Source organism: Chanodichthys erythropterus, chromosome 8 (assembly GCF_024489055.1).
Source record: "Chanodichthys erythropterus isolate Z2021 chromosome 8, ASM2448905v1, whole genome shotgun sequence".
NCBI lineage: Eukaryota > Metazoa > Chordata > Actinopteri > Cypriniformes > Xenocyprididae > Chanodichthys > Chanodichthys erythropterus.
Genome location: NC_090228.1, coordinates 29,349,773 through 29,421,861, shown reverse-complemented (window position 1 = coordinate 29,421,861; position 72,089 = coordinate 29,349,773). Strand labels below are relative to the sequence as shown.

Here is a 72,089-nt window from a genome sequence, read left to right as displayed (position 1 = left end):
GCAAGACCCATATATGTGTTCCCAGTTCAAACCCATGCCAACTTGGCCCATAAATATATCATGCAAGACCCATATATGTGTTCCCAGTTCAAACCCATGCCAACTTGGCCCATAAATATATCATGCAAGACCCATATATGTGTTCCCAGTTCAAACCCATGCCAACTTGGCCCATAAATATATCATGCAAGACCCATATATGTGTTCCAAGTTCAAACCCATGCCAACTTGGCCCATAAATATATCATGCAAGACCCATATATGTGTTCCCAGTTCAAACCCATGCCCACTTGGCCCATAAATATATCATGCAAGACCCATATATGTGTTCCCAGTTCAAACCCATGCCAACTTGGCCCATAAATATATCATGCAAGACCCATATATGTGTTCCCAGTTCAAACCCATGCCCACTTGGCCCATAAATATATCATGCAAGACCCATATATGTGTTCCCAGTTCAAACCCATGCCAACTTGGCCCATAAATATATCATGCAAGACCCATATATGTGTTCCCAGTTCAAACCCATGCCCACTTGGCCCATAAATATATCATGCAAGACCCATATATGTGTTCCCAGTTCAAACCCATGCCAACTTGGCCCATAAATATATCATGCAAGACCCATATATGTGTTCCCAGTTCAAACCCATGCCCACTTGACCCATAAAAATTCTATGCAGGACCCATATGTGCATTCCCAGTTCAAACCCATGCCCACTTGGCCCATGCCTGTCCCTTATGGGGCCCATGTAATCAGCTCATATGGGCTTCCTATGTGGGACTCGTACTACAAAACCTACATGGGACCCGCTGATTTCACCCAGCCAAAGCCCATGCCCACACAGTACCCATGGAACCCGTAGTTAACCCATCTGGGCCCCACGTTTCATTGCTGGCTGGGCAGGTGTGTTGGAGCAGGACTGGCACTGATCTCTGCAGGCAGGTAGATCTCAGGAACAGGTGTGAATTTTTCACTATCTCTACAAGCTGTAGCAATGTTACAGGTGCCGGCGGGAGTGCAAACACACACAAGTAATTTCCTGGTATTCACTGCATTTTTGTGATGATTTACATCTCCCTATCTTGATTACACAAAAACCTATTTTAAAATTTGTTAGATTTTCTACATTTTGTGATGCACCAAATACCAGGAATGGCACAGAATCTGAAATCTTGGGTACACATACAGATCTCATCAGGCCAAACAACTTCTGTGATGCATGTAATTAGCTTTGCCCAAAAGGAAGTCAGCTATTAAGGGGTTGTTTGAAAAAAGGATGCTCTAGAATTTGATATACTCCTCCTAGACTATTCCTCCGATAACCCCCAAACTTGGTCAGCATTATGTCAAGACAATGAAAATGCTAAATTGCAAACAGATTTTTGATATCTTAGACGGTTTGGCCATATTTTTCAGCTGCACTATTGTCAGGGTTGCCAACTTTGGGACTTTGGCTGGAGTGAGACTTCGTAAAGATTTCAGTTTGCGTGTGCGCGGAGAAAATGTTTGGTAACCCTAATTTTAAAAATCAACGTCAGTCCATATTTTACTATCATTGAGGTGAAATAATTTATTTTATTTTTTGTCAGTTTTGTTACCTGACAGGGGCGGAGCCAGACATTGTAAACATTCGGGGCTTAGCCCAAATTTATATTTGTCCAAAGACACTTTTTAATGTTCTACTAATAGCTTTACTGACATGAAATTAGCTTTGTTGTCGTATTCTTGTTCAGAAATGTACATTATTTGACACTGTAATTTGTAAAAGTTTGTTGGATGTACCTCCGCTAGGGGGGTCCGGGGGCATGCCCCCCCGTAAGAAAATTTTGTACATTTTAAGGTTAAATGCATCAATCTGGTGCACTTTGGAAACTCAAAATTAAGAGCTTCAACCCATGTACAGTGTGCAAATTGAACAAAGAAACAGCATTGACTTGTACCTGGGCATTAAAAAGGGTTCAAGCATTTTTTTTACAATACTTTTGTACTCATTTCTTTTTAAAAGATATTTCCTTGAGCTTTTATTTTGATCACCAGATCACCAGCTGATCGCGTGCACAAATGCGCTCACTTCTCTTTAAAACACGCAGCACAGAGAGACTGTATACTTAATCACTGTCTTTTGCTGTTTTATAAAGGCACAACGCCATATCAGTTTCGATTTTAGTTCGTTGGCAAACGTAGTATGTTTTCAATTTTCAGTTCATTATGAAACGGTGGCGGCAGCAGAGGGTCATTAATGGAAAACACTGAATGAATGTGCTAAAGTTATACTATATAACAAAACGTATATAACGTACTCGGTTACTTACGTAACCTCGGTTCCCTGAGAAATAAGGGAACGAGTATTGCATTGCAAACGCTATGAGAAAACTCCTTTTCTCGAGAAAATAACGGCCATGGTGTGTAAAGCAGAAGCAGTCTGGCCAGCGGCGGAGTGTGCACGATCCGGGAGTGCTGAAGACGTTCTGCGCGGCTTTGATGGGTGCGCGGCCACAAATGGGCGGCGACCGCTTCTTCCAGTGGCAGGAGCTTCACATATCCTTTTTCCTCATAACGCACGTCAGACAACATTTGCAACTATAGTTGAAGTCTGTAACTTAGTCTCGGCACACAGACTGATTAGGCAAGGCTCACCTTGATTGTCTTCCAAACTTTCACACGTGCCGACTCCGAACCTATGCTCCGAACTCTCTCTGAACTTCTCACACACAACTGACGTATCACGTGCAAGGTTTTCAGCCAATCAACGATCAGAGAATACTGTATGTATGTAACAGCTGTGGGCCTTAAACTCCTCTCCTGTCATTAATACGCTGTGGTCTAGTCATCAACAGAAAATTAACGGATTGAGAAGGGAGAAAAATGGATTTTGGCGTGACATTTCATGCGTGTGCGTGAGAGCGTGAGAGTTTGCAACCCTGACTATTGTTGTAGATATGACTATTGTGAGTCAAAGTCATAGTACCACCAACTGGCAGCAGGAAGTGTCGCTTTCAAAAATGGTTTGAAATCACATTATTTTTATTCAGTTTGCTACAAAAAAAGTCTTCCGAATAATAGCAAGACACAACAGATGTAGACCTGGAAAAAGAAATCTTGATATTTTAAATAAAATACAAAAAACTTCAATAATCTTTCTGGGTATTTTTGAGGCTCGTAGCATGCTTCAAATGATACGAAACTAAACACACACATCAGAGTTGTTGGCTGTTAGACGCTGGCAAAGCCTTAGAAACGGCCATGGAGAGGGAACTCTGTAGCGCCACCTTTTGACAAAAGTAGGGGGTTAGTTTTACCTACTGTCACTTAACTCAGTACATTTATTATCATCGATGGACAGATTTCTAATTTACAGGCCAACATGAACAGTTTTTAGAAAAATAAGGCTTTTTTAACTACTTACATTTTTAACTACTTCTCCTAAGAGGTTTATATGATTCACACCAAACTTTATCAGCATGATGACAATACACTGGAGAGGCTAAATTGTAAACAGATATTGGATATCATGAATGGTGTTGCCATGGCAAGGGATTCAATTAAAAAAATAGGAAGGGTCTCATATCTTCTAAACAATACATTATACAACATTTATTTTTATATAAAATAGTGCATACGCTACCAGTCAAAAGTTTGGAAACATTACTATTTTTAATGTTTTTGAATGAAGTCTCTTATGCTCATTAAGGCTGCAATGGTAGTGTGTAATGTTACACAAGATTTCTATTTTAAATAAATACTGATATTTTTCATATCACAGCTTATAAAATAATATGAAGCAGCTCAACTGTTTTCAACATTGATAATAAATCATCATATCAGAATGATTTCTGAAGGATCATGTGACACTGAAGACTGGAGTAATGATGCTGAAAATTCAGCTTTGATCACAGGAATAAATTATATTTTAAAGTATATTAAAATAGAAAGTCATCATTTTAATTTAAAAAATGTCACAATATTACTGTTTTCATTATATTCATTATGAAATAAACGCAGCCTTAATGAGCAGAAGAGACTTTGTTCCAAAACATTAAAAATAATAATGTTTCCACACTTTTGACTGGTAATGTATATTACGTAAATTAAACTAGGCAGATGGTGTTATGTAGTTAAAAGAAAGAAAACAAAAGTAATACATATCATAACCACTAGATGGCAGCACAGGTCTATTTTTATAAAGGGTAGATCAAATTCTTGTTGCTGCAACCAGTTCCAGAAATAATGACTTTATTTTATTAGGTATTGCATATGGATATATACGCATATCGAGACAAGATCAAAAACTCTGTTACTCAAATTTTTTTATTTATTTATTTTTTCAAACATTGATAACATTTAAACATTTGTGGCAAGGTTTAAAATGAGAGAAATTAATATTTTTATTCATCACACATTAAAGTGATGAAAAGTGAGTGAGGAGTGAAAATGTTACAAATGATTTCTATTTAATAAATGCTTTAATGAATGTAACACATTTAAATATATTTGGTAACTGCAAATAAATGCTGTTCAATGAACTTTCTGTTCATAAAAGAATCCAGAAAAATAAAAGGTATATTATACATGTTATATAATAGAATAATAAAAGGTATAATATACTTGTTAAAGTGTATTATAACAAAATGACCGTGACTGTAAAGGATCACACTGATGAATGGTTTAAAACAATTGATTTTGACTGTATGAGTGGAAAACTTTATATACACTTTAAAAACTTTATAACTTTATAAATTAAAATGGTTAAAATCATTTCTTCTAAATGAAATCTGGTTTACACTTCCCTGCATTATCTTTAATAAATCTGTGCAATGTGTGATACTTATTTATTGGAAATTGGAAATGATTTACAAACATAATTGTACTCCTCATAATAGATCTTATTGATTTCAGTGGTAATGCTTTTATATGGAAGAAGATTAGGGCCAAGCAATAATAAACAAATAATAAAACCATCTCAAGTTTAAAATCATTAGATTTTGAGAACAAAGTTGTGTTTTGAGATAAAACTTGTTACATTTAGAGAAAAAAAAAGTCTAAATAAAATGTCAGGAAAAAGTCGAAATGCATGAGTGTCATATTCATTGCATACTGATCCAAGAGGACATGACAGTCAAGCTAGGCCTGTATTTCAGGCTTGTCAGTGTCTATTGTATTTATATAGCACTATTAAAACAACACATTGTTTCAAGTGAGGCTCCCGCACTGCCTCCTGTGCACCACCTGAGGGAGCCATCACCCGAATATTGACTGTTCCTCATTTGAACTTCATTTCCCATAGGCCCTCATTCCTGGGACTGATTGCACTCTCACCTACATTACAGGTTTTTTTTTTACAGGACACATTTCTCAATACTTAGGTCACTTTTGCAAAACTCTTCACACAGTGAGCACAACAGAAGTCTATGTGGGCTAAACTGAGGATCAATTATCATTGCTTTGGCACAACATGCTTTCAATGACTACATCTCTCAAATTTCATCAATTCTTTTCTCACTCAGACACAACAACTGCCAAAACTCTTTGTACGTACAGGCCAATTTCCACATGCTTACATACTGTTTTCAAAACTGTTAAACTTATGTTCAAAACAATAACATCATACAAAACTGAATATGTTTTAATATTTTAATAAAATATATTTTAAATCTTAAAATTAAATGCTATAAAAACAATTGAATTGTATCTGTATCAGTGGATGGTGTGTATACAAATTCTTGTATTTTGGAATTATAAAAAATTATAAAAATAAATAAACGACATAAAATATTGACGAATTCTGCATCATGTCTGATTCATTCCAGTAACATATATTGCAGTGAATTATAAACAGAGATGTGTCCTTGTTTTACACAAGAAAACATTGTATGATGCTACATGTTGTTAGTGTTTTTTAGGTCATTGTTTTGTGGGTGACAGAGTGTGTTTGCTGGTGAAAACCTTTGCTAGTGTTCTGGAAGAATGAGTTGATTTGAGATCTGAATACAGTGTTTTGGTAGTTGTAGTGCATTTTGAATGTGAAATCAACTGCTTTGCCAAGATGAAAGTTGGTTAGGAGAACTGTGTGAAGAGTTTTGCAAAAGTGACCTAAGTATTGAGAAATGTGTCCTAGCGTCTGTAAAAAACTGTAATGAATGTCACACAAACCGATGTTTTAATTTCTCTGCCGACTAAACTTCCAATGCAGATCAGAGCCGTTGTGTGACTGACTCGTAGCGCACAGAGCAGTGTTTCATTCCTGAATGAATGAGAGTCTTTGAACAAATCAGTTGACTGGCCCGAACGATTATAGAGATCCAATTGATTTATTCTTGAATGAATCAGCGTTTTGAATGAATCGCTTAAATACATGACTCAATCATTAACACAATGACTTGCTGACACCTACTGGCGACATTAATTTCATAATCAAATTATCGTTTCATTTTGTCATTTAAAATTTTCTGTATTCAAAATTATGTGTAAAACATTAATCGCATTACAGTATGCAGTTGTAATTCCTACACATATACTGCCCTCTCTGAGCAATCTTGACAACTCTAAAGGCAACTTCAGGTGCTGCTTCTTTGCCACCTCTGCAAGCCTTTGGTTGATACTGATTTAACTGGTAAAACCTATAGCATCATATTATTGTAATTTAAATGACAACATTTAAGAACGTAACATTAAAGAAAGCATACATATCTAATAAGATTAGGAAAAAGTCCCCAAATCCCCTGGAAATCAATTAAATCAATTACAGTTAATTTCTGACACATACAGATGACAATAAATAGGCTATAAAAATACTCTTTATCTCATTATTGTTAGTGTTATTTCAGGGTTTTGAGATATAGCCTAATATTGATAAAGTATAATTGATATCTTCTTAAGAGAGCACTATAATGGTTATATTTTAACACTGTTTTAACATTTTTCCCTTTATTTATTTTACTTTTCGCATTTTAAGTCCATCTCTCTATAGCACCGCTTTGATGAACTAATAACATGTAATATATTTTCATATCTGCCATATTTCAAATTCATCCCAGATCCCAAAACTCAGGGTGTTGTCTAAAACAAAAGTTATGACTGCTGCATATTTACATCGATAGGCTACTGATTTGCACTCTTTAATTAACTGCCCAGTGCGTTGAGCAGCTTCGCTAGATTTTTATAGTTGGTCACTGCAATAAACAGGCACTGTGCCAACGTTGTAGAATGGGGGTAGTTGTGTGCACCTGCAAAGTAAATTAATATTTCGTGAGAAAGAGATAAAAATGTAGAATAAACGCGTTAAGAATCGGTACAGCTGTAGAGCGAGGGACTTTTATTCTGTTGAGCTAAACCGACGAACAACTGGGGCACGTTCAAGCTCAAACCGGTGCGCAACGTTTTGCTACGGTTTCCGGGTTGAACGACATGTTTCCTGGAAACGGTGTGCAACGGTGTGCAGCAGGTTTGAGATACGTTTTCTCTTGTTTTGTGGGTGTGTCAAAAATCTCAGCCCAATCGGCATCAACATGCATATAAACCATGCGGTATTAAAGAAACATCCTGCACGATGGGTATGAAAGTAACATAAAAGTACTATACATATGTATATATTTTGCTATTGTATTTTGGAGTTACACTTTCATAAACTTTTTTTATTTTCCTCTGATTATATAATGGTAAATATTACAATATCATAGCACAACAACAGTGATCAGAAATAATGATAAGCCTAATACTCACAATAAAAATAATGTCATATAACGTTAGATAATTTAGTATTGGGCGTAAGAAGTGGATTATCCTTCACCTGAAATGTTTGTCTTTTCATCCAGAAATGCGAGGCAAATGTTGGTTCACAATAATTAGAAGTTTCCACAAATCCCCTAACTCGATTGGGATGTTCTCTTTTATTCTGGACGGTAAGGGCAGTGACTGTAACATCGAGTGTATGTTGCAGTATTAAACACGTATTTATACCGACTTCATCAGGCTCCGAAAATTCTTCAAAAAGAACACAAAGAATGGCCTTCTCAGCTGCCATAGTTGCAACTCCTGCGTCATCAGAACGGGGTGTTCAACGCACCACCATTTCCGTTTAAAAAACGTTTTGCAACATTTTGTCGGGGCTGAACGCAGCCCAGATGATGACATAGTTTGACATCTGGATGACCAATCAGCGGAAAGAGGCGTTTCATTCCCGCCCACATGTAGAGATCGAATATTCAAACTGCTTATTCGTTTCCAACCCCAGAACGAAAAATAAAAATCAAACCAGTTTTTTGTTTTTTCATTTTCATTTTAAAAATGAAAAACGAAAAGTGCGGTTCCCTTTCGTGGGAACTATCGACGCTACGTCGAATGACGTGAAGGGAACCCTCTGCATTTTGTGTTCGTGAAGCACCTCTGTATCCAACCAATGAGGAAACGTGACGTCAGAGGCGGGTGACGTCACGGACCAGGAAACTATAAAGCATACCCAGAACAAAGAACGCTAGCTTCTGTTGTCTTCAGCAAGCACTCTTTGTATCTTGTGTGTCTTATTTGGTGTTGTTTGTCTTATCACATATGAATCACGATCTCTTCGTCTGAGGACAAGAGTATCTCACACCAATCCATATATTTATATATAAAAAAAGACACGTATTATGGCGAGAAACAGCAGTGAATTGGGAGTGAGTATGCCCAGGCAGTTCTCGAGGGAGCCGTCTGTGTGCACTGTAAAAACTCGCTCTCAGGACACTGTGCTCCAGTGTTCCCCGCGGATCGGGTCCCGCTTCTGCTGAGGCAGGGCGGAGGCTCCGTTCGTGGGGTTCACAAATGGATCTTACAGAGGGGTTCGAGACGGGCGCCGCCCTTTCTCTGCCTTCACCTGCCAGATTCAGTGCCGTCTCCCAGGTGGAAGCACGCTCTGCGGTTTCTTCCCCCGGGTTGAGGCACCGATACTCACATGTCCAGCTCTGAGGAGGTGGATATTGTGATATCGATCTGAGGATCGCCACCTCACAGTCACACATATATCGTGTTTCAAAATCACACGTTTATAACAAATCAATCGTGAACAGCAGTTTGATTTTCCCCCTGTGCTACACTACAAAGCGAGTGGGGATACACACGATTTATGTGTCGTTTGCTGGGAGTGGAGCATGCATGTCAGCTCAAAAAAAAAAAAAAAAAAACTGACAGTGACAGTGTTCATTCATAAAAATGTCCCGAAAAAATGTATGCACTAGCGGGAGTTTTGTAGCTCCACTCCTGTTGGCTTTATTCTCGAGGGAATAAAAGTCTAAGCTCGGATCTCGCGCTTGCCGAGGCAGCGCGTGGATTGGGTTTTCATTAAAGAATATATGGCTCGGATCTCGCATTGCCGAGGCAGCGCGTAGATCAAGTCTGCAAGAATGAATATACGGCTCGGGTCTTGCGTTTGCCGAGGCTGCGCATGTATCACGTGTCCGTAATTATGCATGTGTGTGTATGTATATGTGTATATATATTTATATATTAAGGGATCTGAGCAGACGGGAGTTTCCCTTTCTCTCTTTCCCTAAAATACCTTGCGAATTATTACGAGCTATAATTCTTTTTTGTATTCTAAATATATTCAGTCTGTTCAAAAATATATATATTTATAAGAACTGGCTGCATTTAATTTGAGGATTAAATGAAATATTGAATACATTAAATTCTGAGGAATTTAAAAGAAAGTGTCGCCACCCTTGGTCCCCCGCAGAAAGCTTGGGGACAGGGACAGGCGACACAGCCGAAGTCTTTGTGGGGTAACACAGATCTGCGGACTGTAATTACTTCCAAGAAGGCTTCAAAGAAGTCCTGATGCCAGTGGCGCGGGACATTGGAGGGCAGTCCCCTCCAGAGAGGGTTGGGTATTAAAATAATTGGTACCCATCCCTCTTTGGCGCCCTCATGGGGCCGTTCTGCTAACCCTGCCACCCAGTGTGCTTCAGGGCGCAGCGGTCTCCACCGATCCTCCGAGGAGGGCCGGTCATCATTTGATTCGGCTGTTCCTTGCCGGTTCGCCGCTTCAGGGTGCCGAGTCAAGTGTTCAAAAAACACCAGAGGCCAGTCTCGAGAGACTGGTTCCCTTTGTAAATAAGGCAGAATGGAAACTTCTCCCAAATATTTCAAAATGGGTGCTGCTCACAATAGAAAAGGGTTACAAATTCGGGTCTCGCCCGCCCCAGTTTAATGGGGTCCTTCCCACAGTGGTGGCCCCGAGCAGTCTCTGGTAATGGAACTGGAGGTTATGACGCTCTTGCAAAAAGGAGCTATAGAAGGGGTTCTCCTCCCAGCAAGCTGTCAGGGGTTCACAACCTATACTTCATTGTTCCAAAGAAGGGACAGATCAGGTCCGAGGACTGGTTTGTTGTGATAGACCTGAAAGATGCTTACTTTCATGTATCCATCCATCCTTCTCATAGGAAGTTCCTCAGGTTTGCTTTCGAGGACAAAGCTTACCAATACAGGGTTCTTCCTTTCAGCCTAGCATTATCACCCCGCACGTTCATGAAGTGCGTGGATGCAGCGCTGGCTCCATTGAGACTCCAGGGCATCGGCTGCTGAACTATATCGACGATTGGTTGATATTAGCTCAAACTGAACAGTTGGCAGTTCAACATCGAGATGTTGTTCTGTCGCACATGAAAAAGCTTGGGCTGAGGCTCAATGCCAAAAAGAGTGTGCTGGTTCCGAGTCAGATTGCAAACTATCTAGGAGTAATCTGGGATTCTACCACGATGCAGAATTCCATTCTCGGAGCCGTGAATGGGGTGAAGTTAGGCCAGTCACTCACTGTAAAACAGTTTCAGAGACTGTTGGGTCTGATGGCAGCTGCGTCCAACGTTATTACTATTGGCCTTCGGCACATGAGACCCTTACAGTGGTGGCTCAGGACCAAGGGGTTTTCCCTGAGGGGAAATCCTTTTCACATGATCAAAGTCACGCGGCGATGCCTTCGTGCTCTGGTCATGTGGAAAAAGCCTTGGTTCCTGTCCCAGAACCCATGTTTGGGACTTCTGCAGCCGGCGCATTTGCTCGAACAATTCTTGGGTTCACGCTTCGAGCACAGTAGGCTATAGCCTAACGGCTGATTGGAGTTTTACTGATATAGCCTGACAACATCTCATCTGACCGCAGTTCACTGTTGTTCAGCTGAAGCTACCTTTTCCACGCTCATTTGACTTGCACCTGGCACTGAGGCGAAGTCGGAATGCGCGTCTGAAAAGTGTCCCGTTTGTTGTGGTCGTAAAGAGACAGTTCTATATAAACGCAGCGTTTTACTTGGCGATGTTTTAAAAAATATTTTTATTTTTGGTATTTTTTATGCTCTGTTGGTGGTTTGTGGAGTAGCATCACCTGGGGGGGATTAGACAAATGCTGAATTAGAGACGGTAAAAGTGAGTGGGTCCAATATCATTGGTCTTAAAAAATGGAACAGCAACCCAGAATATTTATCACAAGCATTAATTAAAACAATGATGACAATAATCACATATATATATATATATATATATATATATATATATATATATATATATATATATAAAAACATCCATCCATCCATAATCAAAGTAATCCATACGACTCCAGGGTGTTAATAAAAATTTCCTGAAAATTTACTCACCCCCATGTCATCCAAGATGTGTCCTTATAGTGGACTTCAATTGGCCCCAAACGGTTGAAGGTCAAAATTACAGTTTCAGTGCAGCTTCAAGGGGCTTTATCTAGAGAAACGATCGGTCATATTCTTCAAAAAAGCTTACGCTGTATGTCCTACACCCGATTCTACTTAAGGAACGAATGCAGCGCTGGTTCTGTTTTTTTCCGTAAGTTGAATAGGGAAGGTGTAGGACATACAGCATAATCTTTTTGAAGAATACAAAAGTGTGGTTTTTGGCGGAACCACTTGGAAGGTGTTCATTTGTGTATATAAAGCATATACAGTTGTATTATTGAACTAATCCTTTAAAATCAACTCTAAATTTAATGGGAAGTCAGTGAAGGGATACTAAAATAGGTGAGATATGGTCCCTCTTTTTAGACCCAGTCGAAAGTCTTGCAGAAAATTGGAAAATTCTTGTTGGGACTGACAAACATATCATGTTGGGGAAGTATTCATGAAAATATGAGGAAAAGAAATGCCACAATGTCTCTTTATTCTCTTATTTATTTATTTATGTAGGATGAAGAGATACAGATCAAGGATCAGTAACAAATTACACTTAAAAAAGGTTTTATTTAACATTAACAAAACACTTTTGAGTCACATGGGTCCTCCTGTCCAGACGTCGTGTTATACTTCTGCACTGTCCGTCATTTTGGTGAACATGGTTGAAAAATTCCATCATAATCTATTATTACCTGTCATTTTAATTTTCATATTTTAATGATAAGCCATTTAATAGGCTCTAATGATTTTTTTGAACCGAGACTGTGGGTCACATTTCAGGTTTCAGCATGAATGTTTGTCCAATAAATTGCAATAAGCTTTGTGCTTTGTTACTTTTGAAATGAAACAAAGTCTCAACTTCCAAACTCTTTATACAAACAGGCATATATAGACAGCTATCAATCCATAGCCTTGGCAAATGGTCCTGAGTGCGTTCACAACAGTCTGCAGCCCAACAGTTTCCTGTCGCATGCACGGGAGCGACCTCACACATGAGCTAACGCTGTTTGTTTACAGAGTCTACAGAGAGGGAGGGTGTGTTTTCAGCATGAGCATCTAAAAGTGGAATCTTTTGCACAACCATACTTGTTTGAACCAGTATACTCTGATCAAGAACTGCGAGAGATGGAGGACGTCATCAAGCCTCGGGGAGACAGAGGTCTCTTGATAATTTTTCTCCATTGCTGAGTCCCAGCGTTCTGCACATAGTCTTTATCTTGTAGTCTTTAGCTCGTATAAACTGGAGGCGACACATTTAGGGTGCACTCACACTAGGCTCTCTGAACCGTGCCCAAACACGTTTGACCCTTTAGACATTTCCCTACCTCACGCATGCGCAAGTCGACTTGTTCAGACTTGTCTGTTGCATGCGCATGGGCAGCTTCCAGTAGTTTCCTGGCTTTGTTTATTCCTTAAAAGTCTGTTTTCCTTGTGTGGTATTGTGCATTAATAACTACGCAAGTAACAATATTTAACATTATTGTAGATGTGTTTCAGAGTATGTCATAGTGTAATTCAGATGATTTTACCTCAGAAGTATCATTGTGTCATACATGCAAACGCCACAATGTTCACATATCCGCCACTTCACGAGGTCACACTTACAAATAAGTCAGGTAACATATTTGGCATGCTGTCCGGGGAGAGGGCTCCGAGCTCGGTATTCACAGTGCTTCACTTTTTCCACATTTTGTTATGTTACATCCTAATTCCAAAAAGGAATATATTTTTGTTATATTCCTTAGAATTCTACAAACAATACCCCATAATGACAACGTGAAAGAAGTTTGTTTGAAATCTTTACAGATTTATTAAAAATAAAAATCACATGTACATAAGTATTCACAGCCTTTGCTAAATACTTTGTTGAAGCACCTTTGGTACCAATTGACCCTTCGCCGGGAGTTTGATTGACAAGCGATCTAACCAATCAGAACGCTGCATCCGCCATTTGTCCGACAAAGCAGCCAGTGGTTAGAAGATTAACCTCGGTGGAGTTAAACTTGGAAAAATTGTGTATATTGACGTCTCTACGCGTTTGAAACAACATTTACTCTCATGTCCATTCACGGTTTTACACGGTGCTACAGCAATCTGTCACGACCATGGTCACGACATATTAAAGAGCAAAAAAACGGTTTTTATTGTTTGAATTTCTTAAAAAAAAAAATTACACAGTTTGACAGCTGGGACTTTGTTTAATATCTTAAGTAACCTGCTCTGTCTTGTCTGTCGACATGTTGTCAGTATCTTAGCTCCATGATGTATTTTTTACTGCGTGTGGCGTGACAACGTCACGGCTTGTCGGACAAAGCAACAGTAACTAAGGGGGTCGGGTCTTTGCGAAGGGTCAATTACAGCCTCAAGTCTTTTTGAGTATGATGCTACAAGCTTGGCACACCCATTTGGGCAGTTTCTCCCATTCTTCTTTGGACTTGATGGCTTGGTTTGTGGTCAGACATACACTGTTAACTGTGGGACCTTTAAATAGAAAGGTGTGTGCCTTTCCAAATCATGTCCAATCAACTGAATTTACCACAGGTGGACTCCAATCAAGTTGTAGAAACATCTCAAGGATGATCACAGGAGATGGAAACAGGAGATGCACCTGAGCTCAATTATGAGTGTCATGGCAAAGGCTGTGAATCGTTTTTTTTATTTTTAAAAAATTGCAAAGATTTCAAACAAACTTCTTTCACATTGTCATTATGGGGTATTGTTTGTAGAATTTTGAGGAAAATAATGAATTTAATCCCTTTTGGAATAAGGCTCTAACATAACAAAATGTGGAAAAAGTGAAGTGCTGTGAATACTTTCCAGATGCACAGAATCAGCTCTGGTTTAATGTTACACCATATAATTTTGATTTATCAGTGTATTTCAACATAACAAGCGCTGGCCATACAGCATCTTGTGGCAACCTTTAAAGTTGGAACTTCCCTGCCACTCAGAGCGTTTCAGAAGGTGCTAGGCCTATTGGGCTCTGCATCGCCGGTACTACAGCTGGGTGTGCTTCGTATGCACCCCCTACAGTTCTGGCTGAATTCCGAGTTCCATCCCACGCCACGATACTAATTTTCTGCAACAGTTCACTAAACAAGACGTCAATATAAGTGACTTCCTTCTTAGACAAACTATTGTCTGTTTGCTCTGTTTCACCAACCATAGTAAAACCATAGATCCCAAACCATAGTTTGAGAATCGATTCATGACCCATTCATGAAGACTGCCTTTTCTTCATTCCTAAATGAATAAGTGTTTTGAATGAATCGTTTGATAGAGTGACTCCAATGATTCACTTATTAAGACTGTTATTTGCTGTTATTTGCTGCCTGGTGGTAATAGTTTCATTTTTAAAGCATCTTACCTTTCCTCTTTCTATTCTAAATTGTATTTATTTTAAAACATTAAACTTGTTGCTTTATTTATACAATTGTGATATACTGTTTGTTGATATTTTATTAAAACACTAGATTATTACTAGTGATTTTTGGTATCATTTTATTAAATAGTTGGTTAATATAATACAAATATATAACATAACTTAAAATAAATATAGAATGTGTGCTTTCCAAAAAAGAAAAGACAATGAAGTACAATGACCAGATACAAAATTAGAACAGGATAGGATGCAAAAAGAGATGGTAATAAAAATAGTGACAAAAATTTTGTTCAGCTTTTGCGTAATGACTGCGTGTAATTTCAGTGCTTATCGCCATTAGTGAAAGTGTAATAGTAATGTAAATGTGTATATCAAAATGCAAACGTGTTTCCACGCGAGTTTAAATCTTTTCATTATTATTATTATTATTATAACTGTTATTGTGATCATGCATTGTATTTAAGATTATGCCTCATAATGAGGATTTAAAGTGGTTTTCCTTCATCTGCCGTCAGTCCCTCAGCTCACCATCAGTGTCTCCAAAATGTTCTTATGCATGGGTCAGAGTTTGCACGGAGGTGCGCAAATTTTCCCATCAAGTTTTTCTTTATAAATCCCACCTTTTGCGCAGGAACTGGCGTACGCACGTTTTCAGCCCCGTTTTGTGCGTACACACGCTTTATAAATGAGGCCCCTGATGTGTCAGTGATTTTTAGTCAAATGTTCCCAGTCAGTGAAACGGCCAAATGGTTTGCATGTGGTGCAACAAAATCTGCTTACCTTTTATCCTTTGGCTTGTGCCCATATTTCAAAGAGGAGTTGATCAAAGAGGAAGGCACAATGCTATGTTGTGTCATTTGATGAATGCTTGAATAAAGTGACACAGAAGGAACAGATGGATATTATTGTCCGTTACTGGTGTGATCGTGAAGAGAAAGTATGTAGAGTATTCAGAGTTTATGGGACATGCAGAGAAGCTTTTGGAGAAAATTAAGAAAACCCTCTCATCACTTGATCCCAAGAAGCTCCTGCAGATCTCAGTGGATGGCCCTATGGTCAATTAGAAATTCTTGAAGCTGTTCCAAGAAGACAAGTGCCAATCAGACCCTGATGCATCAAAGTTGCTAAATTTGGGAAGCTGTGCTTTGCATGTTGTGCATGGAAGCTTTCAAAGAGGAGATAAAGAAACAGGTTCGAAGGTGGGAGATGTACTGAGGGCTCTTGGGCAGTTGCTCCATGACTCACCAGGCAGACGTGAGGATTTCATTGAGATCACCAAAACATCAACATTTCCTTTGAAGTTCTGTGCTCTTTGATGGGTAGAAGAGTTGGAAGTTGCAGAGAGAGAATTCGAAATTTGGCCTGCGGTGCAGACGTACATCAACAGCCACAGAAAACTTCAGAAAGGTAAAGTTCCATCATCAGCATCATACTGCACAGTAAAGGAGGCTACTGCAGACCCTCTTTTTGTGGCCAAGCTCCATTTTATTGCATTTGTTGCTAGACAGCTGAAGCCATTTTTGGAAAAATTTCAGACCGATGCTCCAATGGTCCCTTTTTTTAGCAAAGGAGCTCCAGTCAACCATGAGAGACTTGCTATCATGCTATATCAAAAGGGAAGAACTGGAAAAGTTAAAGGTGTCGAAGAACGTGTTTTCAAAAGATGTAATATAAGTCTAAGGTGTCCCCTGAGTGTGTCTGTGAAGTTTCAGCTCAAAATACCCCATAGATTTTTTTTAATTCATTTTTTTAACTGCCTATTTTGGGGCATCATTAAATATGAGCCGATTTAGGTTGCGGCCCCTTTAAATCCTCACGCAAACAGCATAAGCAAAGTTCACACAGCTAATATAACCCTCTAAATGGATCTTTACAAAGTGTTTGTCATGCAGCATATCAGATCATGTAGTAGAAGTATGGTATTTATTTGGATGTTTACATTTGATTCTGATTGAGTTTGAGGCTGTGCTCCGTGGCTAAAGCTAACATTACACACTGTTGGAGAGATTTATAAAGAATGAAGTTGTGTTTATGAATTATACAGACTGCAAGTGTTTAATAATGAAAATAATGACGGCTCTTGTCTCCGTGAATACAGTAAGAAACGATGGTAACTTTAACCACATTTAACAGTACATTAGCAACATGCTAACAAAACATTTAGAAATACAATTCACAAATATCACTAAAAATATCATGATATCATGGATCATGTCAGTTATTATTGCTCCATCTGCCATTTTTCACTGTTGTTCTTGCTTGCTTACCTAGTCTGATGATTCAGCTGTGCACAGATCCAGACATTAATACTTGTGTAATGCTTGAACATGAGCTGGCATATGCAAATATTGGGGGGGTACATATTAATGATCCCGACTGTTATGTAACAGTCAGTGTTATGTTGAGATTCGCCTGTTCTTCAGAGGTCTTTTAAACGGTTAACCTTTACTGGCACGCCGACACACTGAAGCTTCTTTGTTTAAATTAGATCAAATTTACTGTTAAATGTGAATGAAGTGAGAAGTTTGGTAAAAGAAATGAGGGATTAAATCTTGAATAGTAATTATAATAGGGACAAAAGAAAAGAATAATTAGAGCCATAAGGAGGCTGGAGAGGTGTGAATGTGTTCAGGGGAGACTGAAACTGAATGGGGCAGTTACCACCACATAACAAACGAGACAATATGCTTGAATAGATGCTTAGATTACGACAATAAACATCAGTTAGCACTTTAGATTCTTTTCAAAATAAAGTCTCATGACATGGTCTTGAAAAACATGTAATAAAACTTTTTTAGAGAGTTTTAGACCTATCATCTTCAGATTTGAAATGTAACATGTCCAGACATGTGGCTTTAACTGCAGTGCATTTCTAAAATGCTAAAAGGCCAACTTCACTTTTATTTCCATAAAGATATTTCATAAAAATTAATTTCTAATAACTTTTCAAAACTTTGAAGCTATTTTTAACTATTTTCTTCATTTTGACAATAATTAATTATGACTTTACAATAAACTGTAAAGTGTCTGCTTTCAAATGAGACCTTACTTATGATTTTAGTGCAAAGGGTTCATGAACTGTATCTGTATGTCATTTTCTTGGGATTTTCCAAAAGCGGGGGTGCTGGCTAACAGGTTAAACAAATGAGATTTATATAAGAAGGAGGAAACAATGGTGTTTGAGACTCACTGCATGTCATTTCCACGTACTGAACTCTTGTTATTCAACTATGCCAAGGTAAATTCAATTTTTGATTCTAGGGCACCTTTAAAGACACCTCTCCAGCTGCTGAAACTAGATCCTCAAGCAAAGCAAACCATGTACCATTCAAACAGCTTGATATTGGATTTGGTACAAAGCAATCTTTAGAAAAAGCATCTGAAAACCTCAAGGAACATCCTGTAAAAATTCAGCTGTTCAAAAAAGAATGTGTATCCTTCCTTTCCATGGAGAGAAGTCCCCTAATGTACCCAGCTGTGCAGCACATGAGCTCCCTTGACCCTGTGATCATGGTCGAAAACAGAGATAATTTAATGGCTTGTTTCCACTGAGCAGTACGGTTTGGTAGTGACGGCTGGTATGGTACGCATTTTTTTCCGTTTCCATTGTCAAAAGTTGTGAATGGTACCCTAATTCCGAACCGTACCGTACCTTACCACTTTTTTGGGACTCTTTTGAAGGGGTACCAAGCACAATAGTACCGTACCAACAGGGTGGAGCTACACTCTGCAGAACGTTGATTGGTTGACAGAGAATCGTCACTTGCGCATGCAAAGGGAATGATAAGAGGCGCGGGCGCCATTTTTTAAAGTTGATTGTTGCAACACAAATGTCGGTGCGCAGTGAGGCTTGGTCGACCCAAGAAGTGCACACCTTCCTGGGTATCATCAGCGAGGAAAGGGTGCAAAGGGAACTCGATGGCATGCTGAGAAACAAAAAAGTGTTCCAGTATGTTTCTGAGAGGATGGCTGAAGAGGGGTTCCAGCGGACGCCTGAGCAGTGCCGTGTTAAATGCAAGAAGCTGCGAAGCGAATACCGTAAGGTGAAAGACCACAACAGCCGGAGTGGCGTAAACAGAAAGAACTGGAAATGGTTCGATATGTTGGACGCTATCTATGGACACAGACCCGTGAATTTGGAAGAGGAGGCGGCATCGATACGGTCACCTTTTGTATGCATTTAAATACTAAAAGTACTGATCGATGAACATCAATTTATAATTTATGCAATTTTATGTCCATCCTACTGCTCAAAATAGCTATTAATGATACAGTAATGATGATACTAAAGATACAGCTTAAATGTGCTATAGAGGATGTTTTGTTTTATACATTGTTGCAATATTACTTGAAACTGTCTTTACAAACTTATAAAAGACTATTTATTAGGTGCACTGAAAGGAATAATATTAATATACATCATCTGTGCACGAGGTAGGGCCTTAAAAACATCAGCCAATGGCTTATCAGAGGGCCAATCCGCGCACGTCTCTCACAAGGAACGTAATGGCAGTGATTGACATGTTGTATGTAACTATGTTGTATGTTCTGTGTTTATCTTGAACCTATTGTTGCAGTTTGTGTAATTAAGGTGACTTGTAACTTTTCACCTGAGGATCCTATCAGTCAGGAGGAAACCACACATGTTTTGCTAAATTCACAAAGATTAATATTCTTCACTAAACAGCCAACATTGCTGTCTGTTTTGCATTCCAGGCAAGAGAAAAAGGGGTCAGCAGGATGTTGCTGCAGCCCTGTTGGAGATGCAGGCCGCTGATGCAGGACTGGCAAGAGAGGATGGAGGAGCGTCGTGACCGACGCTTTGAGTTGATGCTGGAGGAGGCCCGTGAGGCAAGGTGGCATGAGGCTGAAGTCACACGGCAACACATGGAGCAGACTGAAAGCTTCAATCAGGCCTTCCTCAGCACACTTGGTCAGCTGGTGCAGGTGTTGAGCAGCTGCCGTGATCCTGTGCCTCCATTCAGCCACTAGTTGTTGTTACACAGCTAATTGTTTTGTAGCACTTGTTTTACTTTTTTCAAATTAAATAATTTTTCCATTACCACACGTCATGTTCTATGGATATCGCACAGGCTTCTTCCCGTACCCATTCTACAAATTGATGTCAGGTTTTAGTTCACTTTCAAATGAAAATTTCCTGATAATTTACTTACCCCCATGTCATCCAAGATGTTCATGTCTTTCTTTCTTCAGTCAAAAAGAAATGAAGGTTTTTGATGAAAACATTCCAGGATTATTCTCCTATCAAAAACCTTAATTTCTTTTCGACTGAAGAAAGAAACATAAACATCTTTTATTTAGAAGTGAACTAATCCTTTAACGATGCCAGAGAGTATGGACATTTTGTTCTCTTTTCCACAGTTACACAGTTCAAGTGAATCTGGATTAAGGCCAATAACCGATCCAGCCATTCTGATCAATTTATTAATCCTATTTTTATCATCAACAGTGATAGTAAACCCCCAACAGAGCACTGCATAAAACATGATTCCCTGATTAAAAAAAACAACCTGGTCTCATAGGAAAGACGTACCTGTGGGAACGTTTTCACGAGTCACCAAAATATGTACTAATGTGTACATATCACTGCAGTTTCCAACAGAAATGAACACTAGAGGCAGTAAAACGGCGGGCGCTTTCAATCGTTTTCATACACGGTGACGCTTACGGGGTCAGATTATGGAAAAGATGTCCGAGTGTGCCTATAGTCAGAAGTATACAATGAAAAAGGTGATAAAACTGTGCCTTGCGGAGCTCCTGTTTTTATCAAAATAACGTTAGACATTTTATCACCCAGCCAAACAAACTGGGGTCGACCTAGAAGATAATGCAATATCCACATAATAGTTGTACTATGTAGATTAAAACAATTTATCAGCAAGAACATGTGGTTGTATTGTGTTAAAAGCACTAGATAAATCAAAAAACATAATCCTAACAGAACTGGCAGTTGTTTCCAAATGACTATAAATATTGTGCAACATAAAAAGTATGGCATCATCAACTCCCACACCTTTTGTAAATGTGAATTGTAAAGGATCTTGAAAAACACCTGTCAACCCAAATGACAAAGGATAATCCTTTCAAAACATTTCATTATATGTGATGTCAAAGCAATGGGTCTTACATTATTTACACTACGACCCACATTACCATGTTTTGAAATGGGAACAAGACATGATGTCTTACACATTACAGGTATTTTTGATAACGACAAGGACAAAGAAAAAAGTGAATGAAGAGCAGAACACAACTGATCAGCACAGTATGTGGGTGAATACCATCAGGGCCTGCTGCTTTGTTGGTTTTAAGACACTTTAACTGCTGATAAACCTCATTCTCATTAATAATAATTGCTGGACTGCAGTCCACATTACCAGTCTGTACAAGAGATTCTAATAGCATTTCATGAGAAGCAGAGAAATCAACCTCATCAAACCTTGCAAAAAATTGATTTACCTCATTCACATTCAATACAGACCAGCAAATACTGTTATTTTTAGTTTCATATCCAGCAAGAGCTTTCAAACCATTCCAAAGGCCCCATGTGTTACAATTAGACATCTTCGACTTTCCTTATATTTAAATTTACTCTGTTAAATAACTCTTTTTAGCTCCTTTCAATCCGATCCCTGTCACCACTAAAAAAAGCAGCTTTTTTCCTATAATAGCTGCTTTAACCAAGTCAAGTTTCATCAAGGGTACAGTAGGTGGTAACACACACGAGAACTGGACACTTTTACGTTTGCTGCCTCTAATGATCAGTCAAACAATTCCAGAAAATAAACCATCTTGGGAGATTCGAATGGACCTAAAAGTCATTGTTGAGGTAGTTCCATCTTCAAAAGATTCAGTGAAGTCTCCTTGTTACCTAGAAAGCAAAATCAAAGCATAATGACTGAAACCTTTCCTTACTTTAGTCTATGTCCAAAACATCATTTCATTAACCATTACCCTCATTTGATTCGTTGTTTTGGACAATTTGTGTCACTATGGACAATGCACTTGCTTCTCTTGAAGCCCAAGTTATGTCAGCAATTGAGAGAAGGTATCCAAATACAAGCAAGTGTCTCTCTTCTGCACTTTTCATTTGCATGGAGTTCGATGTTCAGCTGGCATGATTATCCCTGCAGGACAATGTAGTGGCTTGCCAGAATTTTTCAAAATACTGAACTGTACTGAACATTCCTTTGTAAAAAACTTTCAGCCTGGTATCTTGAACATTTCAGGTCCTTTGAGCTAAAGGAAAGCCTTTTAGTGACATTCATGTTCTTGATCCGGACATGCTGAGTGACTTCCATATATTGGCAGTATACAAAGTTGGTTTGAAAGTGCTTGTGACTCCAAAAGTGTTTTAGGAGAAAAGAGATGACAGTCGTGTCTGTATTCTTGATCAGACACAACATTCCACACACTAGCATATATTCATATGCTTCAGGTTCACATTTCCTCTACCAACATCCGGAGAGTGGAGCTGCATGAAAGGCCTGCATCTGTGGACCATTTGAAGTCTTTCCTTAGTGAGACATTATAGCTGAAATCTGGATTCTCACTACAGTTTGAAGACCCGGGGCCTCATGTATCAACCTTGCGAACGAAAACTTTGCGTACGCCAGCTGTCACGTTCTCGGTCGGATGTACTAACACTGAAATTAACGCAAGAATGTGCGTTCCTCCACACCAATTTCATGTCTGGCGTACGTACATTTCTCATTGTTTTTGTCCGTTGATGACTCTTACAGGCAATGAAGGGAAGTTGCAAACATTACACAATGAATTGTTCTACAAGTCTATCGCACCCACCACCTGTGGGAAGCATTGCTATTAATTTGCAATTTATAAAATAATTGACATATATTGTCACACAAGCCTTATGGGAATATTCTATCAATTATGCAATTAAGTAAGAACATATAAAAGCATGTACAAATTGATACAACCCTTAGTCTATGGCAATGGCAGCTTTGGCCTTATTAGAGGACATTGCTAATGGCAGAATCCGAAGAGAACGAGTTTTTAGGGACCACAATGATTTTCTGGCCCAGGATGATGACTGGCTTATCAGCCGTTTCAGATTTCCAAGGGCTATCCTCTTGGAACTCTGTGCTGAGTTGGGTCCGAATCTAGAGAGAGAGACAGCGAGGAGCCACGCAATACCCGTTCCCTTACAGGTGCTGACAACACTTGGTTTCCTTGCAACTGGTTCTTTCCAAAGGGAACTGGCAGACCGCTCAGGAATAAGCCAGTCGTCTTTGAGCCGCGCAATGCCAGCTGTATGGGACGGGATCATCGGCATGTCTACCAGGTATATAAGGTTCCCATATAATGCAGTTGACCAGCCAAACTTAAAAACGCAATTTGCAGTGATAGCCGGTTTCCCTAATGTAATCGGAGCGATCGACTGCACACACATTGCTATAAAGGCGCCATCTGAAGAAGAATTTGCATATGTGAATCAGAAACATTTCCATTCAATAAATGTGCAGATAATATGTGATGCACAAAATGTGCCTAACAAATATTGTGGCAAGATGGCCTGGGTCAACCCATGATTCATACATCCTTACAAACAGCATGGTTGGGATGAGGCTCCAAGCTGGCAGGGTGCGCGATGGGTGGCTTCTTGGTGAGTGATGCATTTAAAGTTATGGTTCTATCTAATATTACTTTTTTATTATTTTTATTTGCGTTTAATTATTCAACATCCCTTCAGGAGACCACGGTTATCCACTAAAGATGTGGCTGTTAACCCCCCTCACCAACCCACAAACTCAGTTGTAGAGCGGGCAATTGGGCAGCTGTTGGTGGCGCTGCCTTGACAGGACTGGGGGGATGCTGTTATACCACCTTGACAAGCCTGCATTGTGCTGGCCTGTGGTGTGCTGCACAATGTCGCGCACAGGCATGGCATACCAGTGGGTGAGGTGGTAGCACCGCCAAATTACCCTGATCCAGGACCAATGTTTTTGCAGCCCAATGTTTGTACAGCTTTGTCCGTACGCAATGTTTTAGTATACTAGTTACTTCGTAACTTGAAGCAACCTTAAAGGGATTCCCTGGTATTAAGACTTGTATGGCTTAATATAACGTAAATGATGTCTCTTACTGAAATGTGTAGTAGAAAACCCATGAAAGATTTACATTATTTACAAAATCCAGATATTTTATACATATTTTGGACAATGGGGGAAAGCATTTTGTTTAGGTGCACAGTGCGTTCTATGTAGATGACGTCAAATGGTTTCTCTCGGAGATCTACTGACATTATCCTGCTGCTATTTTTACTGCAACACAACTCAGAATATAATATTCAATGCCACATTTTGCAGCTTTTGGTTGTAATTTTCAGTCGAAGGGCAACAAGAGAAGTGATGTAAGTCTTCACTGCTTTACTAGCGATAAGAGGTGGGAAGAATGTGGATGAGAATAAATCTGGCAAACACACAGGTTGGGATGGATGGGTTATGAGTATCAAGTTTAAAGGAACACTCCACTTTTTTTGAAAATAGGCTCATTTTCCATACAAAATTCTGTATTACTGTTACTAAAAATAAAGCTGCATCTGATTATGCTATGTTAGCTACTTCACAAAATAGTGTTTTTCTCTGAGGCATGGTAAAGCATGGTACTCACAAAGAAAATTAGATTTAAACAATAAGACTAAATGTGTTGAGCTATATAACAATAATTAGTTTTCTGTCTGTAAATATATCAATACAGCTGTTCCCTTGTCTATTAAAACATGTAATATATTAAAGCGTCTTTGGTGTTTGGTGTTTCCATGGTTTCTACAAAATAAAACCGGAAACCGAGGGTAACGCGGGTATGACGCCATTGACAGGCGACTCTCACATGTCCCGCAGCCTTGGGTAAAACTGCAGTTTTCTCATGATTTACAAATAGTTAGAAACATTTGGGATACTGTAAGAATTCAAGTGAACAAAATATATAACACTGGCCTAGTGGATTTTGGATATTTTACTGCAAAAACATTACATATTGCACCTTCAACTGAGTAAACGGAGGAGGCGCAGTATGTTAAATGAGTTTCTTTGTGTTTGCTGCACTCATTTGTTTAGATTTCTCCTCGAGAGGCAGCACGAGTGCCTCAACAGCACAACCTTGTTAGCATCAGTACATTCTACATTATTACTATGCACTATTGATCGCCACTTAGACAAAATGAATGCAGAATCGTCATCGCATTTTTGTGATTCCCTAGTTATTCTTTGTTATTGGTGTTTTAATCAGGTCCGGTCGGGCAAGTAAATTTCTCTTTCACTTGCCCATTTAAAAAATAAACTTTTCCCGGACAAGCGTTAATGTTAATGTCGATGTGTGTTTAGACTGCTTCAGTAGGCCCGGTCCAGTGAGTGGTATGTTAATACTTCCTTGTTTTTTTTTTTTTTTTTTTATCCATTTAACTCATAATTAATGTTATTATGCAATGAGTTTGATCTCATTTGTGCCCCCCTGAAAAATGTAATGCCGTTTGTGAATTAGGACAAATGTGGTAACTGGTGCAATACAGTTCCTTTCCAACAAGAAGCCCTTGTCTCACACCATACCTGAGTGAATTAAAATTAAAATGGATTAAATGACTTTAAAAATACAGATTCCTGAGGGGTATGGTTTTCCACAATCATCTTCTTCAGGCTGTTGAAGAGGTTGCTGTACGTGGTTTCATCCAGAAAGGGCAGAGATTAAAATCCTTTGATGCTCAGATGAAGAAACTGCACAAATGTTGAGTCAGAGTCTGGGTATCTGCTGTGGCAGATTTGACATCTTTCACAACTGCTGTATGTGTCACTCACTCCAAAATCCCAGGATGGTGTGTGCAGTGGCATTTCCTTGTTGGTAACCTGGAAAAGGGATCTTGAGAGATCAAACCTGGTTAACTGGAAAAGGGTGTGAGACAAGGGCTTCTTGTTGGAAAGGAACTATATTACACCAGTTACTATTATGATGCCAGTCGTCTCAGAAGGTCATTTACCACATTTGATGTCCTAATTTACAAAGGGGCATTAAATTTTTCAGGGGGGAACAAATGAGATCAATCTCATTGCATAATAACATTAATTATGAATTAAATGGACAAAAAAAAACGAGGAAGAATTAACATACCACTCCATTGAAGCGAGTGGTCGTAAAGCATTGGACCGGGCCTACTGAAGCTGTATAAACACACATCGTAGGGCTCGACATTAATGCTTGTCCGGGACAAGTGGATTTTTTAAAGGGGCAAGTGAAAGAGAAATTCACTTGCCGACCGGACCTGATTAAACGCCACTAACAGAGAATAACTAGGCAATCACCAAAATGTGATGACGATTCTGCATTCATTTAGTCTAAGTGGCAATCAATAGTAGGGGTGTAACGATACGCTCAGGTCACGATACGGTACGTATCTCGATACTGGGTTCACAATACGATACGTATCACAATATTTTAAACAAAATTTTAAAATTTAAACTGAAATTCAAAAAACAAATTTCAATAACACTCTTTGCTGTGCATAAAATCACATTTCAAGGTTAAATAAAAAAAACCTTCTGTATTCAAATTAACAAAGGTCTGTTTGTCATTGGAACATTTTTTTTTTTATTTCAACACAAACTTAGAGTTTAGAAGCCTAAGACAGAACTTCTAAAAGCAGTAAAAAAAAAAAAATGTGTTCTGTTAAGTTCAACATAAACAGCTTTAGGGTTTGTTTAGGTTACCTATAGGTTTTTTTTTGCAAAAAAAAACAGCATATCTACATTTCGAGGCAGAAGCTGGGATCTTTGAGCATTAACAATATCCCCTGCCATAGAAAAAACACGTTCACTGGGAACAGAAGTTGCTGGAACTGTTAGGTAAGCCTTGGAAAGAGAGGAAAGAAGTGGGTATGTTTGAGTGTTTTCTTTCCACCATTTCAGTGGACAGCTAGTGAGGGGAATAGAAGTGTCCTTTTTGTACATGTCGATCTCTACTTCTATCCTACATTTGGACTGAATGACTGTTGGTTTAGCAAAAGTTGCACCAAGGAGATCTTCCAGTGCTGTCTTTTTGCTGTGTTGTCTGTCTGTTTGCTGCATCAGTGGGATCTCCCTCTCTCTTTTCTGCTTCCTCCACAGTGCCAGCAGCCTTACAAATATTAAAACAAACTTTTAAGGACTAGGGAGGAATAGCATAGTTGCAGTTGCAGTTACACACACACACACACACACGTTTATTTCACAAAGTACACAAACATGCAAATTGGATGGCAAACATAAATGCAAATACACAGATTCTCAAATAATTAGTGATGCTGACAAACATACCTGCTGTAACTGCTTTGATTTGTCCATCAACCTGTGGAAAACCTCATCACGTTGTTCAGGGAGTAGGTGGTGCAAAGATCGAAATTGGGGTCAAGTGCTGTACTCTCAAGCAGATAATCCTGTACTTCTGTGTATCTGCCTGAGAAGTTTTGCAGGATGGCTGCTTTCATGTTAGCTATAGTTGTGGAATCTTTCTCGTCCCGTGAAATGCTCTGCTCGATCATGGATTTCAAAGGCACAATTAGTGACAGGGTGGCACACTTTTCATCAGACAGGACAGTGGTGGCTTTTTTTAGAGGTTTAAGAAGGTTTACTATTCTGCATCAATGATGTCGTTGCTATCCAGAGAATCAAGTTGACAGGCATTTTTGCGCACTTCTGTGCTCAAGAGAGCTGCCGTTATAGCTGCTTGTTGCTCGAGGTAGCGTTTCAGCATATCCATCGAGCTGTTCCATCGTGTTACCACATCCATGATAAGCTTGTGTGATGCGATCTCAAGCAACTTTTGCTTTTCTGTGAGCACAGCTGTTGCTGTGGCACTGCGGTGAAAGAAAGCAACAACTTTTCTCACGCGACCAAGCAAGCGACTTATGCGAGAAACATTTAAACCTGCTTGAGACGCAAGATTCAATGTGTGCGCGAAACACTTGATATGCGGCTTCTCTCCTTGCCACATCCATGTTGCGTGCATTGTCAGTAACAACAGCAGTACTATGAGCCCTTTCAAGCTCCCACTCTTGTATAGCTGCTTTTAGAACTTCGGCTATGTTAGCTCCAGTGTTTCACTCAAAAAGTGGCCGAGTCTGGAGCACAAAACTTTTCATTTCCCACTCCGTAGTAATCACATGCGCCGTGACAGTAATATAGCTTTGACAAGCCCGCAAAGTCCACCTGTCAGTTGTTATAACCACATTCTCTGCTTTTTTCAGACAGTCGACCACCTTTGCTTTACCTTCGCAGTACAGGACTGGAACCACCTCTTGACTGAAGTGCGGGCGTGACGGAATATGGTACCTGGGCTCCAGTACCCTAACCGGTTCGGCGAAATCCAACATTGTCGACCACAGAAAATGGTCTCATGTCTTTTGCAATAAAAACTCCGATGCACCTGGTTATTTCTTGAGCTTTCTCACTTGACTGAGACCATGTTGCAGCAAAACTGCTTTGTATAGACGTTTGGCCTTCTTTCACCCTTTTTGTCGCAGGAGTTTGTTGTGATGGTGTTTTAAATGGCACATCATATTTGAAGTGTTTGACGTTGTGTATGGCAGCCTTGTTTTACAGTGTTTGCAAATAGTTTGTGTTTTGTCTATAATTTCTTTACCGTCGTCCTGCCGCTTGACTTGAAAACCAAAATGCTGCCAGACTTCGGACTTATAAGAGGACGGGGCATCTTCAATTTCAATTTCAGGCGAAATCATTTTGCCCTACTAATGTTCAGGTCAAGCAATTTCTGCAACTGTGATGAAAGCACACGCAACGCTGTTGCAGAGTAGGTCACGTTGGCAGCTCAACCAATAGGATTAGACTAAAAGCATCGCCACCACTCTACGATGCATATCGTAACATTTTTGCATCGCAAAATATCGTACTGCGATATATCGTTACACCCCTAATCAATAGTCCGTAATAATTATGTAGAATGTACTGACGCTAACAAGGTTGTGCTGTTGCAGCCTCTTTAAACAAATGAGTGCAGCAAACACAAATAAACTCATTTAACATACTGCGCCCCCCCTCAGTTAACATCTTGCTGGGTCTCATACCATGAGTTTAACACCAAAAGCAGTTGATTTGAACTTCAGTCACTGAATTGATAGATTTCCTCGAAACCTTTTCAGTGCCAACATTCTTGTAAAAGACTTTTTGATGGTTTTATATTGGGTTATGAAATACTAATGAATTGTTTCTTTGTCGGTTACCTGGTAAAGGGTGCCATTGTGTTTTTTGATGAGAATTAATGAGGAATGTATATTCTTGAGAAATCCTGGTTAACTGAAAAAGGGTGTGAGACAATGGTTCCTCATTCCCAAGGTGTCTGAATGTCCAAGACAAATGTGTGTGACACCACAGACGGCAAAAGCGCTCTTACTTTAATTTATAAACCATTGGAGTCAATACACAGATGCAATGGGCATGAGAATTTTATCATCATGAAATTATATATTGGGGTATTATTCTGTTGCCATGACTATTATGTATTTTGTTGATTCATTGTTAGATTTAAGGGTAGGGTGGGGTAAGGTGCCAGATAGGCCTACATGGAAAGAGTTAAATGCAAAATTATTATACAAGATACCTTTTCTTACAAATGAACACAAGCGTGGATACATTTTAAGAAACTCACTTTTTAATCATAAAAATATCAACACTATTCACATCATTTATCAGTTAACAAACTTCAGTTGACATTAAAGGTTTCTCAATAAAAGCAATAAGTTACCGGATTTGTCGATTCGTTTAGCACATTTCTCTTGGACGTATGGCAATATCGCATGCTTTGGGAGGGAGAAGTGGTTTACTGAATTTAAAGTGGGTCAATTCACAGTATTTAGGATTTGGTCATTACCAGTAGCATCATGTATCCGAGAGTTAAACAGTCAAAGTGAACACAACACAATGTTGTTTTTGTGTGTTTTTCCCCACATACGGCTTTTAGAGAGTTCTGAACCTTGTATTAGGCTACATTTCTGTAGATACTGAACAGTAGTTTGAGATTTGACGTGTTTCTCAGCTTCCACACCTACATGAACTTTCATAACCAAGTCAACGCCCACTTTGGCGATTCTGTGCTTTAAAAGGCAGCTCTGCACACCTAGTAAGTCACTGTTTCCAGCAGAGCCACAGGAAGCTGCTTCAGAAACACTTGCCTTCTCCAGCATCTCTCTCCTCGAATCTTCAATCAAAATGAGCAAGATCATTGTTTTTACCAAAGAGGGCTTCGAGGGCAGAACAGCTGAATTCAAGAACGATGTAACCAACTTAGAAGAAAAGGGCTTCAACGACGCCATCTGCTCCATAAAAGTCATCGGTGCACCATGGGTGGCATATTATGACAAGAATTTTGCTGGAAAGCACCTGGTGTTTGAGGAAGGAGAGTATGCCACCATTAATGACAAAGGCCAGTTTTCTTCTCTCAAGAAGGTCACAGATGACCTGGACAATCCTGAAATCCAGCTGTTCGAGAAACCAAACTATCAAGGAAGAACCGTGACCTTGCGCAGAGAAGCCAATCTTCATGACATTGATTTCAGTGACGTAGCTTCTTCCCACAAAGTGAAAGGTGGTGTCTGGGTGCTATACGAGAACAGGAGTCGTCAGGGTGCCCAGCTTATTTCTTTCCCTGGCAATGAAGTTCCCAACTATTCTCCAATCTCCTTCAACGATGTGGCAAGCCATGTGCGCCCCTTGCTGCCAAAGCCATAGACAGCATCATTCAACGTACGCTTTCTGCAGCTGAATATGAACTGGGATCCTTTTGGAAAGAATGAGGCAGGTGGTGGGGAACGAATGATCTTGACCAGAAACTTGATTTGACTCTTGACTGTGCTATCAGATCCAACTTTATCATTTGAGTATATCTGTGTAAAGACATACTGTATGTTAATTTGGCAAATGTTATATGACAAGGAAGAATGTTATTAGAAGAGTTTTATGCTGCTAGTTTTCTGGCTTATCAGTAGCGATCAGTTAAATACATATACAATACAATAATAAAACACAGTCTTGGAATTGTTATAGATCTTTCAGATCCAAATGTATTTGATTGTATTTCCCCTGTTTGATGAGAGTGAAATATTGAAGAAGATTTTGGATTCATATTATGCTGAGAAAGAGACAACGAATGCTGTTTTACTCTGTCAACTCAGAAAATAAAGAGTCTTAACATAACACTCATTGTTTCTTTAATTCTTTTTTTTTTTTTTTTTTTACAATTAAATTAATTTTTAGCCAGTTTCAGCTATCATTCAGGATAGTACAAGCTAGAATAGGGAGGGATAAAGTAATAGTGATCAATTTTACATTCTCCACTGCGCAAACTTAAAAACCCAAGGGAGCATTTGCCAAATCTGTTTTGTCAATAATGTTATGTTATTACAGTATCAACTGAGGGTGGTATAGCTTTTGATTCAGTGCTTATATTTAAATTGTTTTTTTTTTTACCAAATTTTTTTTACATTTTTAAAACTCAAAATGATCAATTAGTGTACCCCAAACTCTACTCTCTCAATCCAAGCACTTCTGTCTCTCAACAAGATAAATGTTGTGCTCACTTTTAAACTTCTGTTATCACACTGATGTTTTTGACTTGGTTTGTTGTAGTAAAGTTCAGCAAATCAGAGTTTGCAGTACCATAAAAAGATCCTGCAACTGTCAGATATCCAAACTTACTCCCCAGTATGCTAAGACCATGCATTGAAATGAACCTGCAAAATGTCATTGTGAATTTCCCCAACTCTCTGTGTGGTCATATGGAGAAAGCTGGATATTTGTCCCAAAAACCAGAAGTAAAGCGTTAACCCTCTGGGGTCTGAGGACTTCTGGGGCCCTGGAATAGTTTTGACATGCCCCACATTTGTGCTTCTTTCAGCTGTTTATAAACATATTAATGGCAAAAGTGTCATTACACTGTATTCAGCACGAACTAGGATGCCATAATATGTGATCAACGTGTATATACAGGTGCTGGTCATATAATTAGACTATCATTAAAAAGTTGATTTAATGTTTTTTCTTTTAATTTTGATGATTATAACTGACAACTAAGGAAAATCCCAAATTCAGTGTCTCAGAAAATTAGAATATTGTGAAAAGGTTCAATATTGAAGAGACCTGGTGCCACACTCTAATCAGCGAATTAACTCAAAACACCTGCAAAGGCCATTAAATGGTCTCTCAGTCTAGTCTCAGCACAGACGTAAGCAAGACATGGGTTTCAGCTGTCGCATTCCTTGTGTCAAGCCACTCTTGAACAACAGACAGCGTCAGAAGCGTCTAAAGACAAAAAGGACTGGACTGCTGCTGAGTGGTCCAAAGTTTTGTTCTCTGATGAAAGTAAATTTTGCATTTCCTTTGGAAATCAGGGTCCCAGAGTCTGGAGGAAGAGAGGAGAGGCACACAATCCACGTTGCTTGAGGTCCAGTGTAAAGTTTCCACAGTCAGTGATGGTTTGGGGTGCCATGTCATCTGCTGGTGTTGGTCCACTGTGTTTTCTGAGGTCCAAGGTCAACGCAGCCGTATACCAGGAAGTTTTAGAGCTCTTCATGCTTCCTGCTGCTGACCAACTTTATGGAGATGCAGATTTAATTTTCCAACAGGACTTGGCACCTGCACACCGTGCCAAAGCTACCAGTACCTGGTTTAAGGACCATGGTATCCCTGTTCTTAATTGGCCAGCAAACTCGCCTGACCTTAACCCCATAGAAAATCTATGGGATATTGTGAAGAGGAAGATGCGATATGCCAGACCCAACAATGCAGAAGAGCTGAAGGCCACTATCAGAGCAACCTGGGCTCTCATAACACCTGAGCAGTGCCACGACTGATCGACTCCATGCCACGCCGCATTGCTGCAGTAATTCAGGCAAAAGGAGCCCCAACTTGCTGTACATGCTCATACTTTTCATGTTCATACTTTTCAGTTGGCCAAGATTTCTAAAAATCCTTTCTGTGTATTGGTCTTATTTTCTGAGATACTGAATTTGGGATTTTCCTTAGTTGTCAGTTATAATCATCAATATTAAAATAAATAAACATTTGAAATATATCAGTCTGTGTGTAATGAATGAATATAATATACAAGTTTCACTTTTTGAATGGAATTAGTGAAATAAATCAGTTTTTTGATGATATTCTAATTATATGACCAGCACCTGTACAGTGCCCTCCATTAATATTGGCACCCTTGGTAAATATGAGCAAAGATGGCTTTGAAAATAAATCTGCATAATTTATCCTTTTGATCTTTCATTTAAAAAAAAAAATCAAAAATTTCTAACCTTTCATTAAGTAAGACAATTGATTATTTTTCTCTTGTTCATGTTGGCCACAATTATTGGCACCCAATTTTTGCAACCTCATTTTGCCAAGATAACAGCTCTGAGTCTTCTTCTATAATTCCTGATGAGTTTGGAGAACACCTGACAAGAGATCAGAGACCATTCCTTCATTCAGAATCTCTCCAGATCCTTCAGATTCCCAGCTTCATGTTGGTGCTTCTTCTCTTCAGTTCACTTCACCAATTTTCTTTAGGGTTCAGGTCAGGGGACTGGGATGGCCATGGCAGAAGCTTCATTTTGTGCTGGTTTTGTATTGGTTTTGATGTTTGTTTGGGATCATTGTCCTGATGGATGATTCAACCATGGCCCATTATTGGATTTCTAGCAGAAGCGATCAGGTTTTGATTTTTTATCTGTTAGTATTTGATCCTTGAATCCTTGATACCATGTTTCTGAACAAGATGTCCAAGGCCTCCAGCAGAAAAACAGGCCCACAACATTAAAGATCCAGCAGTATATTTAACGACGACATGGGGTACTTTGATAGAGCATTGTAGGTCATTCTACCAGCCGGAAACAGACGCGGAGAAGGTCAGTGAAAGTGACTTTGTGCTTCTTTGTGATGGCACCACAAGGCGCTGTTCACTTGCAGAACGCAAGTTTCTGGAGGGCGCATGAGTCTGAAGTAGTGAGTTAAGGTATAGTGGTGCAGAGCCAGTGGTCGTTCGCAAACATTGGAGCCTTGCGGTCGTTGTAGCCAAACATTAGAGCCTTGAATTGGATGAGAGCAGCTATTGGCAGCCAATGCAAACTGATGAAGAGAGGTGTGACATGCGCTCTCTTTGGTTCGTTAAAGACCAGTCTTTCTGCAGCATTCTGGGGCTGGCTGTGATACATACTGGGGAACGAAGCTCTCCAGACATCTGTAGATGGCCTCTCTCCAGTCCAATCCGGTGAGAACAGGGAGTTCTCTTGGATCAACAAAGTTAACATTGGTCCAGTCTCGTTACTTAAGGGACTCATGACGACGAGGCGAAAGAATCTCTCCGTGTATTCGAACAGATCGCGGCTATTCTGAGCCACCGGCGCAATATGTCCTGCAAGCTTCCAGCTCATATTTCCTATTTTGTTTTCTACGTCTGGTCTTCTGTCATAAACAGAAGAGGACAGAAGAGGTGAGTAGATATGAGGGAAGCAGAGCGGGAATGCAACACAGGTAAGGATGAAATGGTTGATGATAGATTGCTGGAGACTTAGCTGGCTATGAGTTCTCTGTACAGGTGGCGTGCGATGCAGGTGACAGATGAGCAGGAGATCCATGCAGGCAACACGGGGGAACAGAATATGGCAGACAGAAGATGGATCAAGAACAATCAGGTAGGTGTCTCAGATGAGTAGATCAGTAAGCACTCTGTTGCATAACCAGGCAGGGTCTGTGGTGCTTGTCTTTGACGAGACCAGATAGTGAGGAGAAGGGAACGGCCTATGAAGGCAGTGTGAGGGTGCACAGGTGCAGGTGTGGATCAGGAGGGATGCTGGGAAAGATGAATATATAAATGTGCTGCACGCTTTCCTCTCAATAATTAACTAAATTCAATTAATATTAAAAAAAGCAAGTGATTTTTTTAAAGAAAGCATAGGAAAAGAATGAAACTCAGCAATGTGGAAATGTTTGCACAAGCTCTGCAATTCAGCACTTCAGTAAAGTCACATCACAATTATTTAAACAGCACTTTATTCAATAGATTGTTTAAAAGCAAGCAGCTATACAGTATTAAACAGGCAAACATTGTCAGTTCTTGTTTCACCAGAAGTACAGATTCATTTTCTTCTATAAAGTGTCTCTCCAGTGTGTTCATTTTTTACTTATTTGACCTCAATGGATTGAACAGAAGAAATTATCCAAAGAAGAGTTCAATGTGAAAGAATGCAGAGCCTTACAGCCACACCTACCATTTACATCATTGCCATAGACCAATGGGAGTATGATGTTGTTTACCTGCCTCTCGATAGTCTAAATAAAAATGCCGCTTACCTTAAACACTTAATGTTTGAAACTACAGCAGCAAAGATATTGTGAAGAATATAAATAAAAGGATATAATTAAACATAACGGTACAAATAAAAGAAGTGGACAGTCATATGAAGCCCACATTCAACTGCAGAGTGAAAGTAGCCCTAATTTCTAACAGATACATATACTCTTTAAACAAAGAACACAAACAGGGTCTCTCATTTACATGACTATTTATATGTATTTGTAAGTGTGATGTTTATATTAGACGATTGCAATTGAACTGTCTTCCTCCAGAGTGAATGCACAGGTGAAACTGTTCCTATTTGTAAACCAATTATCACACTGAGGAAAACAGTGTTTTCTTTTCAGAATGAGTTTTCAAATGCCGTTTCAGGTATGCGTGATACGTGAAACTCGTGTCACACTGAAGACACTTGTAAGGCTTCTCTCCAGTGTGAACTCTCATGTGAATATTAAGGTTTCCTTTCGTCGTGCAGCTCTTTCCACACTGAGGGCAGATGAAAGGCTTCTCTCCAGTGTGAATTCTCATATGATTCTCAAGGTTTATTCTTTTTGTGAAACTCTTTCCACAGTGATGACATATAAAACAGTACTCTCCTGAGTGAATCCTCATGTGATGATTAAGGTATTCTTTACATATGAAACTCTTTCCAAACTGATCACAAACAAATGGCCTCTCTCCAGTGTGAACTGTCATGTGAGCCTTAAAACTTTCTTTTCGTGAGAAGCTCTTCTCACACAGTTTGCAGGTGTAAGGCTTCTCTCCAGAGTGATTTCTCATGTGGGCATTAAGGTTTTTTTTCTGTGTAAATATCTTTCCACACTGAGTGCATATAAACGGCTTCTCTCCAGTGTGGATTTTCAAATGGACTTTAAGGCTTTCTTTTCGACTGAAACTCTTTCCACACTGTTGACAGGCGTAAGGCTTCTCTCCAGTGTGAATTCTCATGTGAACTTTAAGGCTTTCTTTTCGAGTGAAACTCTTTCCACACTGTTGGCAGGTCAGAGGCTTCTCTCCAGTGTGAACTCTCATCTGGAGGTTTCTAGTTTCTGTTTTAAGAGTCTGTGAGGAACTAGTAGATTTCTCCCCTGTCATGAAATCTGGACATTTCTCATCCTGATTTTTCTCTCCACTTTCATTCAGTTCTTGACTCTCTTCTTTCAATGTCATCAGATCTAAGGTAAAAAGAAACAAAAACAAGTTAACACCACAAAGAAACAGACATGAAAAGTGAAGTAAAACATCAAATCCAACAACATGTATACTAGATCCTATACTCAATAAACAACTAAAAGTGTGTAAACTGTAATCTCAGAACCTCTCGCCAAAATTCACTCACGCACACAAGCTCAGAGATCAACTCGCTCAACATTACTCAAGTTACTATAACCCACAGTCTGACCCAGGAGAACTGGTTAATTACAGACAGATCTCAAATCTGACATTTACCTATAAATGTTAGACAAAGTTTTGCAGAACAGTTTTTGTGAAGAATTTTGAATATCGAATATTGTCAGCTTCCATGTGCTTCACACAAAAATTAGACAAACATTAAAAACAGCATTTACTACATTTCTTTCTAAAAAGTGTTTTTCAGTCTTATTTCCCATAGTTTTTACTTCGGCAACCCCAGAAAGCCACAAATCTTCTCCCCCCTCACCGAGACATAAGTATCTAAACTTCTCATCTCGTGTCTTCACCACCTGCCCTCTAGATCCTATCCCCTCACACCTTCTACAAGCCATCGCTCCCACAGTTTTACCAGCACTTACACACATTAGCAACACATCTCTCCACACTGGCACTTTCCCTAACACATTCAAGCATGCTCGGGTAACCCCACTGCTTAAGAAACCCACATTAAACATGTCTCTTGTAGATAGCTACAGACCTGTTTCTCTCCTACCATTCATAGCAAAAACACTTGAACAAGTGATTTTCATTCAGGTATCTGAGACTGCACTACTGTTGATCACTGAATCCCTACAGATTGCAAAGGCTGATTCAAAATCATCAGTTCTCATTCTGCTCGATCTATCTGCTGCCTTTGACACAGGGAATCATCAGATCCTTCTGTCCACCCTCTCATCACTGGGCATCACAGGTACTCCACTTCTCTGGTTTGAATCCTATCTCACAGGAAGGTCTTTCAGGGTTGCCTGGAGAGGGGAGGTATCCAAAGCTCATCAACTGACCATGGGTGTTCCTCAGGGTTCAGTTCTTGGACCCCTCCTCTTCTCCATTTACACTACATCACTTCCACCCACTCTTATGTGTCTACATCCCTACCAAATGCCTGCGATCACTGAATGAGCGAAGGATTGTGGTACCATCACAGAGAGGCACAAAATCACTCTCCAGAACATTCTCGTTCACTGTTCCTTGCCGGTGGAATGATCTTCCTGCCTTCATCTGGAAAGCAGAATCCCTGACAATATTCAAAAGACAGCTGAAAACTGAAAATGTAAATTTTGAGGAGTAAAGGTGTTTTAATCAGTATGCCTGGAAAGAAGTAATGTTTACAAACCCTGATTTTATTAAGTGATTTTGAGGATGACAAAAAAAGAAATTACTTATTTTATTAGTTTTTTTTTTCTAATTTAATGTGTGCCATCATTATATCACAAAAAATAAAATAAAATAAAAAGAAGCATGACACAGAATGACTGAAGAAAGTCTCTGAGAATGAAACCAACCTATTTGTTCCTCAGTATCTTCATGTTTGACTCTGAATGTTTCTTCAATCTTCATGTCTTCACTCTCCTCTTTAATAAACTCCATCTTTATAATAGTGTGTCACATGGATCTCAGTCGCTCCACCAGGAGTTTCTCTGTGTTTGGACACTATGTCATGATCAAGATGAGAATAATTAACAGAAAGAAAAACACAAACTAAACTAAATCTCTGAGTGTGTCATAAAAACATTGTCAGTTATGTTGTCATTACACGTTACAAACTGTGAATCACTTGATTCAATTGAATCTTAAAAGTTTGTTTCTCTATCATTATTTGCCAGAGACCAAACAGTGTTTATGATGAACTGATTCACAATATAGAAAGCGAAATGAGATGCATCTTTTCTGTTACTTGTGTGTGGATGAGCTTTACTCAGAAGAAATTATGTTCATTAATGTTACTAAATACATTATAATGTCACATTCATTAATAATTAACTTATTTCACAGTTCTCTATATAATTGTCTGAAAGGGTTGTATTGATTTAAACACTTTAAATGATTAAAAACACAAACCTTTCTTCTGAAGAATCACAGATGCTGGAACGTGTCACAGCCTTATGACATCATGTCGCCACACCAAAATAAAAGTCCTGTTCACACAAAATAGAAATTCACATACAAAAAAACATTCATATTACAATTATTTGATTCAAAGGATAAATAACAGAGTCCAAAAGCTATCAATACCAATGAGATTACCAATTTTTACCAACATTTATTGATATAATTTATTCATATTTAAACTAAACTCCCAATATATGCTTAAATGCAGGATATAAAGTCGTGAGATACATAATATTGTCCTGAGTTTAATTACGTTTCAAAAATATAATTAATAACGTGGCATTACATCCCGAAATTACACATGTTATAACTAATCCTGACTGATTAAAATGATTAAACTAAGACATAATTTCAAACACCACACTGTACACAACTGTCAGTCTTTGCATTAATCTATAGTATTATATAGCTTGAGAAACTATTAAATGTTTTTGTAATACTGAGCTGCTTAAAAGTGTGCTTTGAATGCTTTAAAAATTAGTTCAATTTTAGTAGACTTTTATATAGTAATCCGAAGATTAATTAAATTGATTTAATAATATACTAGTGTAACGAATGGAGACTCCATTGTGATCCAAGTGCAGCGTTTATTTACAATGTAAGCGTGGTCGTACAGGCAGGGTAAATCAGGAGCAAACAGGTACAGCAGAGGGTAGACAGAGTCGTAATCCAGGTACAGGCAGAGGTCGGGACTGGCAGATAACATTCACAGGTCGGTATACAAAGCAAGGGTCGGGACAGGCAGCAATGGGTCAATAAACAGGAAACAGGCAAGAATGGTAACGACAGATCGACAGATAGACAGAATGTAAACGCTCAGAATTGTCACTAGGGAAATCAAGACTTCGCGGTGAGGTGGTGTGTGTGACAGTCCTTTTTAGTCCTGGTAATGAATGGCAGCTGGGTGTGGTGATTAGTGTGGAGTGATTGTGAAGTGAGTGCAGGTGATGAGCAATGGAGGATCATGGGAAATGTAGTCCGGGATGTGACCGGAACAGACGTGATCGTGACAACTAGTTATAAATACATTTTCCAAGCTGTGGGAATGTAAGTACACTTAACATAATGCACTAATTTGCACTAAGACTTAAACTGATTTTAAGTGTAGCCAGATAAAGTAAACAAAATATACAGAAGTGTTTTATAAGAGCATTACTTAAAAGTGTGCTATGAACGCTTTACATAAAAATTTAGTGGACTTTTTAAATGTAGTTATCACCTAGTTCTATTTAAATGAATTCCATGACAAATACAGTAGAAATGTATTAGTTACAAGTAAAAATCTATTAACATATATATTGGCAAATATGTACTTGGTAAATATGTTCAAAGTTGACTGTAAAAATAAATCTGCATTGTTTAGCCTTTTGATCTTTAAAGGAACACTCCACTTTTTTTGAAAATAGGCTCATTTTCCAACTCCCCTAGAGTTAAACAGTTGAGTTTTACCGTTTTCGAATCCATTCAGCCGATCTCTGGGTCTGGCGGTACCACTTTTAGCATAGCTTAGCATAGTTCATTGAATCTGATTAGACCGTTAGCATCGCGCTTAAAAATGACCAAAGAGTTTTAATATTTTTCCTATTTAAAACTTGACTCTTCTGTAGTTAAATGGTGTACTAAGACCGACGGAAAATAAAAAGTTGTGATTTTCTAGGCTGATATGGCTAGGAACTATACTCTCATTCAGGCGTAATAATCAAGGAACTTTGCTGCCGTATCATGGGTGCAGCAGGCGCAATGATATTACGCAGCGCCCGTGATCCCCTGCTTGCACAGGGAACGTGCCTTGCAACCATGGAGACGTTTGTGAGAGACGCTGCGTAATATCATTGCGCCTGCTGCACCCATGATACGGCAGCAAAGTTCCTTGATTATTACGCCTGAATGAGAGTATAGTTCCTAGCCATATCAGCCTAGAAAATCGCAACTTTTCATTTTCCGTCGGTCTTAGTACACGATGTAACTACAGAAGAGTCAAGTTTTAACCCTCTACCGCACGCATTATGATAAATCTATAGAAAAAAATATTTGACTCTTTTTCTTTTCTTAGAATGGCTTAACTTAAAGCGCTGTAAAAAAAATTTTGGAAAAAAATATTATTTTAAGGTACTTTATGATATGTTGCCATATGGCAACAACGTACAATAGTGGAAATAACTTAGAATAAGTTTAAGTGTATATAGTTCATATTTTTCCTCAAAAATGTTGTTTGTATTGAATCAATTAGTGCTATTATAAGTTTTAGCAGTAATTATAAACAATACCTTATACTTATTTTCCAACATCTTGTGTTTTTCCATTCTCTTTTGCTGAATAATGCTTTATATTCTTTATATTTCAATACATTTTTCATGAATATAATTTAAATTGCAAATGTAGACAGTTAAAAACACATCTAATACTGTTCATCATGTATCATAAAACACTGACATAAAACCAAAAACATTGCAGTTCATGAAAATGAGACACCATGATAGGGAAGTGGTATTTCTGGGCCAGTATACATGGCTGTGATGGCAGATCTCTGATGTTGATTTAATCCATAATACAAATGTCATGGCAGTCCTTAACAAACAACTAATCAACATTATATCACTATTATTAATGTTTTTATTGTTATAGCTTAACAGACTGCAGCTAACTTTTGCTGGCTATCTAAACTATTATAATAATGTCATTCCATTATTGCGCAGTGTTGCCATATGGCAACACAGACATTTTATCGATTTACCAAAAACTAATTTCATAAAAACTTTTTTGAGTGGTGAATATGTCATCATACCTTACCTGAGATGATGTTAACATTTTTTTTGTGAATGTGACATGGGCGGGTCCTTGTTTGTTACTGACGTTTTAATTTGCTTTCAGCAACTACATACAATAGACGGCAGTCTGTCAGATATCGCGTCACAGAAAAAAAATTGCATGTCATGTGACTTAACCAAAGCACATCATTGGCTAAACTAAGGTCTTCTCTTACCAAAAAAAAAAACTAGAATGTTCTCTTGAAGAGACGGTGGCAAGGAAACGAACACAAAGTGTATGTTGCCATATGGCAACACTATGCGGTAGAGGGTTAAATAGGAAAAATATCAAAACTCTTTGGTCATTTTTAAGCGCGATGCTAACGGTCTAATCAGATTCAATGAACTATGCTAAGCTATGCTAAAAGTGGTACCACCAGAACCGGAGATCGGCTGAATGGATTCGAAAACGGTAAAACTCAACTGTTTAACTCTAGGGGAGTTGGACAATGAGCCCATTTTCAAAAAAAGTGGAGTGTTCCTTTAATTATTGAATTATTATTACATTAATTATTTCATGTATAAAAATATGTAGGCAAAATATTATAAATACATTTTGAATGTATGTATTATACATTATCCTTGTATTTGAAATACATCAAAAGTTTATTTTTTATGTCTGATGATTATATTTGAAAGTGTATGAAAGAGGTTCAAGTGTACTACAAGTGGTAACTAAATACATTTTTTAATACAGAGATAGTACACACCCGATTCCAAAAAAGTTGGGACACTGTACAAATTGTGAATAAAAACAGAATGCAATGATGTGGAAGTTTCAAATTTCAAAATTTTATTCAGAATACAACATAGATGACATATCAAATGTTTAAACTGAGAAAATGTATCACTTTAAGGGAAAAATAAGTTGATTTTAAATTTCATGGCATCAACACATCTCAAAAAGTTGGGACAAGGCCATGTTTACCACTGTGTGGCATCCCCTCTTCTTTTTATAACAGTCTGCAAACGTATGGGGACTGAGAAGACAAGTTGCTCAAGTTTAGGAATAGGAATGTTGTCCCATTCTTGTCTAATACAGGCTTCTAGTTGCTCAACTGTCTTAGGTCTTCTTTGTCGCATCTTCCTCTTTATGATGCACCAAATGTTTTCTATGGGTGAAAGATCTGGACTGCAGGCTGGCCATTTCAGTACCCGGATCCTTCTTCTACGCAGCCATGATCTTGTAATTGATGCAGTATGTGGTCTGGCATTGTCATGTTGGAAAATGCAAGATCTTCCCTGAAAGAGACGACGTCTGGATGGGAGCAGATGTTGTTCTAGAACTTGGTTATACCTTTCAGCATTGATGGTGCCTTTCCAGATGTGTAAGCTGCCCGTGCCACACGCACTCATGCAACCCCATACCATCAGAGATGCAGGCTTCTGAACTGAGCGCTGATAACAACTTGGGTTGTCCTTGTCCTCTTTAGTCCTGATGACATGGCGTCCCAGTTTTCCAAAAAGAACTTCAAATTTTGATTCGTCTGACCACAGAACAGCTTTCCACTTTGCCACAGTCCATTTTAAATGAGCCTTGGCCCAGAGAAAACGCCTGTGCTTCTGGATCATGTTTAGATATGGCTTCTTTTTTGACCTATAGAGTTTTAGCCGGCAACGGCGAATGGCACGGTGGATTGTGTTCACTGACAAGTATTTCTGAGCCCATGTTGTGATTTCCATTACGGTAGCATTCCTGTATGTGATGCAGTGCCGTCTAAGGGCCCAAAGATCACGGGCATCCAGTATGGTTTTCCGGCCTTGACCCTTACGCACAGAGATTGTTCCAGATCCTCTGAATCTTTGGATGCTATTATGCACTGTAGATGATGATAACTTCAAACTCTTTGCAGTTGTTCTCAGAGAAACTCCTTTCTGATATTGCTCTACTATTTTCCGCCGCAGCATTGGGGGAATTGGTGATCCTCTGCCCATCTTGACTTCTGAGAGACACTGCCACACTGATAGGCTCTTTTTATACCCAATCATGTTGCCAACTGACGTAATAAGTTGCAAATTGGTCCTCCAGCTGTTCCTTATATGTACATTTAACTTTTGCGGCCTCTTATTGCTACCTGTCCCAACTTTTTTGGAATGTGTATGTGATGGGCAGGGCGGGCGAGAGCCGTGAGGGAACGGCCTTGAGTCTCTCACGGAGGAGCTCCGGAGGCATAAAAGGAGGAGCGATGACAGTGAAGGACGAGAGAGGAATTAGGCCTGGATTTTATGTTAAGTTTTATTATGTTTGTGTGGCCGGCAGATGTCCGCAAGGGTCTGACGGCATTACTTTCGTTTTGTTCTTTGTTTATTTTATATTAAAGTTTTGCTGAATGTTCGCCGGTCCCTGCCTCCTTCTTCCCATATAAACGAACTGCGTTACCGTGTAGCTCTCATGAAATCCAAAATGAGCCAATATTTGGTATGACATTTCAAAATGTCTCGTTTTCAACATTTGATACGTTATCTATATTCTATTGTCAATAAAATATACGTTTATGAGATTTGTAAATTATTGCATTCCTTTTTTATTCACAATTTGTACAGTGTACCAACTTTTTTGGAATCGGGTTTGTATGTTAAAAGCACGTTTGGTGTCTCAAAATAGCACAGTTGAGTACACATAAGTGTTCTTAATATTATCTTGAGAAGTACTAAAGAAGAATTTTTAGTATATTAAGTACACAATTAGTGTGTGAAAATACAGCACTTTAAGTACATTATAGAAGTGTACTAAGTGTACTGAAATATTGTATTTTAGTGCACTCTTTTCACCTGGGTAGTCAAAGAAACAACAACAAACTCTGTAATTCTATTTATCTGATATGAGACTTTATTTTAAAGACATTCATGACAGCTGTTGACTCTTCTGTCAGATGCAGTTTAAATAAAGCATGTCAGAGAAAAACCTTTTGTCTTGATTCAGTATCTACAGTCAGATCTCAGGCTAATGCCAGTTATTTTCATAGCTGCAATTTGGACCTTCAACCCTTTGTACCCCAGTGAAGTCCAGTATATGGAGAAAAATCCTGGGATCTTTTCCTCAAAAACCTTCATTTCTTTTCCACTGAAAAAAAGAAAGACATAAACATCTTGGATGACATGGGGGTGAGTAAATTATCAGGAAATTTGAATTCTGAAGTGAACTAATCCTTCAATTTCACACTTTAACTGTGAAGCACTTTCCACACTGATGACAATAAAAAACCCTTGTGAGAATCCTCATGTGAGTCTCATTTCCCACACATGAATCTCTTCTCTCCAGTGTGAACTCTCATGTGAGTTTTAAGATTTCCTTTCTGTGTGAAGCTCTTCCCACACGGTTTGCAGGTATAAGGCTTCTGTCCAGTGTGAAGTCTCATGTGGACGATGAGGCTACTGTTATGACTGAAGCTCTTTCCACACTGAGTGCATGTAAACGGTTTTTCTCCAGTGTGACTGTTCATGTGACACCTAAGGTTTAGTTCTGTCGTGAAGCTCTTTCCACACTGATCACATATGAACAGCTTCTCTCCGGTGTGAATCCTCATGTGGTAATCAAGAGTGTTTTTATGTGTAAAACTCTTTCCACATTGAGTGCAGATGAAACGCTTCTCTCCAGTGTGAATCCTCATGTGGACTTCAAGGCTTTGTTTTCGACCAAAACTTTTCCCACACTGCTGGCAGGTGAAAGATCTCTCTCCAGTGTGACTGTTCATGTGGTAATCAAGGATGATTTTCTGTGTGAAATTCTTTCCACACTGAGTGCAGGTGTAAGGCTTCTCTCCAGTGTGGAGTCTCATGTGGACGATGAGGCTACTGTTATGACTGAAGCTCTTTCCACACTGACTGCATGTGAACGGCTTCTCTCCAGTGTGACTGTTCATGTGGCATCTAAGGTTTGGTTCTGCTGTGAAGCTCTTTCCACACTGTTGGCAGATGAACGGCTTCTCTCCGGTGTGAATTCTCATGTGTATTTTGAGGTTTCCTTTTTGAGTGAAACTCTTTCCACACTTATGGCAGGTATGAGGTTTCTCTCCAGTGTGAACTCTCATGTGGACTGCAAGGTTATGCTTTTGACGGAAACACTTTCCGCACTGATGGCATGTGAAAAGCTTCTCTCCAGTTTGATCTCCAGTCATGAAATCATGATGTTTCTCATATTGATTTTCCTCTTCAATTTCATTCAGTTGTTGACTCTCCTCTTTCAGCTCCATCAGGTCTAAAAAAACAAAACAAATACAAGTTAACCCCAGTTTAATGGCACAAAGCCAGGTTTAAGGCAGCATTAGTATTAGTCTGGTCATGTGATCTCAACATGTCTAGTGTCCACATGAGGCGACCCGCTCCATGTCAAATAAAAGTGCTTTAATTAGGAAATTCGTGTGACATTCTTCAAAAATATCATTCATTTCTGTAGAGCTGGACATTTTAATAAGGATCAAATGACTGAGTTCAGCTTTGAGAATGAAACCAACCTGTTTGTTCCTCAGTATCTTCATGTTTGACTCTGAATGTTTCTTCAATCTCCACGTCTTCACTCTCCTCTTTAATAAACTCCATCTTTATAATAGTGTGTCACGTGGATCTAAGTCGCTTCACCAGGAGATTATCTGTGTGTTTGGACACTCTGTCATGATGAAGATGAGATGAATTAACAGAAAGAAAATCATCTCAATCAGATCTAGTTCAGTGCACTGGTAAGGGAGTCATCGGCCTTAAGCCCGGGATACACTGCACAATTTTTGGCTATCCCAGATGAAAGATTGCCATCGTGAAACAATCGTGGTGATTTCTGTGATCGTGGCTCTTAATCGGTGTTCCTATGTCGTACAGTGAGAGAAGTTCAAAGACAGCCATTTTCCCCGTCTTGCGACCAAAGATAGCCTATGATCATTTTCTAACAATGTTTCAAATTCAGCATGATCAATGCATGCTACGACCTACATCTACTGACCAGCCAGTCAAGCTCTTTTCCCTTCTTCTTTTGCCGCTTCCTTTTTTTCACAAAAAATAAATAAATAAAAATTAGTATACAGGAATCGATTATACAGAATCTTATTTTTGTTATGATTTATATTAGGTATTTAATAACTCTTAGATTACATTTAATGAATTGCACTTGCATTTGCAATTGATTTTTTTTAAGTTCACATTAAAGATGTTTGTTTTTGTTTCAATTTACTCAGAGTTTTCAGTTTCTCTGTCATTGCCAGAGACCAAACAGCATGTTTATGATGAACTGCTTCACAATAAAAGGAGCTGAATGAGATGCACCTTTTCTGTTACACATGTTTTACTCACAAAACTGTTCTTTTATAAGAGACGTTACAATGTAACATTTACTCATTGCACAGTTCTCTACAAATGATTAAAAACACAAACCTTTCTTCAGCAGAATCACAGATGCAGGAGCACGGCGCAGCCTTATGGCATCATGTCACAACACCAAAATAAAAGTCCTCTTCACACGTTAAATAAAAATAATAGAAATTCACATACAGAAAACTCATTAAAATGCTAAGAGTAAGGACTGATTCAAAGATTAAATCACAGGTTTCCAAAGCTTTCAATACCACATATTTTTCCAAAAGCTTCTGGCTTAAATATAAATGTAAGCAAGTGTTAAGTAATCGCAAAACCAGCTACAGAGCATTTGTGATATTCTTAATCATATTATAATTCATATTATAAAAGATTGGAAGAAACAACACTTAAAAATTTTAATGTAATATTTAAATATATGGGGGAGAGTCACGTGACGTGCTCATGAACCTAGTCGCACTTGAGTAGAGCTCCGTACGTTTGGCCCCTTTTTACTGATTTTTTCGTTTTATTTTAAGTTTACTTCATTAATAATACTATTCCTGATGGCTCACAATCGGAAACAGCAGGAGATGTCTCCGTCGGCTTCTCCGATTAAGAAGAAACCCAAACCACCGACCACAGGTGATATGGTGGATAAGATGGCGAACACTGTTGCGCACTTTGAGGACATTCTAAGAACCGAGTTGACGGCGATGCGGAACGAATTCGCCTCTCACATGTCAGTTGTTCAGTCGCTATGCTCCAAACTGGATCTTCTCACGGGGGAGATGAGAGAACAAAAGAAAGTTGTCGCAGACCACGATAGGCGAGTAGCCGCGCTCGAGCAACAGGTCGTGGACTTACAGGATCGCGATAGGCGCAGTAATCTGCGTCTGGTTGGACTGCCTGAAGGGTCCGAAAAGGACGACCCTATGGGCTTTCTGAAAAGTTTGCTACCTACGTGGCTCCCGTCTCTGGCGGACAAAGAGATTGAAGTGGAACGAGCGCACCGCGTGTACACAAGGCACTCCTCAGATCGCGCTAAACCACGGGTTTTCATCTTTAAACTTCTGCGATACACGGACAGGGAGCTCATTTTGCGGGCCGCCAGACTTCACGCCCCGGTGAAAACATCCGACGGAGCAACGCTGTCTTTCTTTCCAGATTTTTTCCAGAAAAAGAAGAAGTGCATTCGGGCCAGTTAGGAAGGAAATGAGAGAGGCAGGTATCCAGAATTTCCTTCTCTGTCCTGCAACGCTGAAGGTCATTCTCAATCAAGGTGAACCTAAAATGTTATACTCCCCAGAGGAAGCAAGAGTCTTCCTCAGATCCCATTCATCCACCAACCCTCAGTGAACTTCAGCTGAGCATTTGCCATCTAATCGGAGAAGAGATGCCATAAATGGTTAGGCGACTGTGTTTTTCACTTTGCACTTTAATGTTTACTTCTGAACTTACAGAAAGTATCCTTACTGAATACGGAGGTATAATATTTATGTTTTAGTTGTATTCCATTTCTCAAATTTTATTATTTATTTTTATTTTATTTTTATTTTTTATTTATTTATTTATTTTTATTTATTTTTTTATTTATTTTAATTATTATTATTATCATTGTTATTATTTTATTTTAATTATTATTTATTTATTTTTCCCTAACAGAGATACTATTTAGTCAGTATGTGACTTTGGGGCCAATGTTGGTGCTTCAGTAATGTGCAGATTTTTGTTGACGCCACGGATCATGTTAAGGGGTGCTGGCAGATCGAGGTTTGTTCTTGGTTTGATCTGCCATAGTTCATGGAAATGTGTTTATGTTTTGTCGAATACTGACGGGAAGGGTGGGGGTGGGGGGTGGTTTGATGGTAGACTCAACTGGTTTTGTTCTCAAATCTGTATTTTGTTTAATTAATTTAAGTTGTAATATTAATGGCCTAAATGGCCCACACAAACGTACAGGTTTTCTGGATTTTCTGCGAAGGAAAAAGATTGATATAGTGTTAGTTCAAGAGTCCCATTTGAGAGAGGAGGATGTACACAGGTGTAATAACAAGTTTTATGAAGTGGTATCTCATTCATCTTCGGATGCTAAAACCAAGGGGGTCCTAATATTGGTGCGGAGGACTTTAAATATTACTATTTTAGATAAAGGTTGTGATACAGACGGTAGAATAACACACATAAAAACAATAATGGAGAATAGGAATATTGTATTTATTTCAGTTTATGCCCCTTGTACTCCTGACCCTACTTTTTTCTCTGTTTTGTCTACCTATCTTTTAAAATTTTCAGATTTTGAAATTGTATTGGGTGCAGACATGAATTCTGTAATGTCACATATTCTAGATAAATCTGGACCAAAGGAATCACACTCTCAAGCCGTCTGTTCTGCCAAACTTAGGCAATGTGTAACCTCATCTTCACTGGTGCAGTGAAGATGAGGTTCATCAGTGTGAAAGGCGCTTATTAAATCCTTCTGCTAAGTCTTTCACTTTCTTTTCTGCTACGCATAAATCTTATTCGCGAATTGACTATATTTTCATCTCTTCTTCTTTATCTTCAGCTGTTCGTGATGCCGATATCTGTTCCTTATCTTTGTCAGATCATGATGGAAATCTGTGCAGACTCTCTTTGATCCCTCGGCCATCTCGTGCGACTAGATGGCGGTTTAACCCTAAATTGTTACAGGATGAAAACTTTTGCAGTCAATTCAGAAATAAATTTGCAGAGTTTATTGAAATTAACCAAGGTTCAGTGGATGATCCACGAACACTCTGGAATGCAGTTAAAGGATTCATAAGAAATAACTCAATTTCTTATGCTTCTTTCCTTCAGAAAAACCGACATAAGAAGATAGTTGAACTGGAATCACAGCTCCAGAATTTGACTAGAGACAATCAACGTTGTTTCTCAGACAATACTCTCAGCAAAATTATGGCGGTCAGGTCCGAACTTAATTCATTACTGAGATCCAGGGCAGAATTCCTGATTCAAAGATGCAGGCAGAATTACTATTTTCAAGGAAGTAGACCAAGCCACCTTTTAGCTTTAAGAATACGCAACAGTGAAAAGTTTGCTAATATTTCTGCAGTGAAATCCCAATCCGGGCTCATTATGACGGACCCAAAAGACATTAATATTTCTTTTCATACTTTCTACTCTAACCTCTATACTTCTTCTGCTGTTGGTGACCCTGATTCTTTTACAACTTTTCTGTCCAACCTTGATTTACCTAGGCTGTCAGATTCAGATTCAGATTACCTGGCTGAACCGATTACTCTTCAGGAGCTGGAGATAGCAGTCCGATCTATGAACAAGGGGAAATCCCCTGGTTTAGATGGTATTCCAGTGGAGTTGTACACTACTTTTTGGTCAGATTTAGGCCCCCTTTTGTTAGATATGATAAATTTTTCAGTTACTCAAGGCTCATTTCACCCATCTATTAATATAGCTGTTATTTCTCTCTTATTAAAATAAGATAAAGATCCGACTTCCTGTTCTAGCAACCGGCCACTTTCCTTGATAGGGACTGATGTTAAATTATATGCTAAGGTACTATCTCGGCGTATAGAGAAATTTATGAACAGGCCAGTTTACCATAACCAAACAGGGTTCATTAAATCTCGCTCAGCTTCGGATAATTTACGCAGGTTATACCATATTATTAATTCAACTAATAGTTTGTCCTCCCCTCGTGCAGTGTTATCTTTAGATGCTATGAAAGCTTTTCGACTTCAACTATTTATGGGCAGTTCTACAGCATCTGGGTCTAGGATCGAGTTTCATAAACATGATAAAAGTTCTGTATGCCAATCCGGCAGCCTCTGTTCTCTCAGGTTCTGTTTGCTCTAACCCGTTCTTTATACACCGAGGTGCTCATCAGGGTTGCCCGCTTTCTCCTCTGTTATTTGCCTTATCCTTGGAACCCTTAGCTCAAGCAGTCCGACAATCTGAAACTATTTCTCCCATAATTATAAGGAATACTCATCATCATATTTCTTTATTCGCTGATGATATCTTATTGTTTTTGGAGAAGCCGTCACATTCTATTCCTCATGTATTGAATTTATTTGACCATTTTGGATCTCTCTCTGGGTTTAAAATTAATTTGAGTAAGTCTTGTCTACTTCCCCTTAATTCTAAATTTGATCCCATTTCCCTTTCTGTATCTATTCCATTAGTTCAAAACTTGGAATGCCAATGCCACCTTGGAAGGAGCAGCAAGAAGTGTGTTTCAAGTGGTTCATTTAGACCACCACTGCAATAAAAAACAAACAGTGAACTGTCCAGCAAATGTGTCTGGTATTTTATCAATACATTTTGGTTATGGTTGGTTTATTTAGCACTAATAAAAACAAGTTGAACCAAAGTGCTTTACATTTTGCAGGCGTGCCAGAGATGCGGTGGAGACGCCACCATAAAGAGAACTTCAAAAATCGAGACATGATAGAACAAAGGTATGACTGACTCTTTCAAAATCTACAGTTGATAAGAAAAGTTTGGTTTTCTCTAGAAGACGCAGGTTATAAAAGCAGGCCCGTACCACTGAATTGATTTGCTTTTTAATTTTTAATTTGTCATCAATTACAAAACCTAAATTTTGTGCAGACATTTTATAGAACGGTGCTAATGGACTCAGATCTAAACGGACCTGGGACATTTGCCTGTCCGAATACAACGACCTCTGTTTTGTCCTTGTTTAACATTTACTTTAACTTGTTTAAAAAAAAAATGCCATCCAGTTTTTAACATTGTTTAGGCAAGCTAAAAGAGAATCCAAAGATTTTGTTCGGTGGCTTAGGTAGTTACAGTTGGGTATCAACTGCGAAAAAATTGAATGATACTCCATGCTTTCTAAAGATGCTACTCAGCGGGAATTTTGGGGAAGTATCCTGTTTACAGTTAAAGTAGAAGCTGTGTAACTCTGTACATACTCTGAAAATATCAATTTATAAAGAAAACACGTTTCTAACAATATTTATGAAAGTATCTAAAACTATATAAAAAAACAGGATTTAAAAGGCTACTCGATTAAAGCCCAGTTTCACAGATAGGGCTTAGCCTAAGCCAGGATTAGGCCTTAGTTCATTTAAGATATTTAAGAAACTTTTATAAACGTACACTAGAAAACATTACTGGTATGCATCGTGAGATAAAACTATGGCACTGGCATATTTTAAGATCTGTCAGTAGAAGTATCTTCCAGTTAAAACAGCTCAAACATGCATTTTAGTTCAGAACTAGATTAAGCCTTGTCTGTGAAACCAGAGGTAAAAGAGTAAACACAACTACAGGCCAAGTTTAAATAGAATCATTTATTACACTTTCAGTATATCAAAAAAATTAGTACAAATGTAGGCTAGATATAAGTCAAGTATTATTGGATATAAGTCAAGTGTAATTTGTAAGTATATTTTTATGTACATAAAGTATATTTCTGACGAGTACATAAAAAGTAAACTAAGTATACTTTCTTATTTTTATTAAAAGTAGTATATTAATTGCTCACTTGAATAAACTTTTTTGTAGGGGGACTCTTTAATAAAGAACTCAAACAAGGTCTTTTCTTATGTATTAATAAGTGTGATGTTTTTATTACACTGATCACAAATTAATCGTTTTTCTCAAGAGTGGATGCACAGATGATTGTTGAAATTGCTCCTTTTTCTAAACCATTATCTCACTGAGGAAAATGGCCTTTTCTTTTCATAATGAGTTTGCAAATGCCGTTTCAACTCTGAGTGATATGTAAAACACTCTTCACACTGAAGACACTTGTTAGGCTTCTCTCCAGTGTGAACCCTCATGTGAATCTTTAGGTTTCCTTTAAGCGTGAAGCTTTTTCCACACTGAGGGCAGGTGAAAGGCTTTTCTCCAGTGTGAATTCTCATGTGAATCTTTAGGTTTCCTTTAAGCGTGAAGCTCTTTCCACACTGAGGGCAGATGAAAGGCTTCTCTCCAGTGTGAATTCTCATGTGATTCTCAAGATTTGCTTTGTGTGTGAAACTTTTTTCACAGCAATGGCATATGTAAGGCTTCACTACAGAGTGAATTTTTACATGATTCTTAAGGTGATTCCTGTCAGTGAAACTCCTTTCACACTGATGACATATAAAATACTTCTGTCCTGAGTGAATCCTCATGTGATGATTAAGGGTTTCTTTATGTCTGAAACTCTTTCCACACTGATCACAAACAAAAGGCTTCTCTCCAGTGTGAATTGTCATGTGAATCTTAAGATTTCCTTTCACTGTGAAGCTCTTCTCACACAGCTTGCAGGTGTAAGGCTTCTCTCCAGTGTGATTTATCACGTGGGCATTAAGGTCTCTTTTCTGTCTAAAACTCTTTCCACACTGAGAGCATATGAACGGCTTCTCTCCAGTGTGAACCCTCATGTGAATCTTTAGGTTTCCTTTAAGTGTGAAGCTCTTTCCACACTGAGGGCAGGTGAAAGGTTTCTCTCCAGTGTGAACTCTCATGTGATTCTCAAGATTTGCTTTGTGTGTGAAACTCTTTTCACAGCGATGGCATTTGAAAGGCTTCACTACAATGTGAATTTTTACATGCTTCTTAAGGTGATTCCTGTCAGTGAAACTCCTTTCACACTGAGGACATATAAAATACTTCTCTCCTGAGTGAATCCTCATGTGATGATTAAGGGTTTCTTTATGTCTGAAACTCTTTCCACACTGATCACAAACAAAAGGCTTCTCTCCAGTGTGAATTGTCATGTGAATATTAAGATTTCCTTTCACTGTGAAGCTCTTCCCACACAGTTTGCAAGTATAAGGCTTCTCTCCAGTGTGATTTATCATGTGGGCATTAAGGTCTCTTTTCAGTTTAAAACTATTCCCACACTGAGAGCATATGAATGGCTTCTCTCCAGTGTGAATTCTCATGTGAATCTTAAGATTTCCTTTTAGTGAGAAACTCTTTCCACACAGATTACAGGTGAAAGGCTTCTCTCCAGTGTGGATTTTCATGTGGACTTTAAGGCTTTCTTTTCGACTGAAACTCTTCCCACACTGTTGGCAGGTGAAAGGCTTCTCTCCAGTGTGAACTCTCATCTGGAGGTTTGTAGTTTCTGTTTTATGAGTCTGTGAGTCACTGACAGATTTTTCCTCAGTCATGAAATCATGACATTTCTCATACTGATCTTTGTCTTCCATTTCATTTAGTTCTTGACTCTCCTTTTTCAGCGCCATTAGGTCTAGAGTGAAAAGAAACAAAAAACAAGTTAACAGTTTAATGGCACCAAGCAGCAGACATGAAGACATTTAGACATGTAATACATCAAATCCAACAAGTATGCTATGTCCTATACCCACTACACAACTGAAAAAAAGGTGTAACCAGTAATCTGAGAACCTCTTGTCAATATTGTTAATTCTTTGCTTTCCATTTCATGGGTTTACTCAAGGGTTTGACCATAGGTCTGAAAGCTCATGGACGCAGGCTTCTGGAAAATGCGCCCTGCCCAAATGGACATCAATCCCACTTTAAATGTATCGAATGGGATCGGTTACATGCATTGCATTGGGGGCGGGGGTGGAGTGGTGTCTTCTTGAAACTCAAGATTCTGATAGAGGGAACTGAGACTTAGACAGGAGTGCAAGTTTGGAGTCTTTGGAGCCCTGCAGAGTTTAGCTCTAACCCTGTTATTCAGTTGTGTTTGATTATGGTTGGAGCAAAACTCTGCAGGGAAATGGCCCTCCAGGATTGACTCAACCGAGTTTGCCCAGGCCTGTACTAGAGCTTTCCAGATCAGAGATATGGAGTTCGCAAGTGCAATTTATTCCATTGAACAAAATAGCATCTTTATGTACAGTGTAATTTTGGGATGAAACTTGACGCTGACGACTTTGCTGGCTGCACACCATTACAAAAATTGGAAATGGAGCTGGAAACAAACTTTGGAAAAAGCTTGTTTCCAATCTATACAATGTGCCTCAGGAAAAACTATTAATATTTTACTGCAATCAACAGACCCAATATTTTGTACATTGGGATTAACTGTAAGTAGACTCTCCATATCTCAGTTTTGAAGAGGTCTAGACAGCCATTACTTGTGTTCTTGCCTATGTCTTGTTGCCCTCTTTTAGAATCTAGAGCAGGAGAGGCCCCTGGAGGGCCACTGTCATGCAGAGTTTAGCTCCAACTTGCCTCAACACACCTGCATGTACATTTTTAGTATGCCTAATTAGACCTCAATTAGCTGGTTCAGGTGTGTTTAGTTGTGGTTGGAGCTAAACTCTGCAGAATAGTGGCCCTCCAGGACCGAGTTTGGACACCCCTGATCTAGAGCAGTGGTTCTCAAACCTGTCCTGGGGACCCCTTACCGCTGCACATTTTGTAGGTCTCCCTCATCAGACACACCCAATTCAACTCTTGCAGTTTCTACTAATTAGTTGATGAGTTGAATCAGGTGTGTTAGATGAGGGAAACATGCAAAATGTGCAGTGGTGAGGGGTCCCCAAGACAGGTTTAAGAACCACTGATCTAGAGCATCAAGGAGAATGAAGAAACTTGAACATTTTCACCAAAAAAATCTTAAACATCTGCTGTATTAAGCACACTCAACTGAACATATTATTCTAACTTTCAAGTCATTTTAGAATTTATTTGCATTTTAAAAAATGCTGTGGTTCTTAAATTTGGGGGTTAGGACTTATGTGTCTTGAATGCTTTTTTGTGGAGCCCTCAAAAACTGGAACTTAAAACAATTACATTTTCTGAATGAGGAAAGTATAATGTATAATGACTCTTATACTTAAATTATTATTTTTTAAGTTTACTGAGCGAAATACAGTGATGTCATCCATGTCACTTCATTGCCGATTTTACCCACGTAACCAATGTTATCGAAAGAGGCCATTCAACATTAAACTGGGTTGCAGCAGATTTCAAGTTCCCAGCATGCTTTGCGTCACACTCTGTAAGGGAGAATAAATGTTGAATGTGTTATTTTGTGTGATTTTGCACAAGATTAATACAAGGGAAGATTTTTTATTGTTTAATGCTCTTATTTTGGTTTTCAAATGTGTTTCTGTGATGTTGAAGTTTTTAGGGTTACCATCATGGTGAAGAGTAGTGCCTGTGGATAGGTCAAGAATGGGCTGCAAAATAGTGATGGGAAGTTCGGTTCTTTAATGCAAATCGGTTCTTTCGGACAGTTCGATTCAATAAACCGGTTGAAAAAAACGGTTCACCGGTTCTTTTACGCTCCGACGTAATGGCCGGGTTGAAAAAACAAGACGATTCAAATATATAAAGTTAGTAATCATAACATCAGTCAACTAAAACATTATAATCTGAAGCTTACAATTTAGTTTTGCATCTAAAGCATCCAAAAACATATACAGGCAGTGATGTGCAAACAAAGTTTTACAGTTATAAAGTGAATTAAAGCTGCAAGCAGCGATGAAAGGGCCCTCGCACCCGGGCTCACCGCCACCCGTTGGCCTCAGGAAAACAGTGAACAGTGGGTGACATGCATGTAAGCGAGTGAATACAGGAGAATTATGCCAAAGTCATTTCGAAATGCCACACTTCCTGTGGCCAACAGGTGGCGCTTTGACCGTCACTGAATATTGCCATGTTGATGTCTTCAGGCAAGGACTATCGTCGAACATGTGAAGTTTGAAACAGATCGGACATTGTATGCCTGAGTTACAACAATGTCCTTTTTCTTTCGTGGCGTTATTTGCATACATTAGCACTCAGCCAAGTGTTGCATAATTGAACATGTTTCTAGCATGTTTGGTACTTCGTGGCATAATGAAACGTGAATCTGGTAGTGAATTACAGTGTAAAGCATGCCATTTCCTGTTGCCAGCAGGTGGCGCTATGGCTAACTGAATATTGTCATATAGATGTCTTTAGGCCAGGACTCTTATCACACAAGTGAAGTTTGGAGCAGATCGGATATTGTATGCCCGAGTTACAACAACTTCCTGTTTCATGGCGAAACATCAAACTTTGTCAGGCCGCCACGGACACACCTTTCAGCGAAAACTCTAGATCTTCGCAATTTAACGTCTCAAAGGCCTTTAGATTAGACTGACCAAATATGATGTTGATCTGATTAAAGCTCTAGGAGGAGTTCATTAAGGTACAACGCCTGGAAATGGCAAAAACTGCACAAATTTAAATAATATAAAAATTTAAATATATAAAAATATCTCACTTCTAGTTGCTTTTCAGATTTCACTCCAAGAGACTTTTTTGTAGGTAATGGGCTGTTAGATGTGTGTACCAAATTTCATACCTGTACATGAAACATAGTGTCAGGGGCACTTCGTTGAATTTTTTAGGTGGCGCTATCGAGCCATTTTGCCACACTTAATTCTGAAACTCACATCAGACGTAAATTTTCACCACTTCTGACGCATCTGCAAAGTTTCATGAGTTTTCGAGTATGTTTCGGCCCTCAAAAAAGTCATTCACCTTACATGGCGAACCATCAGACTTTGTCGGTCACCACGGACACGCCCTTCAACGAAAACTCAAGATCTTTGCGATTTAACATTTCAAAGGTCTTAAGATTAGACTGGCCATATTATGATGTTGATCTGGTTTAATTTCTATGAGGAGTTAATCACAGTGTAAAACATGTCATTTCCTGTTACCCACAGGTGGCGCTATGACTGTAACTGAATATTGTCATATAGATGTCTTCAGGTCAGGACTCTAATAAAACATGTGAAGTTTGGGGCAGATCAGACATTGTATGCCCGAGTTACAACAACTTCCTTTTTCATGGCGAAACATCAAATTTTGCCAGGCCGCCATGGACACGTCCTTCAGCGAAAACTCTAGATCTTCGCAATTTAACGTTTCAAAGGCCTTTAGATTAGACTGACCAAATATGATGTTGATCTGATTAAAGCGCAGAAACCATGATCCTCTTGCATTATGATTAAATAAACTTACGTTTCGCCAGATTGGCCCCTCATTCGAGTCCTTTCATAGCATCAGTTGTCCTAGTTAGCCGGTGCTGTGATGTTACTGTTCGGTAGCTTCAGATCACACGCTGAATCACGCATGCGCAGTATCATCAGCTCATCGGTTCTCAAATCGGACACGTCCGAAAGAAGCGGTTCTTCGGTTGTGTACTGATGATCCGAAAACCATTGCAACCGATTCTACTCGAGAACGAGATTCGAGAACCGAGAGCGATTCAAAAGGAGTCGCCAGTTTGCTCTCGCTTTAGTTTGATTACGTCATTTTTTTATCTTTGTATCACCTTGTTTAGAAATTAAAGCTGTCCATGGATTATTTATGAAACAAATAAATGTTTAGTTTGATAATCTAATTGTTTTCAATCTTTAAAAAAAAAATAACTTGAAAGCACAACTGCACAACTTTTACTATATTGCTTTTTAAATAATATAAATATAGAAAAATGAATTTGTAGAACTATTTCTGAACATTAGTTTGATCTGTGTACAAAATATTAGTCTATGTTCATGTTGGCATGTAGTTTATTATGTACAGTATTATGTACAGTGTTTTATGCTATTAATCTGCTATGGTGTATTTGGAAAAGCACAATAAACGTTATATTTTCAGTATGTTTTATATTATCACACTGTCCGATGTTCAACAAAACTTGACTCAACGTGCTTTTCGTTCACTTGAAAAGTTAAACGCATACGCAGTATCATCAGCTCAAATCGGACATGTCTGAAAGAAGCGGTTCTTCGGTTGTGTACGGATGATCCGAAAACCGCTGCAACCGGTTCTTGACTCGAGAACGAGAACCGTGACAGGCCGTGTTCGTTCGTGTACGCCGCGCATGCGCACTCATATCAGCTGCTCTGCTGCTCGTGCCCATCATCATCAGTTCTCTCTTCACAGCAGGTTAAGTCAGTGTACTGTTGGAGTAACTGAATAACTCCAGGATGTTGGTTTATTTCGAGAGGTAGTGTCAGGCACGTCAAAAAGTGAGTAACTTTAGTAATTTGTGGATTCATGTTTGTTTACTGGAGATGCAAACTGTTTGGAACGAATCAGACCGATTTGGTGAACTAGTTCAACCGGTTCACTGAAAAGAACCGGTTAAAAAGAACGATTCGTTCGCGAACCGGACATCACTCCTGCAAAACAGTTTTACAGTGTACCCATCATATGTTTTTTGCCTGTTGTAATATTCCAGATAGTCCACTTTGTTGTCTTGCCATATTTGTTTCACATTGTTGTCTATTCTACATACTTCATTTTCATTGTCATCAATGTGCTGTTCAGCCTTGCTCACTTTGCCTAGAAAGCAAGTCATATTGGAGTGCAAGTTTACAATGGAGATTTGTAAATATGCTGTTTTAGAGTCTTTTGCAAAAGAATGCTGTTGCCTCCCTTAATTGATTAGATGAAATCCGCAAATATACCGAGAGGGCAATGGCTGCCCTTGTCCAACTCGGCTTCATTTAGCATGTACAGCCTGGAACCATCTTTTGCTGTGACTCCTCCAGCAAATTAGAAGGTTTTCGGAAGATATTTCTTAGGTGTTGAGCAGTGGTGTCAAACTCAGTTCCTGGAGGGCCACAGCCCTGCAAAGTTTACAAAGTGTTTTTTCCTTTTAAAACATATTATTTCAAGGAGTAAAGGTGTTTTAATCGGTATGCCTAGAAGGAAACCCTGATTTGATAAAGTAATTTTGAGGATGGCAAAAAATAAATAAATATCGACTGAAGAAAGACTGAGAAAGAAACCAACCTGTTTGTTCCTCAGTTTCTTCATGTTTGACTCTGAATGTTTCTTCAATCTTCACGTCTTCACTCTCCTCTTTAATAAACTCCATCTTTAAAATAGTGTGTCATGTGGATCTCAGTCGCCTCACCAGGAGTTTTTCTGTGTGTTTGGACACTCTGTCATGATTAAGATGAGAATAATTTACAGAAAGAAAAATACATCCAAACTAAATCTCTGAGTGTCTCAATCAGATCTAGTTCAGTAGTTCAGTACACTGGTGAGAGAGTCAGAGTGAGAGTTAATGGACTTAAATTATCTGTTTAGACTAAAAACACTCAAAACTAGCACTACAAATTAATTAAAAGAAGCTTGATTTCTCTATCATTACTTGCCAGAGACCAAACAGCGTGTTTATGATGTACTGATTCACAATATAGGGAGTGAAATGATACCTTTTCTGTTACATGTTAACTCACAAAAACTATATCCATTAATGTTATTAGATCTGTTACTATGTTAATTTTAAAAATTAATTTCACAGTTCTCTATATAATTGTCTGAAAGGGTTGTACAGATTTAAACACTTTAAATGATTAAAAACACAAACCTTTCTTCAGCATAATCACAAATGCAGGAGCGCGGCGCAGCCTTATGACATCATGTCGCCACACCAAAATAAAAGTCCTGTCCATACGAAATAAAAATTCACACACAGAAAATACATTCAAATGATCAGATAAAAGAGAAATTGCAGATTCCCGAAGCTATCAATACCACTGAGATTTTCAATTACCAATACCACAAAAGCTTGCTGGCTTATATCTAAATATAATTATATGAACTACTGAGCATTTGTGATATTCTGTATTAAATTTGCATTGTTTTTTTTTTTATTATTATTATATAAACTACAAAAGCTTTACCTTATCTCGGTGTGGTTCAAACTTCAGTGTTTCTGATATGAAGTCCTCAATTACTTTCTCCAACACCTTAGTGTGTGTTTGACAACAGGCATCTTAAAATCCAGTTAAGAGACACAAAACCCAAACAAGTTACCATTACTTACAAATTATAATTTAATATTATTAACTCAGGGGGCATAATACACTATCATAAGTCAAGACCTCTTGTGTTTTTTTCCAGCCATATTAAAGGCTCTTTTTCCAGTGTTGTCTTGTTCAAATTTTTTAATAGAAAAGCAGTCCTCTGTGACCTAAAAGGCACACACATAAAAACTTTATAACTTAAAAATAAATAACATTTGGAAAGCTGACTTGAGTTCAGATTATAAAGAGGATTCAGACCAAAAATAATAATAAAGTAAAATAACCACTACAAGGCAACACAATGCTCTAGAAACAGGTGGTCATATGACAAAGCATGCTCTCATGCTCTCCCTCTGCCGACTGTACAACCTCACAGCATTCCACATCACTAAGAGCAAATATATTGTCTGGTGTCTGAGTTCTGAGAGTGGTCCCTGTTGAAAAAAAATCTGCTGGTAAGGTAGCTTCTGAAACTGGGATGCTGGTTTGAGCTGGTTTATGCTGGTCCTTAGCTGGTTTGAGCTGGTTTGTGCTGGTTAAGTGCTGGTCAAGTGCTGGTACACATGACCAGCAAAAACCAGCATCCCAGCTTCAAAACCTACCTTAACAGCATATGCTGGTTTTTTAACAGGGGTAGCCAGTTTTGGTGATTCTTTTACCTGTCTGTCCATTTCACAAGGCTGTCTGACAATTTGTGAAACAGGACTTCTGCCAGAACCAACCAACCTTTTAAGCTGGTGCAAGTAGCACTAAAATCTGAACACACTGCACTCATCAAGACTGCCAAAGTGGTTAGCATCAGATGCAAGGTGTACTTGTGTTATACACCAAAAAGTCACTGCCATTCAGTAGTTCTTCAGCATACAAGTTCTCTTTCTTAGCAAGGGCAGGACTGACCAGAATAACTAATGCCACACTGAGCAGCATAAACTGGTCATACAATCTGCCAGGTATGAGACCATTTAGCACAATTTTACCAGTATAAAGAGCAAACCGGCACAGTTCTGTGGTCTTCAACCTTTCAATTTCCTCTAGGCAACGTGGCTTCCTGGCAAACATCGTAGGGATGGATGGTCGAAGTGCCACAATTGTGACCCGTCATGGAAACCAGGGACACAAGTCGGCAACTATTGAGCAAACTGAGAAAGTAGCTTTTTTTTTTTTTTTTTTCTTTTCAAAATTGGTGATTTTCATTTTTTTGCAGAATCTGTTAGTTGAGATCATGAAGACGCATCTCCGTGTTTTAGATAGCAGTATTGGTTTATTTAAAAGCGTACATTTTGAGGTTGAAATCGGCTTGTTTTTCTGGGATTCTATCTCACAGTAGGGGCGTGTCATTGTCTGTTTGTATTTCCATACTGGAATCGGATACGCTGGCTTTTGTTTCTTTTGTTATTGCCGAGAGTCGCTACGAAAAAAAAAAAACCCTGATTTCGGCCCAAAGGACAGCGTCACCTTAATTCACAAATCACGGAGAACGATATTCGGTATTATTTGCATGTATATGACAGCGCACTGCGTGTTTATAGCCAAAAGAATTCTGAATATCAAAACGCAAACTATCTTTACTGCAGTTGCCCGAACAACTTATTTCATTGGAGGCAACAAGATCTTTTCTGTTTCTTATGGGGTGATTTTCCATAAACATCAAAGTTTGTCGTTTTGTGTTCATTCTAAGAACACGTAGGCTACACGTTATCTCATGTGTCTATTGTTATTAACTAGCTCAGGACTGTCGTTTTAATTGTAATCGTTAGCATCGTATCACTTGCCAAAAACCCCCATTACTATAATGGGCTTTTAGATGGTAATGTTAGCATGTTAATTTGAATAACGCTTCAACTGCTTGAATTGACTGGTGTGAATGACTTAGCTAATCCCCTTTGGACCACGCAATCACAAGATAACCAATATTTGCATGACACCGAGGCAACATTGATGCATGTAATCAATAGGGATCTGCTAAATCGTGTTCCCTGACAACATTGTCCAGAAATTCAAGATTACTAGGCTTTGAGGTCCCACAGCACAAAGCAAATGGGAAAAATGAGGAAGCAGACAAATTAATTTTACACAGAACACGACCCAGTGACAGACTGCTACTTTTAAAGAAAGGCAAACCATCAACATTCAAAGTAATGTCTAATTCCCTAAGCTTACTTTGCCACTGTGGGGACACATTTTGTGATTCAAGAGTTCTTTGCTATATAAGGTAGATTTATTGCATGCCAGATTTGACCAGCAAATTTACACTGTCACAAGTCTCTAGCAAAGTTCCTGCTGTTTTGGGAAGCTCTCAATGCCCATTTTATACATCTGTGGCCATGGAAGTGATTGGACCACCTGAATTCAATGATTTGGAGGGGTGTCCAAATACTTTTGGCAGTATAGTGTACTTCTTGCCACAAATTGTACCAACATCCTCTGAGCTTGCCTTTCGATATGTGGAAAGTACTCACCCTTAAGAGAAAAATAAGATTTCACTGACTTGAAGTGCACTGCAGCCAGTGCATCAGAATGAAGGCAGAAGAAATCATAAGCAAGTCAAACTCCAAAATTCTGAAGTTCTCATCTTAAAAACTTAAAATCATACAGTGACTTTAACATGGATGGGATTGTGTGTGGAGTAGGGTGATTGGGTACAGTCACAGTTTTGGGTGTTTTGTCTCCAACTGGAGCCATCTCTGGAGATGTCCCAGTTTTACAGCATATTCAAAGCACCCCACAAATACACTGCATAAAATAAAGGCTGTCTACCTCAACAGCTTAATACTTGAAACTATAGCAAAGAAGATGGTCAGGTCAGGTGTGACCACTGGAGTAAATGTGCACAAAAATCAGATGAAGCCCACATTCAGCTATAGAGAGTCAGAACCAAATATGTATTGTACACAAGTTTTATTAACTAAATCATGAACACATAACTAAACAAACATATAACATACACTCAGGTCACACACATACATAGGTAAAAATGAGCAATGATACAGTTGAACCGTAAGTGGGACAGGAAGTGGAGCTATGGGAAAGTCAAAAACAATCTGTAAAAGATTCATCATCTTTTTTCTCAGTAATAAAGCACCTTAGCTAACAAAGGTGGTTCACAAATTAGTACTAGATCACTGTTTAGTGTTCTTTAGTGTACTTCCAAAATGTCTTTACTCTGTTGAGGAGCATCGGATCTGCAGGCTGTGGAGAAATCCTTGATGGTTTGGTTCTAAGTCATAATCAACATCTTCTGCTTTGGATGAAGAAATATAAAACAACTTAAGCTGTTAATTAGGGCCCAAGCGAATTAAGCGCGCAGGGCCCTCTTGTTCTTCTAAGGATTATTATTTTTAGGGCCCAAGCGAAAATTCGCGCAGGGCCCTCTTGTTCTTCTAAGGATTATTAGGGCCCAAGCGAAAATTCGCGCAGGGCCCTCTTGTTCTTCTAAGGATTATTATTATTAGGGCCCAAGCGAAAATTCGCGCAGGGCCCTCTTGTTCTTCTAAGGATTATTATTAGGGCCCAAGCGAAAATTCGCGCAGGGCCCTCTTGTTCTTCTAAGGATTATTATTATTTTTTTTTTTTTTTTTTTTTTTTTCCGTCTTCCGGGGCTTTTTGGGGGCCTTAACATGCTCAAAAACTCTTGAAAATTGGCACACACATTGGAATCCGCGGCCATTAGGACGCCGGAGAGGCTGGTACCCGGGCGTGGCAGGGGGGCTCGACAGCGCCCCCTTGAAAAAAGTCTGAAAATTTGGTCCATATATTAAACATGCTTGCACGTATTAGTATGAAACTCGGTACACATATAGACGTCATCGGGCCGAACAACTTTCGCGCTCTAAGTTAATCGCCACGCCAACAGGAAGTCAGCTATTAAGGGTTGTTTGAAAAACGCATGCTCTGGAATTTGATATACTCCTCCTAGACGATTAATCCGATCGCCACCAAACTCGGTCAGCATGAAGTCAAGACACTGATGATTAAAAATTGCCAGGGGATTTTTGATATCTCGAACGGTTTGGCCGTGGCGAGGCAACGAATTTATGGCGAGAAAAAGGAAACAGGAAATGTGTTATAACGTCTTAATACATATATTGATCTTTATGAAACTTCACGAGTGTGTTCGTTATAGGAGTCTGATCACATGGATGTGACTATTGTGAGTCAAAGTTATAGCGCCACCAACTGGCAGCAGGAAGTGTATCACTTTTTGAAATGTTTTGAGATCACCCTCTTATTTTTACCTGATTTGCTTCAAACTTCATCAGTGTAATGTCAATACACAGCAGATGTAGACCTATGACAGGATTTTTGATATTTGAAATATTGTTGCCATGGCAACAGGTCAAACTGTAATAATATTCTTGAGTGTTTTTGAGGCTCTTAACATGCTTCAAATTGCATGAAACTCGACACACACATCAATATTGTCAACCAGTAGACATGGACAAAGCCATAGAAATGGGCGTGGTGGAGGGGCTCAGTAGCGCCACCTTTTGACAAAAGTGGGGGTTAGTTTTTCCTACAGTCACCAAACTCGGTACACATATTATTCTCATCAAGCCGGACAATTTTCTAATTTACATTCATTAGCTCCGACCAACAGGAAGTCAGCTATTTTGGTTTGAATGTTAATTTTTTGAAAAAACAGGCTATGAATTTTATACTACTACTCCTACAGGGTTTATCCAATTTACACCAAGCTTTTTTAACTTGTTGCGAACACATTGAAGTTGTTTAATTGCAAACGGATTTTGGATATCTCAAACGGTTTGGCCGTGGCGAGGCAACGAATTTATGGCGAGAAAAGGGAAACAGGAAATGTGTTATAACTTCTGCATACATTGATTGATGTTTATGAAACTTCAGGAGTGTGTTGGTTGTAGTAGTCTGATCACATGGATGTAACTATTGTGAGTCAAAGTTATAGCGCCACCAAATGGCAGCAAGAAGTGTATCACTTTTAAAATGCTTTGAGATCACCCTCTTATTTTTACCTGATTTGCTTCAAACTTCATCAGTGTAATGTCAATACACAGCAGATGTAGACCTATGACAGGATTTTTGATATTTGAAATATTGTTGCCATGGCAACAGGTCAAACTGTAATAATATTCTTGAGTGTTTTTGAGGCTCTTAACATGCTTCAAATTGCATGAAACTCGACACACACATCAATATTGTCAACCAGTAGACATGGACAAAGCCATAGAAATGGGCGTGGTGGAGGGGCTCAGTAGCGCCACCTTTTGACAAAAGTGGGGGTTAGTTTTTCCTACAGTCACCAAACTCGGTACACATATTATTCTCATCAAGCCGGACAATTTTCTAATTTACATTCATTAGCTCCGACCAACAGGAAGTCAGCTATTTTGGTTTGAATGTTAATTTTTTGAAAAAACAGGCTATGAATTTTATACTACTACTCCTACAAGGTTTATCCAATTTACACCAAGCTTTTTTTAACTTGTTGCTAACACATTGAAGTTGTTTAATTGCAAACGGATTTTGGATATCTCAAACGGTTTGGCCGTGGCGAGGCAACGAATTTATGGCAAGAAAAGGGAAACAAAGTGTTATAACTTCTGCATACATTAATTGATTTTGATGAAACTTTGGCTTAGTCTTCGTTGTACAAGGCTGATCACATGGATTTGACTATTGTGATTCAAAGTCATAGCGCCACCAACTGGAAGCAGAAAATGTGTCACTTTCAGCATAAATTGAGATCACCCTCTTATTTTTACCTGATTTGCTTCAAAATTCATCAGAATAATGTTAAAACTTGGCACATGTAATCCTTTGAAAATGGGCAGGGAGGAGGGGCTCTATAGCGGCACCTTGTAGTGCAGTAAATGTGGAGTGAATTTGACATAGTCCTTTGATGTTTAACCGTTTTAAGTGCCTATTGCCCGCTGTGCACAGTTGCCCTGAAGCCACCGGGGTGGCGGTGCCACCGGGCTTGGGCCCGCCATCGCTGCTCGCAGCTATATTTTATTTTTTATTTTTTTTATTTTTTTTCCGTCTTCCGGGGCTTTTTGGGGGCCTTAACATGCTCAAAAACTCTTGAAAATTGGCACACACATTGGAATCCGCGGCCATTAGGACGCCGGAGAGGCTGGTACCCGGGCGTGGCAGGGGCTCGACAGCGCCCCCTTGAAAAAAGTCTGAAAATTTGGTCCATATATTAAACATGCTTGCACGTATTAGTATGAAACTCGGTACACATATAGACCTCATCGGGCCGAACAACTTTCGCGCTCTAAGTTAATCGCCACGCCAACAGGAAGTCAGCTATTAAGGGTTGTTGGAAAAACGCATGCTCTGGAATTTGATATACTCCTCCTAGACGATTAATCCGATCGCCACCAAACTCGGTCAGCATGAAGTCAAGACACTGATGATTAAAAATTGCCAGGGGATTTTTGATATCTTGAACGGTTTGGCCGTGGCGAGGCAACGAATTTATGGCGAGAAAAAGGAAACAGGAAATGTGTTATAACGTCTTAATACATATATTGATCTTTATGAAACTTCACGAGTGTGTTCGTTATAGGAGTCTGATCACATGGATGTGACTATTGTGAGTCAAAGTTATAGCGCCACCAACTGGCAGCAGGAAGTGTATCACTTTTTGAAATGTTTTGAGATCACCCTCTTATTTTTACCTGATTTGCTTCAAACTTCATCAGTGTAATGTCAATACACAGCAGATGTAGACCTATGACAGGATTTTTGATATTTGAAATATTGTTGCCATGGCAACAGGTCAAACTGTAATAATATTCTTGAGTGTTTTTGAGGCTCTTAACATGCTTCAAATTGCATGAAACTCGACACACACATCAATATTGTCAACCAGTAGACATGGACAAAGCCATAGAAATGGGCGTGGTGGAGGGGCTCAGTAGCGCCACCTTTTGACAAAAGTGGGGGTTAGTTTTTCCTACAGTCACCAAACTCGGTACACATATTATTCTCATCAAGCCGGACAATTTTCTAATTTACATTCATTAGCTCCGACCAACAGGAAGTCAGCTATTTTGGTTTGAATGTTAATTTTTTGAAAAAACAGGCTATGAATTTTATACTACTACTCCTACAGGGTTTATCCAATTTACACCAAGCTTTTTTAACTTGTTGCTAACACATTGAAGTTGTTTAATTGCAAACGGATTTTGGATATCTCAAACGGTTTGGCCGTGGCGAGGCAACGAATTTATGGCAAGAAAAGGGAAACAAAGTGTTATAACTTCTGCATACATTAATTGATTTTGATGAAACTTTGGCTTAGTCTTCGTTGTACAAGGCTGATCACATGGATTTGACTATTGTGATTCAAAGTCATAGCGCCACCAACTGGAAGCAGAAAATGTGTCACTTTCAGCATACATTGAGATCACCCTCTTATTTTTACCTGATTTGCTTCAAAATTCATCAGAATAATGTTAAAACTTGGCACATGTAATCCTTTGAAAATGGGCAGGGAGGAGGGGCTCTATAACGGCACCTTGTAGTGCAGTAAATGTGGAGTGAATTTGACATAGTCCTTTGATGTTTAACCGTTTTAAGTGCCTATTGCCCGCTGTGCACAGTTGCCCTGAAGCCACCGGGGTGGCGGTGCCACCGGGGTGGCGGTGCCACCGGGCTTGGGCCCGCCATCGCTGCTCGCAGCTATATTTATTATTATTATTATTTTTTTTTTCCATCTTCCGGGGCTTTTTGGGGGCCTTAACATGCTCAAAAACTCTTGAAAATTGGCACACACATTGGAATCCGCGGCCATTAGGACGCCGGAGAGGCTGGTACCCGGGCGTGGCAGGGGGGCTCGACAGCGCCCCCTTGAAAAAAGTCTGAAAATTTGGTCCATATATTAAACATGCTTGCACGTATTAGTATGAAACTCGGTACACATATAGACCTCATCGGGCCGAACAACTTTCGCGCTCTAAGTTAATCGCCACGCCAACAGGAAGTCAGCTATTAAGGGTTGTTTGAAAAACGCATGCTCTGGAATTTGATATACTCCTCCTAGACGATTAATCCGATCGCCACCAAACTCGGTCAGCATGAAGTCAAGACACTGATGATTAAAAATTGCCAGGGGATTTTTGATATCTTGAACGGTTTGGCCGTGGCGAGGCAACGAATTTATGGCGAGAAAAGGGAAACAAAGTGTTTTAACTTCTGCATACATTAATTGATTTTGATGAAACTTTGGCTTAGTCTTCGTTGTACAAGGCTGATCACATGGATTTGACTATTGTGATTCAAAGTCATAGCGCCACCAACTGGAAGCAGAAAATGTGTCACTTTCAGCATACATTGAGATCACCCTCTTATTTTTACCTGATTTGCTTCAAAATTCATCAGAATAATGTTAAAACTTGGCACATGTAATCCTTTGAAAATGGGCAGGGAGGAGGGGCTCTATAACGGCACCTTGTAGTGCAGTAAATGTGGAGTGAATTTGACATAGTCCTTTGATGTTTAACCGTTTTAAGTGCCTATTGCCCGCTGTGCACAGTTGCCCTGAAGCCACCGGGGTGGCGGTGCCACCGGGGTGGCGGTGCCACCGGGCTTGGGCCCGCCATCGCTGCTCGCAGCTATATTTATTATTATTATTATTTTTTTATTTTTATTTTTATTTTTTTTTTTTCCATCTTCCGGGGCTTTTTGGGGGCCTTAACATGCTCAAAAACTCTTGAAAATTGGCACACACATTGGAATCCGCGGCCATTAGGACGCCGGAGAGGCTGGTACCCGGGCGTGGCAGGGGGGCTCGACAGCGCCCCCTTGAAAAAAGTCTGAAAATTTGGTCCATATATTAAACATGCTTGCACGTATTAGTATGAAACTCGGTACACATATAGACCTCATCGGGCCGAACAACTTTCGCGCTCTAAGTTAATCGCCACGCCAACAGGAAGTCAGCTATTAAGGGTTGTTTGAAAAACGCATGCTCTGGAATTTGATATACTCCTCCTAGACGATTAATCCGATCGCCACCAAACTCGGTCAGCATGAAGTCAAGACACTGATGATTAAAAATTGCCAGGGGATTTTTGATATCTTGAACGGTTTGGCCGTGGCGAGGCAACGAATTTATGGCGAGAAAAGGGAAACAGGAAATGTGTTATAACTTCTGCATACATTGATTGATGTTTATGAAACTTCAGGAGTGTGTTGGTTGTAGTAGTCTGATCACATGGATGTAACTATTGTGAGTCAAAGTTATAGCGCCACCAAATGGCAGCAAGAAGTGTATCACTTTTAAAATGCTTTGAGATCACCCTCTTATTTTTACCTGATTTGCTTCAAACTTCATCAGTGTAATGTCAATACACAGCAGATGTAGACCTATGACAGGATTTTTGATATTTGAAATATTGTTGCCATGGCAACAGGTCAAACTGTAATAATATTCTTGAGTGTTTTTGAGGCTCTTAACATGCTTCAAATTGCATGAAACTCGACACACACATCAATATTGTCAACCAGTAGACATGGACAAAGCCATAGAAATGGGCGTGGTGGAGGGGCTCAGTAGCGCCACCTTTTGACAAAAGTGGGGGTTAGTTTTTCCTACAGTCACCAAACTCGGTACACATATTATTCTCATCAAGCCGGACAATTTTCTAATTTACATTCATTAGCTCCGACCAACAGGAAGTCAGCTATTTTGGTTTGAATGTTAATTTTTTGAAAAAACAGGCTATGAATTTTATACTACTACTCCTACAAGGTTTATCCAATTTACACCAAGCTTTTTTAACTTGTTGCTAACACATTGAAGTTGTTTAATTGCAAACGGATTTTGGATATCTCAAACGGTTTGGCCGTGGCGAGGCAACGAATTTATGGCAAGAAAAGGGAAACAAAGTGTTATAACTTCTGCATACATTAATTGATTTTGATGAAACTTTGGCTTAGTCTTCGTTGTACAAGGCTGATCACATGGATTTGACTATTGTGATTCAAAGTCATAGCGCCACCAACTGGAAGCAGAAAATGTGTCACTTTCAGCATAAATTGAGATCACCCTCTTATTTTTACCTGATTTGCTTCAAAATTCATCAGAATAATGTTAAAACTTGGCACATGTAATCCTTTGAAAATGGGCAGGGAGGAGGGGCTCTATAGCGGCACCTTGTAGTGCAGTAAATGTGGAGTGAATTTGACATAGTCCTTTGATGTTTAACCGTTTTAAGTGCCTATTGCCCGCTGTGCACAGTTGCCCTGAAGCCACCGGGGTGGCGGTGCCACCGGGCTTGGGCCCGCCATCGCTGCTCGCAGCTATATTTTATTTTTTATTTTTTTTATTTTTTTTCCGTCTTCCGGGGCTTTTTGGGGGCCTTAACATGCTCAAAAACTCTTGAAAATTGGCACACACATTGGAATCCGCGGCCATTAGGACGCCGGAGAGGCTGGTACCCGGGCGTGGCAGGGGGGCTCGACAGCGCCCCCTTGAAAAAAGTCTGAAAATTTGGTCCATATATTAAACATGCTTGCACGTATTAGTATGAAACTCGGTACACATATAGACCTCATCGGGCCGAACAACTTTCGCGCTCTAAGTTAATCGCCACGCCAACAGGAAGTCAGCTATTAAGGGTTGTTGGAAAAACGCATGCTCTGGAATTTGATATACTCCTCCTAGACGATTAATCCGATCGCCACCAAACTCGGTCAGCATGAAGTCAAGACACTGATGATTAAAAATTGCCAGGGGATTTTTGATATCTTGAACGGTTTGGCCGTGGCGAGGCAACGAATTTATGGCGAGAAAAAGGAAACAGGAAATGTGTTATAACGTCTTAATACATATATTGATCTTTATGAAACTTCACGAGTGTGTTCGTTATAGGAGTCTGATCACATGGATGTGACTATTGTGAGTCAAAGTTATAGCGCCACCAACTGGCAGCAGGAAGTGTATCACTTTTTGAAATGTTTTGAGATCACCCTCTTATTTTTACCTGATTTGCTTCAAACTTCATCAGTGTAATGTCAATACACAGCAGATGTAGACCTATGACAGGATTTTTGATATTTGAAATATTGTTGCCATGGCAACAGGTCAAACTGTAATAATATTCTTGAGTGTTTTTGAGGCTCTTAACATGCTTCAAATTGCATGAAACTCGACACACACATCAATATTGTCAACCAGTAGACATGGACAAAGCCATAGAAATGGGCGTGGTGGAGGGGCTCAGTAGCGCCACCTTTTGACAAAAGTGGGGGTTAGTTTTTCCTACAGTCACCAAACTCGGTACACATATTATTCTCATCAAGCCGGACAATTTTCTAATTTACATTCATTAGCTCCGACCAACAGGAAGTCAGCTATTTTGGTTTGAATGTTAATTTTTTGAAAAAACAGGCTATGAATTTTATACTACTACTCCTACAGGGTTTATCCAATTTACACCAAGCTTTTTTAACTTGTTGCTAACACATTGAAGTTGTTTAATTGCAAACGGATTTTGGATATCTCAAACGGTTTGGCCGTGGCGAGGCAACGAATTTATGGCAAGAAAAGGGAAACAAAGTG

At 39.1% G+C, this 72,089-nt stretch overlaps 3 protein-coding genes across 3 annotated transcripts; 1 reads left to right on the top strand and 2 right to left on the bottom strand.

The window, feature by feature from the left end:
• Positions 1-30,281: 30,281 nt before the first annotated feature.
• On the top strand, positions 30,282-30,800 carry LOC137025123 (epidermal differentiation-specific protein-like). The gene has a single exon (XM_067393155.1). It carries the CDS (start codon positions 30,282-30,284, stop codon positions 30,798-30,800), a length of 519 nt encoding a protein of 172 aa, XP_067249256.1.
• Positions 30,801-35,140: 4,340 nt separating this feature from the next.
• On the bottom strand, positions 35,141-46,932 carry LOC137024684 (zinc finger protein 585A-like). Its single transcript, XM_067392499.1, has 4 exons — positions 46,884-46,932; positions 45,977-46,495; positions 44,792-45,720; positions 35,141-36,444 (listed from the first exon to the last, which is right to left on the bottom strand). Exons 2-4 carry the CDS (start codon positions 46,059-46,061, stop codon positions 35,728-35,730), a joined length of 1,731 nt encoding a protein of 576 aa, XP_067248600.1. The 5' UTR covers positions 46,062-46,495; positions 46,884-46,932; the 3' UTR covers positions 35,141-35,727.
• A 5,239-nt stretch (positions 46,933-52,171) lies between these two features.
• On the bottom strand, positions 52,172-60,147 carry LOC137024683 (zinc finger protein 84-like). The gene is made up of 3 exons (XM_067392498.1): positions 60,103-60,147; positions 59,520-59,671; positions 52,172-54,015 (listed from the first exon to the last, which is right to left on the bottom strand). Exons 2-3 carry the CDS (start codon positions 59,602-59,604, stop codon positions 52,481-52,483), a joined length of 1,620 nt encoding a protein of 539 aa, XP_067248599.1. The 5' UTR covers positions 59,605-59,671; positions 60,103-60,147; the 3' UTR covers positions 52,172-52,480.
• Positions 60,148-72,089: the final 11,942 nt, after the last annotated feature.

Excerpts from the sequence above, each read along its gene's own strand:
- LOC137024684 (XM_067392499.1), bottom strand. The coding sequence starts at position 46,061 with ATGGAGTTTATTAAAGAGGAGAGTGAAGACGTGGAGATTGAAGAAACA. Across the intron at positions 45,721-45,976 it reads AGATACTGAGGAACAAACAG|ACCTGATGGAGCTGAAAGAG; the intron begins GTTGGTTTCATT and ends TTGTTTTTTTAG. Across the intron at positions 36,445-44,791 it reads ATCTTAAAACTCACATGAGA|ATGAGAGTTCACACTGGAGA; the intron begins GTTCACACTGGA and ends AGAAACCTCCAG.
- LOC137025123 (XM_067393155.1), top strand. The coding sequence starts at position 30,282 with ATGAGCAAGATCATTGTTTTTACCAAAGAGGGCTTCGAGGGCAGAACA.
- LOC137024683 (XM_067392498.1), bottom strand. The coding sequence starts at position 59,604 with ATGGAGTTTATTAAAGAGGAGAGTGAAGACGTGAAGATTGAAGAAACA. Across the intron at positions 54,016-59,519 it reads AGAAACTGAGGAACAAACAG|ACCTAATGGCGCTGAAAAAG; the intron begins GTTGGTTTCTTT and ends TTTTCACTCTAG.